At 43.5% G+C, this 72,089-nt stretch overlaps 1 protein-coding gene across 1 annotated transcript; it reads left to right on the top strand.

The window, feature by feature from the left end:
- The first annotated feature begins 27,632 nt into the window (after positions 1-27,632).
- Positions 27,633-55,208, top strand: LOC127654274 (protein-glutamine gamma-glutamyltransferase 5-like). The gene is made up of 14 exons (XM_052141396.1): positions 27,633-27,671; positions 28,327-28,506; positions 30,488-30,724; positions 30,955-31,073; positions 31,915-32,043; positions 32,129-32,306; positions 33,006-33,141; positions 34,372-34,475; positions 35,292-35,531; positions 36,307-36,342; positions 36,428-36,634; positions 40,854-41,017; positions 41,406-41,542; positions 51,231-55,208. The coding sequence occupies exons 1-14, from the start codon at positions 27,665-27,667 to the stop codon at positions 51,379-51,381; spliced, it is 2,025 nt and encodes a 674-aa protein (XP_051997356.1). The 5' UTR covers positions 27,633-27,664; the 3' UTR covers positions 51,382-55,208.
- Positions 55,209-72,089: the final 16,881 nt, after the last annotated feature.

Here is a 72,089-nt window from a genome sequence, read left to right as displayed (position 1 = left end):
TGGCATTGCTAATGTTTCATTATTATCAAGGTTCCATAACCAAGCACAATGTATTGATAAAGTGGATTGTGGTGATAAAGTATTTTTGGTAAATACCCCTCTCTTTATACCACAAGGTATAAAGGTATTAATGCCCTCTGCACAGCCTGTAACAAAATATACCCATGCAATGATATCTCTGACAGCTGCACCATAGTAAATGACACATAGATTCATCATGTTCACAGTATAAACTTGATTTGATGTATTGTTGATTTAATTCACTTGACTCTTTATAGGTGCAGTGCAATTTGTGTTCAAGGTGGGAACACTTAACTTGCATCCCTGATGTAACGACTGCAAAGGAGCTGCCAATAGAATATAATTGCACCCATTGCAAATTATAGCGTTTTATTTTTTCAGCTGATCTGTTGTATCACTACTTGATTATTGGGTTGCTCTTTGTTACATCCCTGGACGTTTGTTTGTTTTTTGTGATTAACATGTTTTTATTGATTAATCTATTAAACAAGAACAACAAAACATTAATTAACATAATCAATATTTAACCATATTTGGTCACATAATTATAGACACAAAAAACAAAAACAAAAAAATATGATAATCACACACATCCACTACACCTCTCTCTCCACTGTCCCTCCATGAGAGCCCTCCAAAAAATACATTATTTGCCCCATTTCTCCACAAACAGGTCTAAATTCCCCAGTCTTCTGGATGCCCCTTCCTCAAAAGCTGCCACCCTGGCCATCTCCGAACACTCCTCCTGAAATTGGGGTGCTCCAGCCAACTTCCAACCCCTAAAAATTGTCTGTCTGGCAATCATAATACTAGTTAGGAACCAGTTTTTATGTGCTTATTCTCCAAATTAACGACCACACTACCTCCTAAAATACAGAGTCTGGGGCAAAATAAAATTTGAGTGCCCAATACCCCACACATAAAACTCTGTATCCTCAACCAAAATGTTTGGATCCCCAAAAGACATTGGTTGTGTCTGCATCTTCTGATTGACATCACCAGCAGGTGGTGTGTCTTTAAGACCAAACCTATGCAAAAAATGGAGGGGGTCCAATAGACTCTATGTAAAATCTTGAATCGCATAAGGCGAACCCTTGCATCTCTAGATGTAGACTTGATGTTTTTTTAGAATCCTAGCCCACACTACCTCCTCCAATATCAAGTTCAGATCTTTCTCCCATAATCTCTTGAGAGAAGCTGAAGCTTCGTCCTCCAGACTCTGAATTAGCAGGGAGTAATCACTGATGCCTCATGACCTTTTCCAAAAGCAGTTATCACATCTCCCAGAGTATCTTCTGCTTTAGGGGGGTGTAAACTACTCCCAAAAACAGTACAGAGCAGGTGGCCCAGCTGTAAATTCTTATAGAACCAAATTTTGAAAGGATCTCAACACTCCACGCTCATATAGGTCACAGAGTGTAGTAACCCCTCACAATTCACTCTGACCAGCAAAAAGGGGACTTGTTGATACTTGTTGATACATAATTTGAGGTAACCAAAATGTAATTTCCATCGCAGTAATTGATCGGCATATTACAGCAACAACTTTCGGTAGCATCACAGACATGCTCGCCAGTTGCCGATGGATTTCTCCCACCGCACCATCCAAACCAAATCCCTGGTCTACCGGCCCATCCGAGACACCAGCTTGAGCACATAAGTGCTTATGAATATCTCCAGAGCCCAAATACTTTGAATTCTTTGCCATGTTGACTTCAAAGAACAGATATGTAGCAGGGTGTATCGAATCTCACCGGTTTAGGACATAAAAATAATTAAAAACTAGCAAAGTGCATAGAGCTCACCATTTACACATCCAGCTACCACTGTATCTCAAGCTGACAAGATGTGCTACCCCTGTTTTTACATCATTTATTAAGGCGGTAGTTCATTCTGATGGGTATCTCGAGCTGACAGGATGTGCTACCCCTGTTTTACATAATTTATTAAGGTGGTTTTTAATATAAATAGTAGCTCATTCTGAGAAAGAAGCACATTTTGTTAGACAATATGACAGCTTGAACTACAGGTAGCACATCCTGAGTGGGTAGGACAGATTGTCAGAACACCGGTCCAGCATACTCCTTTCCCATCTTTAAGTGTTACACATTTATATTAGGTTGGAATATAAAGACATAAATTAGGTTAGACTACTGTTCGCCTATAGAATAATCATTAAAAGCAAAGATTACTAACTGGTAACCAACTACTGTTCTTCGATGTTGCCACAACTTCGTCATGACAGACTGGCACTGGTCCAAAGTTACGTTGTGGCTACAAATACAGGAATTTCACTTTTCCGGTTGCCACAACTAGGGTTGCCAACTGTTCCATATAATACGGAGTCATCCGTATTTAAAACATCAAAGCAGCATTCTGTAAAACCCATACATATAGGCTACATATAGATTAGAGAGGCATTTATAAATGTGCAAGTGGTAATGTCCGTGCAAGGTAGCGGTATGTACAGTTACTGAATTAAAGAGTGAACTTACATATGCACATGAGATGTGTCTGTGTGTGCACACATGAGAGAGAGAGCACTCTGTCATTGGTTGTTGCTACGTTAACTGGATCATCCAGGCTGGATGCTAGCTGACAGTGGTGGGAAGCTTAACTATACATTGAGTATCTCATGATAGCAACTGTTACTAGTCCACCTTGTAAAAGAAAAAAAACGTTTACAGATATATAAACCAGAATGGGAGAAGGAGAACCCAAGGCTTGGCGAAGTCCGGGGAAATATGTACTGTATATGGCAAATTGTAAATTATGTAAGAGATGATTTTTCTGTAAGCCATGGCGGAGTTTGCGACATCAAATAACACGCGTCCACAGAGACTCATCGATTGAACGACCAACAGCAAAGGACCCAAGGAGCAATTTCTAGTTTTTTCGTGTCACCTGCCACAACATCACAACAGGCTGATATAGTAGGCTACAGTTTCAAATGTCAAAATGTTTTTCAAGATGCACTCCAAAATCTCTCCAATATATGTGTGTGTGTGTGTGTTATTTATATATATATACTGTATATGAGTCATTCTACCATTCTAACAGGTGCCATTTCCACTTTGAAATTTTCAAATATTTTATTAAGAACAAACTTGAAAGATATGTTAATCCTCCAAAAAAACATATTTTCCCACCTCAGGCACAAAATCCTTATTAATATTATCCTTTTTATTCAGGCATGGGAGCCTTTTTTGTACCACCCCGTTACGGACAATATGTACACCATTAGAGTAGTAAAACAAGAAATAGATTTTTAAAATCTAATGTTCCCTTTACAAAAAGCTTCACTATGATGCTGTGCTTTGTTAAGCACTTTTGGGAACAATCCTACATTGTGACCAGCTGTGAATATGTGTGTAACATGTTACTGAACATTGACTGGAATTTATAGCCTCTGCTGGTGAGATCATTAGATGCACCTGTGGCCAGGCGATAAATAGACGTGTCACCAGCGTGTCGTTGGATCCGTTTTCTTCAGAGCAAACTGTGCTGTGTGTCTCACAAGCCTGTCAGAAACGTTCTTTCCTCTGCTAGGATTTAGAATTTGTTAGGCAGTGCGCAGTGAACCTTTTCTCCTTTCCCTCTTTCTATATATATATTATATAAAATAGAAAAGAAAAAGGTGGAAAAATGTCGGAGAAGCAAAGCAAACGATGCGTGTTTCCCTGTCAACGTTCTATGACTGTCAGGGACACGCATCAATTTTGTTTTGTTTGTTTGGGGGAAGAGCATGCTGCTCTCGCGTTGAGGCAGGGCGAGTGTGCGCATTGTGACCTACTTTCTGGCGAAATGCTTCGTGTTCGCCTCGCTTACTTCCGGGAGTCAGCGCCCACTCTTTCATCGTGGGACTCTCGCATATATCTGGCTGAGGAGCGAGAGACGGGTCCGTCCCTATCGCTTGCTTTCTCCCCAGATACAGCTGATCCTTCTCATAAGCTGAAGCGCGCCTCGGCGCCTCTTCGTTTCATGAGGGGGCGCTGAACCTCTGTACATTTCACGCATAATAATAAAGCAGCTGAGAAATTACTCAAGGTGGTTACTCGGGCTGTGGCCAGACTAGAACTAGACTGGCTACGTGAACAAGAGACACCCCCCCAAACGCTCCAAATTATAAGACAGATTTCTATAAAATTATATAAAAAAATAAAACAAAAAAGGGAATGCTATATTAGTCCCTTACTTTCTTTGATGACCTCCATGACGAGCTTTCTCACTCATGGAGGAACCCATGGCAGTGGTGGCTCAGTGGTTGAGGCTCAGGGTTACTGACCAGAAGGTTGGGGCTTCAAGCCCCAGCACCACCAAGATGCCACTGTTGGGCCCTTGAGCCACTTAACTCCAGGTTGCTCTGGGGGGATTGTCCCTGTAATAAGTGCACTGTAAGTCGCTTTGGATAAAAGCGTCTGCCAAATGCATAAATGTAAATGTAATATACTTCCGTGTTCACGTACCCTCGACGTCTTTATACTCGACGATCGTGGGTGCTGAGACACGGGGGTATTCAATGAAGCCGCCAGTCGAAAAGACACTTGCGGGCTATCTCTCACCGGGTTCGGCATCATCACTCAAGAAACCCGCTCTCCCCACTAAGCCATGCAGGACTACCTCCATGCTAGTGGGGAGGGCTTATCAAGCGGCAGGTCAGGCTGGTGCTGCGCTGCACACCATGGCCGTGTTACAGGCATACCAGGCTGACCTACTGAAAGACCTGAGTGCGGGTGCAACGCTCTACGAAGAAGCTTCGTAGACTTGGTTGGGCCACAGATTTATCTCTCTGTGCGACCAAGCAGACAGCGCGTGCCATTGGTCGGTCTATGTCCGCTTTAGTCAGCACGGAGAGGCATTTATGGCTTAAACTTTCGGGCATCAAGGATAAGGACAGGGTTTTCCCACTCGATGCCCCGGTTTCGCCTTCCGGTCTCCTCGGAGACACCATGAATACGGTTATCTCCAGATTCCAGGAGGCGAAAAGCCATGAGGAAGTTTCCTCACCGCACTCAGGGGGGCGGGGCCGTCAGCCACCCAGTCTCGCCCCGACTCTGCTATGCATAGCGTGGCGAGTCGTGCTCCCCCTTGTAAAGACTGGGGACAGGCTCGTCGCCCTCAGCAGCCCCCGAAGCAGGACCTCAGGGTCGTGATTTCTAAAAGAAAGAAACCCTGACGGTCTTGTACCCAGCCTTCTGGGGGTGGTTCCTCTCTGGATGGGGCGCATGTACCATCCACTTCGGCCCTCCCGATACCCTCACGAAACCTCTTCACTCCCGCTGCCTTTGGTGTTTCGGGTGACAGAGGCTTCCAACAAAGAGTTGGTTGCGTCCGATTTTAGATTTTGAGGCTTGAACCGCTCGGTCAGGGTGTTCAAGTTCAAGATGCTAACTGTCAAGACGGTTGTGTCTCAGATCCAAGATTACGATTGGCTGATCACGATCGATCTCATGGACGCATATTTCCCTATTGGAATTCTGCCACAGCACAGGAAGTTCCTGAGGTTCGCTTTCGGGGACGAAGCCTTCCAGTATCGGGTTCTTCTATTTGGCCTAGCCCTATCACCCCGCACATTCACGAATTGCATGGATGCAGCACTGGCTCCTTCGCGACTCCGGGGCATCCACATTCTGAATTACACAGATGACTGGCTGATCTTAGCGCAGCTCCAAGAACTGGCAGTTCAGCACAGGGATATTGTCTTAACTCATCTGGTTTCTCCGGGTCTGAGACTCAACGTCAAAGAGTGTTCCCTCTCCCACCTGGGGAATCACCTATCTGGGGATATATGGAATTCGATCACGATGCGGGCACAGTTGTCTCCTGCTCGTATCACGTCCATTCAGAACACCCTGAGCAAACTCAGGCTAGGTCAAGGTTGCACTGTTCACCGGTATCAACAAATACTAGGTCTCATGGCATTTGCGTCCACGGTGATCCCTTTGGGCCTGCTCCATATGAGACCGTTTCAGCTGTGGCTAAAAGCCAGGGGATTTCATCCAAGGGCCAGTCCCCTAGGGCTAATAAGGGTTACGCGCCGCGTGCTTCGTTCCATTGCTATGTGGTTCAGACCCGGTTTCTTACCTTGGGTCCCACTGTAGGTGCGTCTCGTCGTCGCAGGCTGCTAATGACAGACGCCTCCCTGATGGGCTGGGTAGCGTTCTTAATGGTCGTCCAGCTCAAGGGGACGGGAGGGTCGTCAGCTCGGTTGTCACAGTAACTGTCTCGAGTTGATGGCGGTATTTCTGGCCCTGAAATACTTCCTCCAGAGGCTACCATGTCTTGGTGCGGGTGGGCAATACAGCGGAAGTCTCTTACATAAACCATCAAGGAGGTCCACGTTCACGTCAGCTAAATTTCTGGCACATCGGATTCTCCTTGGGGCCCAGGGCAAGCCCCTGTCACTCAGGGCAGTTTATATCCCTGGATGCCCGTATGTGGGAGCAGATTTACTGTCCAGACAGAAAATACAGACGGGTGAGTGGAAACTCCACCCCTAGGTAGTGGAACAAATCTGGGTGAGAATTTACAGGGTAGAAGAGGACCTCTTCGCCTCTATGAACAGCACAATGTCTCCTCTACTTCTCCCTGAGTCACCAAGCCCCCCTGGGTCTGGACGTGATGGCGCATACATGGCCCTGAATGCGTCTGTATGTGTTTTCCCCCGGTTTCTCTGCTCCCGGGAGTCTTGGCCAGAGTTCGTCAGCAAGGGTCTTGCCTCTTACTGATAGCAACGTGCTGGCAGAACAGGGTATGGTTCTCGGAGCTAATATCTCTCCTTGACGGCTCGCCTTGGGCGATTCCGGACAAGAGGGACCTTCTGTCTCAGGCGCAGGGGACGATATTTCATCCCCGGCCCGAATTGTGGAAACTTCATGTTTGGCCCCTGAAGGGTACCAACTGAGGGACACAGGGCTGTCACCTGAGGTTATCGAGACCATTCTTAGTGCTAGGGCTCCCTCTACCAGAAGAATCTACACCAATAAATGGGGTGTCTTTGAAAAGTGGTGCAGTTCACATGGTGCCGATCCAGTCAACTGCCAAATTGTTTCAGTTCTGGACTTTCTGCAGGAAAAACTGTCAGCAGGCATATGCCCCGCTACTCTCAGGGTTTATGTGGCCGCCATTTCAGCTGGTCCTCTCCGCACACATTCATCAGATTTTATAGTTTGGATGTTCATGCTCTTATGTCCTTGAGTCGACATCTCAAGCTCATGCCTGACCAAGTTTTTGACGCGGCAGGCTGGTCCTCTCCACGCACATTCATCAGTTTTTATGGCAGGCTCATGCCTTAACAAGTTCGTGATGCGGCAGGCTGGTCCTCACCGCACACGTTCAACGAACTTTATGGGTCAGAGGTTTTTGCTACTCGGGTCCGGACAGCCCCAGTGTGGCGGCGTGGGTATTGCGTTCCCAAAAGCGCTTAGCAAAGCGCAGCATCATAGTGAAGCTTTTTGTAAAGGGAACATCTCGGGTTACATGTGTAACCCTTGTTCCCTGAAAAAAGCGGAACGGGATGCTGCGCTTCTTTGCCGTACTGGGACGTCCCAGGACTGCTCTTCAGAAAAAGATATCTGACGACACGCTGGTGACGAGTCTATTTATAGCCTGGCCACAGGTGCATCTAATGATCTCACCAGCAGAGGCTATAAATTCCAGTCAATGTTCATTGACGTGTTACACACATATTCACAGCTGGTCACAATGCAGGATTGTTCCCAAATGCGCTTAGCAAAGCGCAGCATCTCGTTCCGCTTTTTTCAGGGAACAAGGGTTACACATGTAACCCGAGACGTTTTCCTAATAGTAAAATGTCCCTTTTTTGGAAACCATCAATACAGTCTGTAATTGAATAATTTTTTTGATTCTTAGATTTTTAATCTTGAAATATGAATTCTACATTTCAATGGCCTCATTGTTTGTACTGAAAAAACAAATTCACTTAAAAAATGTAAATAAAGTTACATTTATCTGATTAGTCCCCACAACAAGAACATCATTCAACATTCATTTATGTAACATTTTATTTCCTTTCCATAACATTTTAACAAAATTACCCTGTGACGGGGTAGTAACTGATGTGGCGGGGTGGTTCACTGTGACAGGGTGGTATGGACAAAGTGTTTCTCTATATGATCTGCTGGTTTTAAACTTTATAAAACTGGGGGATGGTAAACATTAAAATTGGAGATATAATGGAAAACTTTGGTCATGCTCTGAATACCTGAAAAGAGCATCATAATGGTGAATGGGAGAGTCGCATCCACACATCCCTCTAAACTACAAAAAAGCTGCTCAAAGAGTACCCAAAGAGGTTGGATGGAAAAACATACAAAGATATTATTAGAGAACATTGCTATTACATTAAGAAATGGGGATGCAAACTGTAGAACCAGTGAAATTTTGAACATTTTACAATAAAATTATTAACACATTTTTTTTAAATGTTCTTCCTTGTAATAATGAAAGAACATTTTCTAGACTTTGATCATATACATCACAATACTTTTTGCATTCAACTGTATAAAGGAAGTTGTACAGTAAATAAAAAAGATAAATGATGAGAGACTGAAAGAGATAGTAAGTAGTGACTGAAAGAGATAGTGAGTAAGTAGTGACTGAAAGAGATAGTGAGTGAGTGAGTGAATGCATGAGTGAGCGAGCGATAGTGACTGAAAGATACAGTGAGTGAAAGATATAGTGAGTGAGTGAAAGAGATAGTGAGAGTGAGCGAGCGAGTAGTGACTGAAAGAGTGAGTGAGCGAGTAGTGACCTAAAGAGATAGTGAGGGAATGAGTGAGTGAGTGAGTGAGTGAGTCAGTGAAAGATATAGTGAGTGCATGAGTGAGTGAGTGAAAGATATAATGAGTGAGTGAGTGACTGACTGACTGAAAGATATAGTGAGTGATGAGTGTGTGAGTGAGTGAACCAAACAGGGTTAAGTTAACAGAAAATAAATTGATTAGCCTATATTATAATCCTTGATTACACATATACTCACATTCAAACGGGAAGGAGAACCACCCCATCACATCCCTTACCACCACGTCACAATAAAACATGTGATGGGGTGGTAAATTTCCACCCAAAATGGCTGCAGATCTCACATGTGGTCAAGTTCCTCACATAGCATAAATGCATTCAATCTGAAATGTAATTTTCTTTGCATTAATAATGTAAACATTTAATAAAAAACAGTTTTCCCTATCTATTTTGCATGACGGGGTGGTTGGTTTGAGCTTGACGGAACCTGCCTAACATGAAAAAGCAACAAATAAACAAAGTAAAAGAATGTCAGTATTTGCCTGCTTTTGTTCTTGGTGGCTACAAGGCTCAAATTATGTAATTTCCACTTTGTGATGTCATTTTAAGGTAAATATATCTTATATATACAGGGACACACATATCATCCTGAAAATAATAAATGTTTGAACTTATTTGGTGATATTTTAGATGCAAATATCATGTTGGTCAACACGGACATCTGAAATTGGCTATGTGCTAATGAAAAATGATTAAAAATAGTATGTTACTCTTTAAGAATAGTATTTTTATCATATATCATGTTAACAAGAACACTTGATTGAATAACTTTAAGCTTTGGAAACACACTTTGGGACATTTTTTGTGCCTTATGCATCTCATCAAACCTTGTGGACCCAAATGGCACCCGTTTCATAGGATGACTCATATATATATATATATATATATATATATATATATATATATATATATATATATATATACATATAATGAGTAAGTGATCCAGCAGATCTTTTTGCACACTTTAATCTGTTGAATTTTTGCACTTTGTTTGCACTGTTCATAAAAAATTTGAAACATAAAAGACAAAACATTTCTACATACATGTCTACATTTAATCAGTTGCTGTGTTTATAAAAAAGAAGTTGAGCTTATCAAAGCCTATTACATGCACATTAACTTTTTAACAAGCTCAACTGTCATGTACAGTAAAACTTGTTTATGTCTGAGATTCCATTTAGCCGTTTACAAAAAGACACATTTATACACATACTTCTTCAGACACTGAAAAGACATAAACTATATGGTACATTACAAATATTTTGAGTGTCCCTTATACTGTCCCTTATTTTCCTTTGCTGAAGTTGGCAAGCCTAGTCACAACATAATCAAATACATTGCCACAACTAAAGACTTGTCAACAAATTACAGTGCATTTAGGAACTGGCCAAGTAATTTGGCTAGCTGGAATTACAAAATTGCTTAATTTGCTGCTGTTGTGGTTGTTTTGCAGTGCAAACTCACAAATCATCATTATATACCTCTGTAATTGTGCTAATTATATTTTAAATGAAATTACATGTAAATATTGTAGTGCATAATAACTGAATATGGAGTTAGCAACCAAAAAAAATTAATAAAATGCACACAAAAATAGCATACATTTAGGTGAAAGCTGTGGGTATTGAAAGACCCTTAATTATTTTTGTATTGTAATTTTCTGCCTCAGAGAACAAAATAAACATATCTAGGTATAAAATAGACGTACAATAAATCTGTACAAATACAGCCACGGCCCATGCAATAAATTGTTTCGCCAGGATACACGGTTACTTTTCAAAACTTGATCCGACACTGAATTCCTGGCAGAGTGCTCAGAGGATGTGCAGACCAGCTAGCAGATGTTCTTACCGACATCTTCAACATCTCTCTGAGCAGCGCCGTCGTTCCAACGTGCTTCAAGGCCACCACCATCATCCCCATGCCAAAGAAGTCTTCAGTGTCCTACCTCAACGACTACCGTCCCGTCGCACTTACACCCATCATCATGAAGTGCTTCGAGAGGCTCGTCATGAGGCAGATTAAGACCCAGCTGCCCCCTCACTAGACCCACTGCAGTTTGCGTATCGTTCAAACCGTTCAACGGACGATGCCATCACCACAACCCTCCATCTGGCCCTCACCCACCTAGACAATAAGGACTCATACGTTCGAATGCTGTTCATAGATTTCAGCTCAGCATTCAACACAATCATTCCCCAGCACCTGATTGGAAAGCTGAACCTGCTGGGCCTGGACACCTCCCTCTGCAACTGGATCCTGGACTTCCTGACTGGGAGACCTCAGTCAGTCCGGATCGGGAACAGCATCTCCACCACCACCACACTGAGCACTGGGACCCCCCAGCGCTGTGTGCTCAGTCCACTGCTGTTCACTCTGCTGATTCACGACTGTGCAGCAATGCACAGCTCGAATCACATCATCAAGTTTGCCGATGACACAACCGTGGTGGGTCTCATCAGCAAGAACGACGAGTCAACATACAGAGAGGAGGTGCAGCGGCTGACGAACTGGTGTAGAGCCAACAACCTGTCCCTGAATGTCGACAAAACAAAAGAGATGGTTGTTGACTTTAGGAGAGCACAAGGTGAACACACTCCGCTGAACATCGACGGCTCCTCTGTGGAGATCGTCAAAAGCACCAAATTCCTTGGTGTTCACCTGGCGGAGAACCTCACCTGGTCCCTCAACACCAGCTCTATCACCAAGAAAGCCCAGCAGCGTCTCTACTTTCTTCGAAGGCTGAGGAAAGCACATCTCTCAACCCCCATCCTCACTACATTCTATAGAGGGACTATTGAGAGCATCCTGAGCAGCTGCATCACTGCCTGGTTTGGGACTTGGACCGTTTCGGACCACAAAGCCCTGCAGAGGATAGTGAGGACAGCTGAGAAGATCATTGGGGTCTCTCTTCCCTCCATCAAAGACATTTACAAAAAACACTGTATCCGCAAAGCAACCAGCATTGTGGACGACCCCACACACCCCTCACACAAACTCTTTACCCTCCTCCCGTCTGGCAAGAGGTACCGAAGCATTCGGGCCCTCACGGCCAGACTGTGTAACAGCTTCTTCCCCCAAGCCATCAGACTCCTCAATACTCAGAGACTGGTTTGACACACACGTGTCCTGAGTTGCACTTTAATTACTGTCACTTTATAACTGTCTGCTACCTCAATAACTGCTATGTGCATAGAACACTATCTCATAGTATGTTATGTTTACATTTTTAGAAACTGTCATCTTTTTGAACTACTGAGTACTGGTCGGCGCTGCACTGTCTATTGTCCTGTTCATTGTCAGAAATTTGTTGTACTGTCCCGTACTTTTTGCACATGTTTGCAAAAAATACTTTATATAGGTATATATAGGTTTTTTTATATAGGTATTTTATTTCGTTGTGTTGTCTCATGTGGTCCTGTGTTGGTCCTTTGTTGTTTTTATGTAGCACCATGGTCCTGGAGGAACGTTGTCTCGTTTTGCTGTGTACTGTACTAACTGTATATGGTTGAAACGACAATAAAAACCACTTGACTTGAATGCTCAAGCAGCCTAATTTACACTTAGAAAACTCATGATGTTGCTATAACAATGCAAAAAGCACTTACCAATTTGCTTGAAGTCAAAATCAGCCCTCCTTTCCTGTTTAATTAATCAATCGCACGATCATGCAGAACATCTCAGGTTTGTAAATCCATAAGGATCTCTTTCTCAATGACAATACTAGCAGTAATTACAGACTCGTCAGCAAGATCTGGCGCTTTCGATTTGCATTTATTTTTATTTATTTTTATTGCAGAACTTATACCCAGTTAGCAAAAAATATCCGCACAGCTTCTTTTTGCCGCCGACCCTAAGCTGTCGGCTATAGGTGCATCCCACTGGCGGAGATGAAACGTTTGCCGCCGAATTAAACATACATACAAGATCAGGGAAATGAAGCATGGTTGTAACTCTTATAATGAACCATCATAATGACAGAAACAGAAAACAAATATTATGGATTTGCAGACATCATAATATGAAATTATATAAACAAAAACATTTTTTTTAAAGAAAAGCACAACAATAAGGTTAAATCATATCTTTGAATAAGTCATCATTGTGCATAAAAAATTTGTTACTTTTTCTGTTATCTATAAGTCTAAGGGATGAAATAGAAGAGTTAAATTCAGCAAGAAAAAGAGGAAGGCATAAAGGAGACTTAAGCCATTTTTGCTTGTGGATGAAGAATTTTCCATTCAAGATAAAGAAATTAGCAACATATTCAAGGGACAACAACAATTCAAGGTTCCCCTTCTGTCGCTCTCTCCACGTTGTGTCAGAGAAGCGACACTAGGGGTCTCTCTTGAGCGCCGATATTCACCTCTGATATATGAAGAAAGGGCGATTTGAGGATGGCAGCGGGTGCAGCTCCGCCAGGTACGCCCCCTCGGACCACCCGCACCCCGGCACGTTCGTTGACTCCCGTCCGTGCTCGAGGCAACGGCGACTCGCCTTACAGCCAGTGTGCCTACCCTCCTGACATCGAAGCCGATGAGCTCCCCGCGGCATCGGAGGGTGTGGTATCTGACGCTGAGGACTCCCCTGGGCTGCCGCTTTCGGGCCTGCACACCCAAGCTGAGGCCGACGCGCAGATGACCGACATGCTTTCATGGGCAGCCACTAGCATGGGATTAGATTGGAACCCTCCATTCTCCCCACAGCCATCACGGCTGGACGACTGGTTCCTGAGGTCTGGACGCCACTCACAGCCTCATCCCACCCCAGTCCTGTTCTTTCCGGAAGTGCATAATGAGCTGACGTCTTCGTGGAGAGCACCCTTCTCCACTCGTCACACCGCCACCTGCTCATCCGCCCTCGCCACCCTCGACGGCGGAGCGCGCCACGGGTACACGGCGATTCCCCAGGTGGATAGGGCAGTTGCGCTTCACTTATGCCCGGAAGCCCTACCACCTGGCGGGGCCGCCCTGTACTCCCCTCCCGGACCTGTAGAGCAACATCCTTGCTGACCGCAAAGGTCTACAGCGCCACCGGACGTGCCACTTCCGCCCTGCATGCCATGGCTCTCCTGCAGGTCCATCAAGCCAAGGCACTAAGAAACATGCACAGGGGTGGTCCTGATCCCGACACGCTGCAGGAACTGCGCTCAGCAACCGACCTCGCCCTGAGAGCGACGAAGGTCACAGCGCAGGCGCTCGGGCAGGCGATGGCCACGCTCGTGATCCAGGAGAGTCAACAATGGCTGAACATGGTCGAGATGCGTGAAGCAGACAAGACTCGCTTCCTCAACGCTCCTGTCTCTAGACCTGAAGGACGCGTACTTCCACGTCTCGATTCGCCCTCGACATCGACCCTTTCTACGGTTTGCGTTAGACGGCCAGGCGTATCAGTACAAAGTCCTCCCCTTCGGCCTGTCTCTGTCCCCTCGCGTCTTCACGAAAGTCGCAGAGGCAGCTCTTGCCCCGCTCCGAGAAGCCGGCATACGCATACTCAATTACCTCGACGACTGGCTCATCCTGGCCCCCTCACGAGAGTTACTAGTCAGAGACCAGGTGCTCAGGCACCTCAGCCGTTTGGGGCTTCAGTTCAACTGGGAAAAGAGCAAGCTCACCCCAGTCCAGAGCATCTCTTTTCTCTGTTTGGAGTTAGACTCAGTCTCAATGACAGCACGTCTCTCCAACAAGCGTTCTCAGTCAGTGCTGAAATGCCTCGCTTCCCTAAAGCCAGGTACCGTGGTCCCTCTAAAACGATTCCAACAACTCCTGGGGCATATGGCATCCTCCGCGGCGCCCACTCCGCTGGGGTTGATGCATAAGAGACCACTTCAGCACTGGCTCCAGACTCGAGTCCCGAGACGAGCATGGCGCCACGGCACGCACAGTGTGAAAGTTACCACCGCCTGTCGCCAAACCCTCAAACCCTGGACAGACCTCTGCTTTCTACGGGCAGGGAGTACCCTTGCAGCAGGTGTCCCGACGCGTTCTGGTCACAACCAATGCCTCCAAATTGGGTTGGGGCGCCGTGTGCAACGGGCACGCAGCCGCAGGCCGTTGGGACCGGGCCCCGCTGCGTTGGCACATCAACTTCCTAGAGCTGCTGGATGATTTCTTTGCCCTGAGGAAGTTTCTCCCGTTAATTCGAGACAAACACGTCCTAGTCAGGACAGACAGCACCACAGTGGTAGCCTACATAAATCGCCAAGGCGGAGTACGCTCCCTCCACGTGTCACAGCTCGCCCGTCGTCTCCTCCTTTGGAGTCAGCAGCGACTCAAGTCACTGTGCGCCACTCACATCTCCGGCAACCTCAATGTGATAGCGGACGCGCTGTCAAGACAAAGCTTGCCCGGCAGAGAGTGGAGGCTCCACCCCCAGTCGGTCCAGCTGATCTGGGACCGGTTCGGCAAGGCCCAGGTAGACCTGTTTGCCTCCCAAGAAACCTCCCACTGCCCGCTCTGGTATGCCCGGACAGAGGCTCCCCTTGGGGCAGATGCGTTGGCACACAGCTGGCCCGCGGGGCTGCACAAGTACACATTTCCCCCAGTGAGCCTTCTTGCACAGGTGCTATGCAAGGTCAGGGAGGACGAAGAGCAAGTCATTCTGGTGGCGCCCTACTGGCCCACCTGGACTTGGTTCTCGGACCTCACGCTCCTCGCGACAGCCCCTCCCTGGCGAATTCCCCTCAGGAAGGACCTTCTTTCTCAGGGACGGGGCACGCTCTGGCACCCGCACCCAGACCTCTGGAACCTCCACGTCTGGCTCCTGGACGGGATGCGGAAGATCTAGCCGGCCTACCACCGACCGTCATAGATACTATCAACCAAGCCAGAGCCCCCTCAACCAGGCATCTTTACGCCCTAAAGTGGCATCTGTTCGCGAACTGGTGTTCTTCCCGAGCTGAAGACCCACAGAAGTGCGCGGTTAGGTCAGTGCTCGTGTTTCTTCAGGAGAGGCTGGAGAGGAGGCTGTCCCCGTCCACCCTCAAGGTGTATGTCGCCGCCATCGCGGCTCACCATGACACGATAGATGGCAAGTCTCTTAGCAAGCACGACTTAATTGTCAGGTTCCTCAAAGGTGCCCGGAGGCTAACTCCCTCCCAGCGTAACCTATTCCCCTCCTGGGATCTCTCGATCGTCCTCACGGGCCTCCAGAGACCCCCCTTCGAGCCACTAGATTCAGCTGGACTCAGGGCCCTCTCTCTCAAGACCGCCCTGCTGATCGCACTCGCCTCCATCAAGAGGGTCGGGGACCTGCAAGCGTTCTCTGTTAGCGACACTTGCCTGGAGTTCGGTCCGGCAGACACATACGTGATCCTAAGACCGCGACCGGGCTATGTGCCCAAGGTTCCTACCACACCCTTCAGAGATCAGGTAGTGAACCTGCAAGCGCTGCCCCAGGAGCAGACAGACCCAACCCTTTCGTTGCTGTGTCCAGTACGTGCTTTGCTTATCTATCTGGACCGCACGCAGAGCACTAGATGCTCTGAGCAGCTCTTTGTCTGCTTCGGGGGACAGCGGAAAGGGAACGCTGTCTCCAAACAGAGGCTTGCCCACTGGGTTGTCGACGCCATTTTATTGGCTTACCACACCCAGGCTGTGCCCCCCCCTTGCGGGTCCGAGCTCACTCCACTAGGGGTGTTGCGTCCTCATGGGCACTGGCCAGGGGCACCTCCCTAGCAGACATCTGCAGAGCAGCAGGGTGGGCAACACCTAACACTTTCTCGAGGTTTTACAATCTCCGTGTTGAGTCAGTATTGTCCCGTGTTTTCTCAGGTCCGAGCTCGTAGAACTCGGTAACACGCTGACGTTCTGGCCGGGTGAATCGCTTGCACCTCGCGCCCTTTCCCTCAGCTGAGGTAAAATAGTGCGCCTCCGTTCCCAAGAGACCCCATCTTCGGGTCGCTGGTTGACTCCTCCCTAGCCCTTTTGGGTCCGCAGTTCAGCAAACTCCCCTGCCGGGTAGGTGTGGCCTCCGCAGGGTCTTCTCCCCCTGAAAGAAGGGCTAAGACCCCCTTCCCTCAATGCGTGTAAGGGCCTCGGCCGTAGTTGCTCTATGCGAGAAACATAGAGAGAAAAGAGGCCCAGCCAGGCTGGCCCGTTCCCAGGTTGGCGGCCATCACCTTGTCCCCCCCTCCAGGGTAACGAAAAGGATTCTGATGGCTTGAATGGGGCATTGGGGAAGGGTACGTGCAGTCTGATACAGTTGGTCGTCCTGCACGTAAGAATACCTGCTCGCTCCTGTATCAGCAGTTCACGTACACAGCTCAGCGCATGGCACTTTTATAAGTGGACCCCTAGTGTCGCTTCTCTGACACAACGTGGAGAGAGCGACAGAAGGGGAACGTCTAGGTTACGTATGTAACCTCTTCCCCGCCACATCGCTGAGCCGAGCCACTGTTGTGGCCGGACCATTTCTGGCTCCTCAGAAAAATCCTGAATGAACTCCCGTATTTGCGGCACTTAAATACCCGTATGTCCGGGGGCGGGACATGCAAATACCGGCTGCCAACTTCTCATTGGCCTTTTTTCATAGATCAGAGGTGAATATCGGCGCTCAAGAGAGACCCCTAGTGTCGCTTCTCTGACACAACGTCTTGTTCCCTCCATCAGGGAACGGAGGTTACATACGTAACCTAGACGGTTTTCATAATAAAAGATAATCTCTTTGAGGATGAAGGCATGGGTCACATTTGTGGGGCTAAAAACATAAGAGCTTATGTCAATCCAAAATGTATTGGTTATACTACAATCACAAAATAAATAGCAGCTGTTTCTTCAACAAAACCACAAAATGAGCATGTTTCATCAATATCAGAATATTTAGAAACGTAAGAGTTAACAGGATAGATTTTATGAAGGATTTTAAAATTAATTTCCTTAACTTGTTTGAAATACAAAATTTACTTGGTAAAAGCCAGGCCTTTCTACAGTTTACATTTGGGGGATCCCCAATAGAATTTACCCCTTGGAGTAATTTTTCTCTTCATTTGAAACTGATATTACGAATATGTCTGTTGTTGCATTTCCGATCTAAAAGATCAATACCACCCAAGCGTAAAGCCGTACAAATACTGTTACTTTTACCGAATTTTGGGTTAAACCTGCTGGGATAGCTTTCATCAAGGTATCATATTCCTTTGATGGGACTGGAAAGTTATGAGTTTCATAAATTGTTCATGTTTAAATATTACCAAAATCCTCAATCACATATAGAATGCAATTAAAGTTATTGTTAAACCATCTAGGAAAGAAAAGGGACTTATTTCTAACAGTTATGTCAGCATTGTTCCATAGGAGAACTTTGTGTGGGGAAAGCACTATGGACAAAACACAATTTCCATGAAAGAATGCATTGCTGATGAAAGTTAGATAAGGAAGTGGGTAACTTGCCAGGCAAAAAAAATTACACTTCAAAAGGAAAGATAGGCCACCAATTTTGTTGAAGATGTTATTTGGAATAAAAAACCATAATGACACTGGGTTCACATTTTTTTACAGACATCTTTTTAACCAGTTTACTTTAAAGGTTTTTACAGTATCTGCGAAGTCCCAAAAAAATCAAGGACACCTTTGCCTCTGGAATAAGAAAGTACATCTCTTTTGTTAGGTCTATTCTTCCAAATGAAATCCAAAAATATTTTGTTGATTCCCTTATAGCTTTATCATTAATAAACAGAGAAAGAGCAGGGTATACGAAGTGGGAGAGCCCTTCCACTTTAGATAAAAGAACTCTATCGTATAATGAAAGATCCCTCTGAAGCCAGATGTTAAAAATATTTTTATTTTTAATCATTTTGTCAGATAAATTTAAATGATGTCTGGTAACTGGGTTTTTAGTGATATGAATACCCAGATATTTTACATTGTTTTTAACTGTTATACCTTTTAAGGATGTATTGTCTATATCATGAATTGGAATAATCTCACTTTTAGAAATATTTAGTTTTAGACCCGAGGCATATGAAAATTGTTCAACCAATTCCAAAGCTGGCCAATTAGGAAACTGTTTTTATCCTCCAAGAACAGCGTGGTGTCATAAGCAAGCTGGGCAATTTTAATCTCCGTCAAATATCGAAATTCCTACCATACTTTAATTTTGGTTGATTCTAAGGCAAAGTAATTCTGTGGCTAAAAGAAATAAAAACGGGGAGATCGGACATCCCTGTCTGACTCCAAGATATATGTCAATACCTCTATAAAATATGTTTACAGTATCTATAAATGATTTACCAAATCCGAATATCTCTAGAGTACGGAAAAGACATTTGTGTTCAATGGAATCAAAAGCTTTATGAAAGTCAAGAAAGACTATGAGCCCATCTGAATGAATCAGATCTGAATAATCCAGAAAATCTAATACTAATCTTGTGTTATTAGATATATGACGGCCTTTCATTAATCCAGATTGAGCATTTAATATTTTAGCATAGACAGAGGCTAGTATTTTATAGTCTAATGTTAACAGAGTAATAGTCAAGTCAAGTGGTTTTTATTATCGTTTCAACCATATACAGTTAGTACAGTACACAGCGAAACAAGACAATGATCCTCCAGGACCATGGTGCTACATAAAAACAACACAGGACAAACACATAACCACATGAGACTACACAACTAAATAAAATACCTATATATACCTATATAAAGTGCACGTGCAAACATGTGCAAAAAGTACGGGACAGTACAATAAATAGGTTGCCAATTGTCGATTAATAAAGGGTCCTTATCTGACTTAGGTATAATGGAGATAACTCCCTGTTTCATAGTAGCAGTCATATCTCTCTGACTAATGCATTCCTTATACATATGAAATAAAGGCAATTTAATAATCTCCCAAAAGTGGAGATAAAATTCTACTGAAAATCCGTCAATACCAGGGGATTTACCTTTTTTCATTGATTGCAAAACTTGCTTAATTTCATCTACTGACAAATCGGCATCACAAATTTGACTATAATCACGATCAATAACTTTAATACTGTTTTTAATTAAATCAATAAATTTTTCACAAATGTCATAATTAATATTGGAGGAATAAAGATTGCTATAAAATTTAGTAACATATTCTGATATTTCTTTTGGGTCTTTGGAAGAAACTCCATCAATATTAAGTGCTGAAAGAGCTTTCCTCTGTCCATTTATTTTTTCCAGGGCAAAAAAATTGCTAGAATTATTTTCCCCCTCCTCAAGCCATTTTGCCTAGCACCTTTAGCCAACTCTAAATAAACTCTGTCAAACTCCAGATACATTTTTTTTTTTATCTCCAAATCTAATCCAACTAATTTATGATTTGATAAGGGGGCAGTGACGTGAGCAGAATATTTTACATAGTTAAGGATAGAAGAAGAAATTAGAAAGAAGTCAATCCCAGATCTAAAAGACAAATTTATTTTGGACCAGGTAAAATCTTTGGTAGAAGGATTAAAGAACCGCCATGCATCAGTCAGAGAGAGATCGACACAAAGGGAAAAAATGTGATAATTATTCATCTTGCTATCAAGTCTAGGGGGGTATCTATCCAGGTGATCATTCATACAATCATTAAAATCTCCTCCCAAAATAAAATATGCATCATTATATTTTATATTATATAAGTTTATCCATTAGGTGAGAAAACATTACCCTACTGGATGCACGAGAGTTGTGTCCATATAAAAACAAAAAGATGATTATAAAGCACATTGTTGTCAAGATGATAAACAAATAAGGAAAAAGAGTTACGATTAATACTAAAGATAACATAATTAAAGAGGAATATATATAACCTTCATATTATATACAGTTAAAGGATTTTTGTACAGTTTATATTGTTAGCCAATTGTAACTTTTAAATCTTTAAAAGCTATATATGCAAGTAACAGCTTAGCTCACTTACCGTCCGAGTAGAAGACTTGTTTCTCATCAATCAGAGCAAATTAATTGTGAAAGATTGCTTTCTTGCCCTCCACACTTGGCCACAGCTTGTCCCGTGTTGCTCTATCCTCAGGAGACAGAGGCTCCGAGAGAAGCAGTTTATTGTCATTTAGAAATTTGCAACCTTTAGCAGCACCCCAAATAATGTGGTGAATGCGGCACTGTGAGAAGAGAATTATGATCGATTTGGCCTTTCCATCCGTCCGTTTCAGACCCAGAAGACGCACGACATCAACACTGTCCTGGAGCCCATCTCCGATTCCAGGGGCAATCTTCCCTAAGATTTTGAGAACCACATTTCGGACATCCTCGCTTTTTCCACAACGCCATGCAACTTTAGAAACCAACTCTAACTGTAACGTCTGCATTTCTGTACACTTGCTTTCAGCGATTTGATTTCCTCTCTCAGAGTGTGGATCTCAGAATCCAGATGATCGAGAGATTCTTTATGGACGCCAACATGTAAAATAAGCTGTTGCACCGTCGCTGTCAGACCCTTAATTTGTTTAGGAGTTGCCACGGTGGTAGTCTCAATCACCGAAATCTTTTGGAAAGTTTTGTCATGTTTCAAAGCAAGCTCACGTATAGCCGCTAGGCCATCATTCCCATTTCCGATAGATTCCGCGCGTTTAGACTCCTAGATCTGAGAAGTATCAGAGAGGGTTGCAACAACAACGTCATTGTCAAATTTTGGACATGTGTCAAACCATTGTGATTCCATATCTTTCTGAAGTTTCGGTCCAGCGCTTCTTGGGGCTGATGCTGCATCCTCAAACTGATCGACTGTGTCAGGCGTGTTGGAAGACATGATGTCAAGCAAAGCTCGATTAACTTTCTTCTTGCCTCTTTTTCCCATGCACAAAGATGTCAAGGAGTCGTCATATAACTTTAACACGTTATCACCAGTCTAAGTAACAGGTTATATCACCACTTCACCTTTATTTCCCTGAAGAGCAGAAACACGCTACCACCTACACAGCCATCTTGGCCTCCATCACCAGAAAAATTCCTTTCGATTTCAAATTAACTACATCACTTAAAGCATGATTGCGTCACTCAACGCGAGCCAGAAGGCCAGCGGACTGGAACATAGCCTAAAGACCAAACCCACAAGAACAAATAAATCAATCTGATTGGCTGATGAATCTGACAATCTGACTTTAGATGCCTATTTACTGCAGTGTTCAGGGATTCTGTGGAATTCTGAAGGCCTGATGGGGTGGAGCTCAAACTCACGCACTGCTTCGGGCATGCGATTTGTGAAACAGTTGTCACATTTGCTTGTAAGCATCTAGGAATACATTATGATTGATTCGTTTGTAGATGATTTATGAGTAAAAAGAGGTCAATCAGAATGAAAAAATATGGTGGTAGAGCAGGTTGACCAATAATCGCAGGGTTGGCGGTTCGATTCCTTGCCCACGTGACTCCTGATGCCGAAGTGTCCATGGGCAAGACACTGAACTCCAAGTTGCTCCCAATGGCAGGCTAGCGGCTTGCATGGCAGTTCTGCCAGCATTGGTGTGTGTGAATGGGTGAATGAGTCACAGTTTAAAGCGCTTTGAAAACTGCTAAGGTTAATAAAGCACTATATGAGTGTAGACCATTTTACCATTATGCAGCAGAGAAGAATTTGCTGGCCCTGAGAAATCGCCACTGGCCATATACGAACAAATACAATTCTAGTTCATATATTTGAGCAATTATGTACACATTTAAATTCCACAAGTGTTTAAAAAACAAGATACATATGTACATTGTCATATTCTGTATACTGCATACATCTACTGTAAATAATTGACATTTTCATATTAATAAAAACATTTATGAACACTTTCAGCATACAAGCGTTCAGCATATATTGTAATTTTCAGATTCGTAGACTAGGAGAGCGCAGGGCACAAACTAACGCGGGGTTAGTTATCACAAACATGGTTTAAATGTTTCCCCAAATGCTGGTAAGATGAAATTTCATTTGTTTACTTGCTGCTATATCAACACTGTGTGGATACAAAAGATTGTGGGAAAATCCGCTCCAGCAGCGTGAATTTGAACGAGCAAACCGGTATGAACACCAATGGCACAAACCAGCCATGAAAGACTCGGTTTATATAGGAAGGAAACACACTACGTGCCGGCGCTACACATTAACAATCAGATCACCTGGTTACCCCACACTTAAGAGAGAGAGAGAGATAAAGACAAAACACATGCTCTATATACACACAAACAATACTCTATATACAAAGTAGTTACACATATTTCATATACATAACGCACGAAATTATGTTGCACGTTTATGATATTAATTTAATTACTTTAAAATATATTTTAGGGGGCATCAGAAAATGGTTTGAGTTCCAGGGCTGAGAAAGAATGTTATAAGTAACATTGGTAACACTGTTCTACATTACAGAGAAATACTAAACTATAATAACGAGCCTTTAAAATATAAATTTTACAAGCGCACACGAAGCAAGCCACAGAGCAAGAATATTCACTTATACCTCAGCACAGGGGTTTCCGATGTAATTGAATATTGCAATATATCGTGAAGTAGGGAACAAAACAAATGTATTCACACACATGATGTATTTTCCTGGACAACGAAATACCGGACCGGTAGAGAATGCACAGATGAAAGAGATTATTTGCCAGAGAGATGTTGACAACTGTTGTAAAGCCACACATTTTAATTGCACTTATTTTTTTAATATCACGCGCCCGGTCCCTAATCGGCTTGATGAGTCGCGCGAGGGATAAAGGCGGCCGGTGACGATGGTTCGAGAGAGAGAGCCTTACACCAAAGCCACCAGAAGAAGTGGATGAACTTTTGAATTATAAATTCTAAGAGTGTGTAAATTAAAAGTCTTACCTTGAAGTCAAGAACGCTGTTTCCCGTGTCATCCTTAGTGGAGATCATTACACTGGTGCCGAAACCCGGGACGAAAATTGGATTAATTCTTCCAAGCAATGGAAAAGAGTCGCCCCGTAGAGTCCTCCCAGTTGGCGGAGGTCCTCTAGTCCCTCACTACATTACACCAGAGCCACCAACAATCCCTGCTTGAGCTCCGGCAGGACCAGGACCGTCGCTTCTTTGAGGTTATGCGGGCTCAAGCAGAGGACCGGCATGCCATACGGAGTCTCCCCAGCCAGGAGGCCGCTTCAGCCACAGCCGCGACCCCGGACACCTGTTCCACGCTGCCCCCGCCCGCGTTACAGAAGATGGGGGCGGCCGACGACCCAGAAGCGTTCCTGGATCTTTTTGAGCGCACCGCTGAAATTTGGGGCAGGCCGCATGACCAATGGGCAGTAGGGCTGCAACGATTCGTCGACGTTGTCGACAAAAATCGATAATAGCAATAGTCGACAATGAATTTCATTGTCGAAGTCGTCGCCAGACATGTTTTTTTCCGACCGAGGCACCTCTCTTCATTACAATCTCTGCCGAGAGTCGCACATGCGCATTAGCTTCTCTGCTGAGTGATAACATACAGAAATGGCGGGGTCCAACGCAGCAGCTGCGCGTACCAAAACATCTAAAATTTGGGAGCATTTTAGCCTGGATACGGCGAATAAAAAGATTACCTGCATGGTTTGCAAAGCAGTCCTTGCGTATCACGGCAGCACCTCGGTGATGCACAAACATTTAAAGAGAAAGCACGTCGGACAGTTGAATGAGTTTGACTCGCCTCGGTAAGATTTAAATAACATGGAAGCTAATAAGTTTTGTTTTGGATATACATTGTACATTTTATACGCGGATTTTCGGTAAAAAAAAGAAAAAAAAAGGATTTAACGTTATGCCCGACTGTGCCTGACAAAAGTATTTTAAATTAAATGCATGCAGTCTGAAGAAGAGAGCCACCATGGACCCCTTTCTGCAAAAGAATCAGACGTGCACCCCACAACAGGCGAATGCCCTCACTGAGTCAGTATTGCAGATGCTGATCTGAGATATGAGGCCGCTCTCCATGGTCGATGGTGCTGGGTTTCAACAAATGATAGCCCAGTTTGTTTACTTTTAGTATGAATCGGCCTATCAGCAGCAAAGTTCAATAAAATATGCATTTTTCATTGAAGTACCCCCTTCTTTCTTGTGTTTACTATCATTTTCCACAGAATTAAAGCAATCTCATGCTAAATTTTAAAAATTTTTAATAATTTTTCGATTAGTCGACTAATCGTTTCAATAGTCGGTGACTAGTCGACTATTAAAATAGTCGTTAGTTGCAGCCCTAATGGGCAGCTCGTCTAGTTCCGCTCTTGTCCGGGGAAGCTCAACTAGCGGCTCAACAACTGCCGGCCACAAACCTCCTGACCTATGCTGACCTCAAGAAGGCCATCTTGCAACGGGTTGGTCGGAGCCCGGAAGAAAATCGGCAACTCTTCCGGGGTATGAAGCTGGAAAAGTGACCGCCCGTTCGCATTTGCCCAATGGCTCCGGGACGCCTGCCGGAGGTGGCTGCTTGTGGGGGACCGCGGCGTCGAGGGACTTATCGACCAGGTGGTACTGGAGCAGTTTATCCAGTGCTTGCCCTGGAGAACGGCGGAGTGGGTCCAGTGCCACCGCCCGGCGTCGCTGGAGGCAGCCGTCCAACTTGCAGAGGACCACATGGCGGCGATTCCGAGGGCGGATGAGCCCCCTCTCTCTCTCTCTCCCCTCCCCCTGTGTCTTCCCCTGTTCCTCCCCTATGCCCTCTCGCTCTGCTCTCTCCCCATGCTTACTGAAATTAGACACAGATGTTAGACATAATTTGGCTCAGGTGCAAGCGGCCTTACCGCTTTCTCTCCCGGACGGGCGCTTCACCACGCCCCCGCTGCCACAAAATGGTTCTGCCTAGATAATACCCCTCTGAATAATAAGTGTTTCAGTCAATAAAATCACATTTGTTATGGGACATACAGTGCTGCTAGTGTCAATGCACCATTTTTATGACTTTTTTGGCATCCATGCAGAATAATGAGGGAGGTAGAATCCAGGCAGATGTGTAAAACTTGTCCTGCCTAGATAATTATTCAGGGGAGCATTATCTAGGCAGGACAAGTTTTACACATCTGCCAATAAAATCAAATGTGTAATGGGACATACAGTGCTTCTTATGTCAATGGACCGTACCTATTTGTATGAGCTTTTGGGCAGCCATGCAGAATAATGAGGTAGGTAGAATCCAGACAGAGGTGTAAAAAAATTTCCTGCCTAGATAATACCCCCTGAATAATAAGTGTTTAAGTTAATAAAATCAAATGTGTTATGGGACATTAAGTGCTTCTTGTGTCAATGGACCATACCTATTTTTATGACTTTTTGGGCATCCATGCAGAATAATGAGGGAGGCAGGATCCAGGCATGGCTTAATATTTATTTATTCTATGTCTTGCCTTCTCAAATAAAGAAATGCCATTATTATGTGGGTCGGCATGGGATGTGTGTGTGTGCACTTACTTTATACTAAAACATTTTAAAACAACCAAGAATAATTTTTTTTTAAGTAAATAGAATATGTTATGAGACAGTGTTGCTTGTGTCAGTACACAGTATATAATTGATATTCATGTGTGTTTATGTTGTTTTTGTTTTAATACCCGTAACATATCGTACCCGTAATTATCATGCAAATTAAATACACTTGGGTTGAGTGTGTCAGATTGACAAACACATTTTCTTTTGTAAAGCATGTGGCACCTTAGTGTAAAATCTACAAGTAGGCTAGTGATTTAACGTTCAAATAGCAGACAAAAGAGACTAGAATCGACTTGTTACACGAGCTGTGTAGAAACGAGATAACTGTTTCCATAAGGACGTAGGGCAATGACGTTTGAAATCCTATGAATTACATTTCAGACTCTGTGCTGTCATCTACTGGAAAATATATAACATATCCTAACTGAAATTTCGGATGGCTTGGGTGAAGACGAAATTCCAACTTTTTACTGCTTTCAAGTGGAAGCACGGTTGTACTTTGCGCGTGCACGCTAAGGGGGGTAGGCTTCAGCCGGGCAGTCGGAATTAGGCACAACAAGACTCAGGACGTATTAGACTTTTTTACAGGAAATATTTTTAACACGAAAAGTTTGTTGTTTAAATCTAATAATTTCAAGGATTGGACATAAAATACCAATGGAAATCCACCCGCGTAATCTCCAGAAAATTATTTAAAATAATTTATAAATAAATGCAAACAACTGTGATTGGTGCATACACAACCGTGCTGAGGAAAGTAACAGGTGCCATGTGACAACACTGTTTCACGTTTCTTCAGAAGAGGCAGGGCAATGATTTACACATAGTATTTATACTAAGAACACTTAGTAGTTGTTAAAAATTTTAATAAAACACATTGTATAAAGTTAAAATATTTTCTTTGTGGTAAAATTGCCCAAATGTTGGTCGGGACATGTTCGATTCCCTGAAAGTTGTTTTCCTAAAAGTTTTAAACACGGTATGAGTTATTTGTTCTACTGCTGTAAAATCATATTGTTTATTTTAAACATGACTATTTTATGGTCATTCTTGTGATCTTCTGGTATTATAATCCTCTAGTGGAGGAATCTAAACCATGCAACCGTACTGTAGCCTAAAGACGTTCAACTTACATACATAAGCTAAATGTGCACAATGCGCTTTCATATTCTTCCATTATTATTTTTGAAGTTTCACGGTTTATTAAATGCTCCATACCTGTCTGCCTTCAACTCACCTTTCCCCCACAGATGTGTGAGTGTATTACTCATTCAGTGTCACTGTGTCCTAACCTAAAAACGCACAATTCACAATGTGTGGTTGCACAATCATGGAGGTGTTGCTCCGACCGAAAAAGAAAAAAAATTCAGGGAGGGGTGGGAGGGAATCATATAAAAAAAGGGCAATAAACCGCAGGATTAGTGAATCTATAACGGCAAGCGTCATGGACGGTGAGCGTGAAGTTTTACTCCTGTGTTTTTTACGTTTATTTTATTTGTAAAAAAAAAAAAAAAAAAAGATTGTTTTTTTCCAAAAAAATGTTACATTTAGCATTTACAAAAAGCAAAGTAGCATTTTTTTTTGGTTCCAAAAGTTTTCTAAAACTTAGGATACTGAACAAAAGGGGTAGGCTATAGTTTTTTAGTAATTTGGTTGTTTTTAAAGGTAGGCCTATTTGTTGCATTTTAATCATCATCATTATTATCTGATCATTTCACTGCTATTACTTTAGTTAAAAAATATCATATTTTTAGGATTTTCTTTATTCCAAAAACTTTTAGGAATAATTTGGTTATTTTAAAATGTAAGGTATTTGTTGTATTTGAATCTTTATCATTAAAATATAATCATTTTACTGAGCTATTACTTTAGTTAAAAAAAATTAATGTTATTGAATATATAAAATTACAAAAAAGGCATGTTTTTTGAGGAGGCATTTGGTTGTTTTTAATTTTAATCTTTATCATTAAGAACATTTTACTGTGCTATTATTTTTAGTTAAACATGTGTATGTATTATTTATGTGTATATTTTATATATACTGTAATTTACTGTCAAAAGCTATTTCAAATTTGTTCGTTGTTTGATTTTGTTCATTTTGTACAGAGTTAAAGTTTCTAAATGTCGACCTTCAACAATTTCCAAACGAGCTCCGCCACCGGACCGACGGTCTGAGTTCCAGCACACTGGTTCTGCGGAGAGGAGACTTTTTCCAAATTCAGGTGAAATTTGACGGACGGTCATTCGATATGCGGAGGGACAGACTGATCTTCCAAGTACTTGTAGGTATGTGCATGTGTGTTTGAAATATGTACGAATAAGTGAACATGCAACATCACTCTCCGTCTAATGCCAAAATTGCAAATAGCCTACGATACTCAGTGCATTGACCCAAAGCAACTACTGTACTGTAAATAGCGTGTTTTTAATGCACCTGTAAGAAAGTATATTGCTCAATGGTGATATCTCTAAAATTCGAATGAATTAATTGTTAATTGTACTGAAAATAATACTCTACTCAACCACTGAAGCATTGTAAATAACGTAATTTAATTAAAAAAAAAAGGTACAAAATAAAACTATTGACTTTTAACATTTCATTTAACATATATATGTAATTACATTTCAATTACATTTGTCAGATGCTTTTATCCAAAGTGACTTATACATTAAAGTTATGTAGTATAAGAACTACACAGCATTTTTTAAGTTTATTTTATAATATTAATTTATGCACAAAGTAGTTTGAAAGTGTAGATCAGCTCAACTAGGCTATGTTTAACTAGAGTTGGCAGTCCTCTGTTTCCATGGTAACAGAGACTTCTCTGATTGGTGGATCTGTCTTTAGGATTATGAGCAGTGTAGTTCCTAAAGGGCACCTATTATGGCATTTAAAATGTTCCTAATATTGTTTTGGGAGTCCCCAACAACAGTTTTACATGCATGCAATGACAAAAAACACTTTTGTTGTCTTATAATATGCATTTATGTTTACCTGATTTGCTCACCGACTCCCAAATGATTCGTTCAACGACTAATTTTTCCAAACCCCTCCTTTGCGTGACGCTAATCTGCGGTGATTGGTCAGATGACCCAGTCAGTTGTGATTGGTATACTCTGTGCAGAGATTGTCGGAAACGGACGCCCATCGCTGCTTTGTCGTAAAAAAAATCAAAATCAGAGAAGGAATTTGAGTTGATTTATGTTAGCGATCATAGCCCAAAGTTCAGTGGTAAACACCCAATCAGTTATTGTTTGCGTTAGCCCAATGCATAAACATATTGGTAAAGCACTGCATTACTACACGTTATTGCTCTATTCTTTATGACAACTCCAATAACATCGACAAACATTTCACATATTTCAAAAAAATTGACATTGGAGACCTAGAAGCTGCGCTGAGCGTAACTTACACAACACACACAAATACTTATTAAGCATGCTAAAAAACACATAAAAGCAACAATTATTAATAATACTAATTAATAATTAATTAATAAGGTTGTGATTCGGAGGAGGAAGCTGATCCAAATAAACTTGGTACTGAACCTTCCTTCAGTATCAACCGGCTCGCGAATCCACACTTGAAAGCATTCATGTTCGTAAAGCAATCGTCATTAAAATGACGCGAACACAGCACAAGGTTCTGGCTATACTTGTGTGGTATAGTTGTAAATATAAACTCTAGCCACTGATTCTTCACATGCTCATCCCTGGGCAGTGAAAAAAAGGTCGCTTTTGATATGCACTTCAGAACACAGCGTCTTGTTGTCGACAGGATGTTTTCAAGTTTTCCCTGGTGTCTGCGTGCGCAATGAGTGGGCGCGGCCAATTTGATAATTTTTCGTCTTGACGTCACAACGAAAAGGAAAATGACTCATTGGAAAAACAATTCATTACATTGACTCAGAGTCGACTCCTACTTTTGAGAGACAATAACTTTTTTTACGGTGAACTTTCATATATAAAACTTTGCAGGATGTTTTTGTTCACTTAAATCTATGTTACACACTACATGAAAGGTCATTTTCAAAATTCCATAACAGGTGCCCTTTAATAGTTTCTTTTTTAAATCAAGTTGAAATCACACCAACTCGTGACTTCTACAGAAGCATATAACATATTAAAAACCTCAGTGTTCATGATGGGTCTGGTTTGAAAGTTCCATACATTAAATCGCTAAAAATCTATTTCTCTTTATAGAAAATGTACGTGATTTTTACTTCCAGTACCTCTCCTAAACTCTTCTCACGTGTTCTTTCTGCAGGTCCGTTGTTTGTCGAAATCCCTGTCTCTGTGTCTGGACAGCCCTCTCAATCTCAATGGAGCGCCATTCTCAAGCAACCTGACCCATATTTACCCAGAGCAGTATCAGTGTTTCTTTTCAGCCCTGCTTCTGCTCCTATAGGTGTTTACACCCTCAGTCTGAGAATAGAGACTCACACAAGTGTGAAAACACACACGCTTGGCCAGTTCACACTACTCTGCAACCCCTGGAGCAAAGGTGAGTCCTAACCTTGACAGAAAACAGAGAACTTTTTTGAGCATAATAAATGCAATGGTATCATTAATACAGTAAATGTAGCATGTCTCATTCTGCTGTTGTGGCCGTTTTAGAAAACTCTGCTTCAAAACTTGCCCTTTAGATGTGTTTAAATCTCACTTGTGGTTAATTGTCTAATTATTATACAAAGATTACACAAGAAGCAAACACTCTGCTGTAATGTTTTGAAGCTGATTCAGTGTACCTGAACTCTGCGGATTTGAGAGAGGAATATGTGAGGAATGATTTCGGGCTGTTGTACAAAGGCACAGCCGCTAACGTCACTGCCAGACCATGGTCTTTTGATCAGGTGAGATTGGCTTGGAGGTGTGAAATGTTTTTCATTGGCTCAGATAGGACTGTATTGAAGAAAAACAAAAATGAAACAGTCCTCAATGCAGACTGTAGAGTTGTAGTCGATTTCTGTGATGATCTGGATGTTTACATTGACATACTGGATATGCATTCTTTTGTATTTAATCTCCATGATACTCTCATTACTTGTGCTGTATTGTATTCCATCATTGCAGGATACATAAAGACGTAGTGTGTTTTTTAATTTTTTATTTTTGCCATCACAAGTAAATCTATTTATAATAATCTTATAGGCTACTTTGTCAATATAGCACAGAGAGAGAGAGAAAGAGAGAGATTTGATTGATACATTAATTATTATTTCACTCAACCTATGACTGAATTTCTCAATAATGTCTCAATAGTATTTTTATAGATATATTCAGTCTTTAAACCCAAAATTTTAGACAGCACGTCATAAAATACAAACAAAAATGGGTATAGTATATTTTATTCAGATTTTATATACAGTAGAAGGATTAGGGCTTTATATGTTCTCAAAACCAAAAAAAAAACAAAACGTCCACAGTGAGGACAGTCTCGATACAATACCAATATTATTATTCACAACTTTTAATTTTTTATATATATTTAAGTTTAAGTGGACATAGAAGGAAAAGCCCTCAACAAATGTCCAGCAGACATGGGATCTCCTTCAATTATGTTAAAAAAAGCTAAAAATTCTAGTGATTAGGTGTTGAAACTTATTTACTGGTAGTGTATACTGTATACAGTATTTCATGAAGTTTTATTTTTATTTGCTTAATTGGACTATTTAATTGTGCTTGTATTTTCAGTATGAAAAGGGGATATTAGACATTTGTATGAAGTTGTTGCAAGTGAGTCCTCAATATCAAGCTGACAGGAAAAGAGATTTACTCAACCGCAGAGATCCCATTTACATCAGCAGAGTGATTTCAGCTATGGTGAGTCTCATCTTCTCTTTTCACATTCTCTCCTCTCCCTTCCTCTAAATATTAATCTAGTCTCTCTACCGGTGTCTGTGAACAGATAAACAGTCAGGATGATAAGGGTGTGTTAATGGGGAAATGGTCAGGGGACTACAGAGATGGGGTTAACCCCTCACAATGGTCTGGCAGCGCAGACATTCTCTGGCAGTGGTCACAAACACGGTTCAGCCCTGTCAAGTACGGTCAGTGTTGGGTCTTTGCTGCTGTTATGTGTACAGGTATGACACATATAAGTTATTATATTTCTTTTAAAGGAACTGTTTGCCCCAAAATTACATTTGTTGTCACTATTTACTGTACTTACCCTCATGTTGTTGCAAAACCAATAATTATTTCTGTGGAACACAAATGGAGAAATTTTTATTAATATTTATATTATTTTTTACAGATTTTACAGAACCTTTACAAAAGTTAATAGTGATCATGTCTGAAAAGCTCCACAAAAAAAAAAAAGTATTTTTTTTTAAGTTCTAATTTTTCAAATTATTCCCTACAAATCTTCCTCTGTGCTGTAGCTCTCAAATCTCATTCAGCATATTTAAACTGGCAAGTGATGTTCTGTTACAACACTTCCAAAACCAATATCGCTTGCAGAAAAGTGACAAGCATGTTGCAATGTGTTTGAGCACTATTTCTGAATCCAACCACGGACACAAATTAAATTTAAGAGGTTCGTAAATTAAAATCAAAAGCTTTCGGATGAAATTTGAAATTCAGCACACAAGTCATTTGGACTATACTTTTATGGTGCTTTAATGTTGTCCTTTTTGAGGGGGGAGTAAAAATTAGAATTTTTGTGTGAACTTTTCCTTAAATTAACCATTTGTAATTTAAATCAGAAAGAGACAAACTAATCTTTGATTGGAATTAGTGCTGTTCAATCGATATCAAATATAATTTTTTTTTTTGTCTAATAGTAATGAGAGCCTTTGGCATTCCGACTCGTGTGGTCACCAACTTTAACTCTGCCCACGACACAAACGGAAACATGGTGATTGAGGAATTCTACACAGAGATGGGTGAGAAACTGTCACTCAGCCGGGATAGCATTTGGTGAGTGTTGATGCATTAATTTTGCAGCTAAAATGTATGGATTTGGAACATTTATTTATTTAATACTAGCTGTACCCTCCACAGAACGATGCTACTCTTCTTTGTAGAATTCTTTGGATCATAATCTATTGTGCAGTTATCACATGGCTTCAAATAAACAGGCTATACCAGTCATCTGTCATCACATAGTTTATATAAAAGATTTCGAAATTCAACCTTGTCAAAGTTCAGGTTAAGCTACAGATAAAGTAATCTGAACTGAACTGGAGCTAATGGAAATATTTATTTATTTTATAATATTTTAAAGACACCTGAAATGCTATTGCAGCAGTGTTGGCTATTATTATTTAGTTTAAGTTTTTTAAGTTATTATGTTTTTGTAATTCATTTATTATTATTATTATTAGTAGTAATTCAATGGTAATATAACAAAAAATTATATTGTACATTTACACTAAATACCCCGTGACCCTGTACACAGGATAAGCGGTTGACGATGGATGGATGGATGGATTTACACTAAATAATAATAAAAAAGTTTGCTGCTAAATTAAGGTGGAAATGCATCATCACATTCCGTGAAAGACTGGTGCTTTAACCTTAGTTTACACTTCCGGGACTATATCTTCTAGCAGAAGATATAGATAGAAGATATTAATTTGCCTGATAAATTCTGAATGAAAATTAAAGTTCTTAATATATTTATAATGCTTTTATAATAATTGTATTACCTTATTTTTATAATGCTTTTTAATAATGTTATTACCTTATTGCTTCAATAAAAAAAACTAAATTTACTACTCATTTACGACTAAATTTAGTTACTCAAGTTGGAAAAAAATTGGTATTGGTATCGCTGGCATCACTTTATTTTTGTGAATGTTTTTCCCATATAGCACCATACATCTCCACGAAGTCTTTCATCGGGAAAGGGTTGCATTCTTATTAACATCGGCAAAACATCTGAATTATTAACATGCTAAATCATTAACGTCTCAAAGACATCTGATGAATGTCACATTGACATCCGAGAGAAAACGTTTAATAGACATAATGTATTGCAGATGAGCTAACTACGTTTAATTACGTAAAATTACTTCTTCCAGATGTAAACACACATTTAAATAGATGTCTGGGTGATGTACGTGTGCTATATATTACAACAAATCAGATACAAATAAACCTATAATAATTCATAGATTCATTCTTAAATTGTCTGTGTTCTGTCAGGAACTTTCATGTGTGGGTAGAGTGCTGGATGAGGAGGTCTGATCTGGGTGAAGGGAATGACGGTTGGCAAGTACTAGACCCAACACCCCAAGAGCAGAGCGCAGGTAAAAACATACATTTTTCAAGAGACTTACAGATTTAGTATCCCTGTTGAAAAGACCCGCTTAAACCAGTTCCAGAATTTAAAGCTGGTCCAGGCTGGTTTATGCTAGTCTATTACCAGCACAGTATAATTATATTGCCTTCTAAGATACCTTCATATGGCCAAATCCTAAAGCAGCCTCATCCAAGATGGTGAACAAAGTGAGAGAAATGTTGATTACAAACCTACAATTTATTTAGTTCTGAAAAGTGTTGATAAAATGCATAAGCAACTGGTTCAAGCTAATTCAAAGTGGACTTTTTTAAGCAATATTTGAGTGTGTGATATATTTTTATGCATATAAGTGTATCTTGCTTAGCAACATCCTAATGGCAAAAACTTCGCTTCATGTGAGGAGCTCTATTTGTATGACACACAGAGTTGCTGCCTATGTATAGCTCATTTTGCAACAGAGCCATGCTCTGAAAATTATCAGGTGATGTTAATATGTCTGGTTGCCCATGGTGGTCTTGTTGGTTAAGCAAGTGAAGCCGCAGGTCCTTGCTAGGTAATCTGTGTAATAATATTTTTGCTGTTTTAGAGGTTTGAACAGACTTGTTATCTTTGGTTAAACAGCCTGGTACAGCTGCTAGCACACTAGCATGTCATGATGGGGACCAGCATACTAGTGTCAAAAATGCAATGTATTGCAGCCATGCAAATATTTTTCAGCAGGGATATTTTGGTTTTACAGATTTACATTGTGATAATCCACCATAAATTATATATATAAAAAAAAAAAAAAAAAGTAAATCTGATTTATAAATATTCTCCGCAGGAATGTATCGTTGTGGCCCTGCGGCTGTGAAAGCAATCCGTGAGCAGAGAGTGGATGCGGCATACGACGTGCCGTTTGTCTTTGCTGCAGTGAATGCAGATGTGCGCACCATGATCATACGAGATGGAAAGATATTAGGATCCAGAACGGACACTGAGAGAGTCGGAGCCCTGATCTGCACCAAACATCCAGGATCAATGCAACTGCAGAACATCACCTTAGAATATAAAAATGAAATGAGTAAGAGAACAAGCAATAAGACAGAAAATGACATACTGTTAAGGATGTCTTAACTTAAAATGACAATCTTATTTTTATTATTATCCAGATTTAAGGACAGCTCCTTCATTCAGCACAGATAGTAAATAATTTAAGCTTCCCATTTTTCTAAGTAATGAGTAAAGTATTGAATCAAGTTGTTTGACAAATTAACTCAACTGGAAACAACTTTAATGAAATATTCAGATTTATACTACTAAGTTTGCACACACCTACTCATTCTTTATTATTACTGTCTCATTCAAATTTGAGAACAATTATAAAATCATGAAAACTATGAAACAACACAAATGGAACCATAGGACTTAAGTGTTGACCAAATAAATGTTTAATTCTAAAAATATTGTTGCTACATTAGTTAACTTGAACAAATGAACAGTACTTTTACCGCACTTATCTTGGTCAATGTTCATTACACACATACTAATACATTTTGAAAATTCAAAATTTTATATGTTAACATTAGTAAATGCATTATGAACTAACAAAGAACAATTCTATTTTCATTCATTAACACTACCCAAGATGCTTAAAACCTGTAATAAAATTGTTCATTGTTAGTTCACCTTATTGTAAAGTGTTGCCAGAAATTCATGTGATATTTGTCTACAAAATTAATTTCAAACGTTTAAGCATAAGAACAATGAAGTCAGTCAAGTGTATCCTAACTTTTGACTGGTAGTGTATAATTTTTCTTATTCACCCAAATAAAAAAAAAATGTATACTCTTTTTCAGTACGTGGCGGTGAGGATCCTTCTTCAAGGAGAATGGGTGAGATCTAGTGTTTGTTTTTCGTTTGAATAACGTCACTGAACCCAGTGATTTGACATTTCATTTAGCCTGTTTTTGCATGCAGCTCCTGAGGGCCTAACTGTTTCTCTACGTCTTCTGACAACCCCCGTAATGGGAGAAAACATTTCATTCAGCGTCATAATCACCAACAAAGAGACCGTTCCCAAAATCCTGAAAGAGCATGTGAATGCTCAGAGCAAAGAGTACAACTGCAATCCAGTCGCAACCTTCTGGGAGGATCACAGTGATCTCAGAATCGGTCCTAATGAAAGTAAGAGTTCTGCAGCCTACTTGTTTTATTCTTTAAAGACCTCTTATAGAGCTTGGAGAGCACAGTTTTCTTCCCTGTATTGATGCATTTCCTATTTAATATTTTCAATGTCTATATCTAATGAAAGTTTATTGTCAACTTTTAGGTCAGGGGTTCCCAAACTTTTCCATGACAAGGCCCCCCAAATACCACTAGGTTCTGGCCAAGGCCCCCCTTTTCCATGATGTGTTATTAAACCCATCGACAATACTACGGCAAATGTAGAAATAAATAAATAAAACATTTAGGTGAACATCCATTAACCTTTATTGGTGTTGTAATAATAACATTTGTATGTCAGATCTTCATATATGGTAAATTAATTTCAACATCTTCAAATCTGGTACAGTAATTTCAACATTCAACATTCAACATTGTATCTTTGTGTGTCAATGAATGGAAAAAGAGAGAGATCTTAACGAGAGGGTGTGTGTGTGTGTGTGTGTGTGTGTGTGTGTGTGTGAGAGAGTGAGAGAGAGAATATCAACGGGAGGGCTGGGCCTGGTTGCAACATTCAACACTCTGTGTGTATGTGTGTGTGTGTGTGTGTGTGTGTGAGAGAGAGAGAGAGAGAGAGAGAGAGAGAAAAGAAGAAGAGAGAGCATATCAATGGGAAGGCTGGGCCTGGTGGCAACATTCAACAACATTGTGTCTGTGTGTGTGTGTGTGTGTGTGTGTGTGTGTGTGAGTGAGAGAGAGAGAGAGAGAGCACGCATATTAATGGGATGGGTGGGCCTGGTGGCTCCTACACAGTTTGTCAAGCCTGGGCTTTATGTCTGTCAGTGCAACACGCATGTCACTCTCCACATTTAGACGTGCTCTGTGTTTTGTTTTAATTACTTTTAAAGTTGAAAAACCAGACTCACACAAATAAGTGGTTGCAAAAGGAAGAAGGCATTTCAGAGCACTCTCAGCTAGGATGGGGAAGTCATTTCTTACATACATCCAGTAGTTAGAGAGGGAAAGAGCCTCAAATTTCATTTTTAAATCCCATGAAGTAGTCATCTCAATCAGCTCCTCCTGTGATTTTAAGTCCAGACAAGAGCCTACATCAGGGGCAAATGGGTTCCTTACCCAGTTTAGATGGGTGCTGTCAAGGTCAGGGAAATAGTCTCTGAAATATCCCTGGAGGTGCTCCAGATGGGATTGTATCAGTGAAGAAATGGTGTCCAACTCGCCACCAGATGACAGCAGCTCTTGGTGTAATAGTGGGAACATTTCTGTAATTCCCTCCTTGAGCTTGTTTGACCACAGCGTAATCTTCAGGGAAAAAGCACGCACTTTGTCTTGCATATGCACTATGTATGTGTCACGCCCTTGCATGCTTTGGTTAAGCACATTCAGATGACAAAAAATGTCAGCCATATATGCAAGTTTGAGAATCCAGGCTGCATTTGTAAAACGGTCAGCCAGCTGATGTTTCTCAGACAAGAGAAACTCTGCAACCTCCCTCCGCAACTCATACACACGGTTCAAAACTGCCCCCGTGATAGCCAGCGTACGTTTGAGTGAAGCAGCAATCCATCAAAACGGGCTCCCATTTCTTTACACAGAAGAGCAAACAGTCTGTGTTTCAAGGGGCGGGCTTTAATGAAGTTTACTACGTGTATTATGTCCTGTAGTACCTGATTAAGCTCATCATCCAACCGTTTAGCCACCAGTGCTTCTCGATGGAGCATACAGTGCGTGAACGCAGCATTCGGGGCCTTCTGTTTGATGAGGGCCGTCACCCCACTGTTCTTCCCAGTCATAGCCGCGGCCCGTCAGAACACACACCCACGCAACGAGACCAGTCAAGTCCATTTGAATTCATATATTCGTCCAGCACTTGAAAAATCTCTTTCCCAGTAGTTCTACCTTCAAGTGCCTTACAAAATAAAATTTCCTCAATGAACATTTCTTGGGAAATTAATCTGATATACACAAGCAACTCGGCAGCGTTAGCCACATCCGTACTCTCATCTAGCTGCAGTGCAAAATACTCGCTAGCTCTCACCTGGTCCAACAGTTGAGCAGACACATCCTCAGCCATGTCTCCAATACGTCTGCTCACAGTGTTATCAGAGAGTGGTACAGCGTCAATTTTCTTGGCAGCATCCTCACCCAGTAGCTCTTTAACAATGTCTTTGGTAGCTGGTAGTATCAAATCCTCCCCAACTGTGTGCGACTTTTTAGCTCGCGCAATGTGAAAGGAAGCCAAAAACGATGCCCTCAATGCTCTCTCAGGGACAGTAGCTTGCCGCACGAATGTTGCTGACTGCCTGGTCAAATGTTCTTCCTTTCTTTTAAAAAAGTCGACTGTTTTTTCGGCCTCTGCTGGATGCTTCTGGTTCAGGTGACGTTGAAGTTTAGATGGTTTTAAGCATTCGTTGGAGAGGATCTCGAAGCAGAGAACGCATTTGGGGCACTCATGTCCATTCTTCTGCGTGACACAGGTAAATCCATACTTTATGTATGCTGCCTCATACCTACGAGTCTTACTCGGCCAGGAGTTTGTTTTCTTTTTTTTTGTATCTGAGGTTTCGATAGCTGGCTCTTCAGGTTTTTTCCTATTTAAAAATCTATCCATTTTGATAGAGCTAGCCAGCTAACTAAATAAATAGCTGAGCACTGGCGGTTGTTACCAAGGCTACACTGACAGATTACATGTGGTGTACTAGCCATTCAGAAAGATTAGCATTAAAAGTTTAATGTTTGGATATGCGACAAATTATTATAATGCTATTTCATAACAATACTCATAATAATATAAATATTTTATATATATTTTTAATATTTTAAAAATATTTATAAAATGTATAAAAAAAAAATATTAAAAAAAAAAAAATCTTTTTTTTTCCCTTCCAACTTGCTGCGGCCCCCCTGGCGCCCCCTGGCGGCCCCCAAGGGGGCCGCGGCCCCCACTTTGAAAACCACTGTTTTAGGTAACATAAAGATTTATAAAAAAAATGACTTTTTTCAAATAGTGATGGTGCTGTATTTTACATCAGTAATGTCCAAACTATACATTGTGATTGGATGAATGCCACTTTGGTGAAATAAAGTACCAGTTTCCTTCCGAAACAGCAAAATCTGTACATTATTCCAAACCTTTGGCCGCCATACACCGATCAGCCACAACATTAAAACCACCTGCCTAATATTTTGTAGGTCCCCCTCATTCCGCCAAAATAGCGCCAACCCGCATCTCACCACAATTGTACAGAGCGGTTATCTGCGTTACCGTAGAATTTGTCAGTTAGAAACTGTTTGGCCATTCTCTGTTGACCTCTCTCATTAACAAGGCATTTCCGTCTACAGAACTGACACCCACTGGATGTTTTTTGTTTTTGGCACCATTCTGAGTAAATTCTAGAGACTGTTGTGTTTGAAAATCCCAGGAGATCAGCAGTTACAGAAATACTCAAACCAGCCCATCTGGCACCAACAAACATGCCATGGTCCAAATCACTGAGATCACATTTCTGTAACTGCTGATCTCCTGGGCTGATTTGTGCATATATATATATATATATATATATATATATGAGAGAGAGAGAGAGAGAGAGAGAGAGAGAGAGAGAGCTTTTGTGGGTTTGTTTACATTTAAATTTTTGTAGCTGGAGTTTGAATAAACAAGTATCGATCAGTTAGAAAAGATATAGCACACTGTGACAGGGCGGAGGGTGGGGCCGGGTTGTAATTATACTCACCCGGTCCCTTATCAGGCTAATTAAGCTTCCGAGACGGATAAAGGTCGACTGCGGATGGTGGTGCGAGAGAGAGAGAGATCGTTTACGGGCAGCTGACTGTCATGTGTGTGTTTTTTGTCTTTTTGTTCAGTTTTATATTAAAACTATTATTTATATTGTCAAGCCGGTTCTTGCCTCCTCCTACACACACTATTCCAGAACATTTTGAAAGTCTGTACCAAGTATGGTGGATGCAGCATGAAAGCTCTTGGAGGAGTTAAGAGTTTGAAATGTTATAATGTCTGGCAAAGTCAGGCCGCTTTAACAAACAAATTGCATCTGAATCTACAGAATCTAGATCATCTATCAATCTAGATTAATTCTGAATCTACTTGGGAAACAGAATGGCAGTGAAATTATTAAATGAGAATTATGCAGTCTTGATACAGACGTCATTTCTTGACGGTGTGGTTCTGCATGACCGATTCTTGTTCTTTGTGCTCCACCAGCTGTGACTATAAAACATGACATCTCATTCCGTGAGTATGTAATGAAGGAGGTGAGAGAGGACTATCTGGTTGACTTGGCTGTGGTTATAGAGGATGTGAACTCACAGGCAAGAGTACTGGCTTCTGAAGAATTTAACATCACCAGCCCAGCACTCAATATACAGGTATGGTGGCCCAACCTGGACAATTGTTGAGGTTTATTCTTTTTCAAGTTAACATGAAATCGAAATAACCTTTTTTTTTTTTTTTTACTTAATATACAGTATATTCCTTGTCTTATTGTGTTACATACATTCTCATTGCATATTCTGGTTCACTCGTTACAATATAAAAGTAAAATGGGTTGCAAATGCCATTTCATGTCATGTCATATCAAATGACTTTTAGTAAGAAGAAACAACAAGTTTTCCATTTTGATGTTTTTCATATACTCAGACAACTATTAGAACAAAATCATAGATATTATGAGGGAAAGAATACATACTATTTGTATATTAACAACTGAATTTGTGATGTACAGCACATTAACATGTTCCCTGTTCATTTTTTCAGGTTGAAAATGAGTACTCAGTCATTGTTAACATGCAGCAAGCTGCTGTGGTGATGTTCACAAGCCCGTTCAAAGTTACAGTGAATGGAGAGCTTACAGTATCGGGTTCGGGACTCTTGGAGGAGAAGGTCGAACTGAAGTACGTAAAGCGTTTCTACTTCAGTTCAGTGCATGCCGGTTAGAAATTGACTTTCGTCAGCACTGATCGGCTGATTCAAATACAAACTATCACATACATCAACTTTAATTTTTATGCATATGTTTCTACTTCCGTTTAGTGAGAAAGTATTTTGAAACAAGTGTTTAAGCAGAAGTGTGCAAATTTTTCGAGGTTGAAAACTTTATATTTAGAGACAACTATAAATTCTATACTGTAGTAACTTGTCATTAGCCACCACCTTAATTGCAAAATATAATTTATTATGATTTTACAGTATAACAATAGGCCCTAACTGTAGCAACTTTAGGAATTTGTAGAAAACTGCCACAATCTTGCATCACATACCTGTGCAGGGAGTCTGCAATAGCAGTGAGGCAGAATGGGCGTCAAATTGTTGAGTACATACTGTCAATGAAATGGGAGTGGTGGATTTCTATGAGATTTTTCACATGGTAATAGTCTTTAACACCAGTTGCAACACAGCAGTGATTGATTTGATGACTGCGCTGACTTGTAGGTCAACATTTCTAAGTAAATTACAGTGTACTCCACTGTTTGTGTGTATGTTGCACATACAGTATATGCAACTGTAATGAGGAGAAGGGCGTGGCCAGGCCGTGACGATGGACGCCTGGAGCTGAGCTGCCCCAATCATCGGGAGAGAGATAAGGAACCGGGAAAGCCAGTCCAATAAAAGAGAGACACACAAAGCTGTGTGTGTGTCGACGTGTGTTTAGTTATGCTGAAAAGAACTTTATCATGTGTTTTGTTTATTAAAAGTATTTTTGGTTGATAACCCGGTTCCCAATTCCTCCTTTCCGATGAACAAGAGACTTGTCTGCCACAGTGGTGCCGAACCCAGGATTGGAGGAAGACACGATATCAGAGAGCCCCGCACACACAAACAAAGTTTTGTTTTAGTTGTAAAAATAAACATTCTTTTTTGAGTTGAAGTTCACTGTTCTCCACTTCCTCCTTTCCACCCCAAGAACCTGATTTGTTAGACTGGTGCCGAAACCTTGGAGAGGAGGAAGTGTGCCACCGAGTCCTCCATGTTGGGGGAAGTCATCTGCGCCCTTGGCCATCCAGCTGGCAGAGGACAATATGGAGGCCTTTCATTGGGCCTGTGAGCCTTTCTCTTTCTCTCTTTCTCTCTCTCTGTCCCCTCCTTCTACCCACTCTGTTTCCACCCGTCCACTTCCTCCTCCATGGAAGCGAGAAGTTTCCCCTCCTAAACCGGCTCCCTGACTTCGGAGTCTGCATAACCTGCCGATTCCCCTGTCCCTCTCCACTCTCACCCCCCAGGACGACAGATCTGTGGGCGTGGAGTCTGGTCCGGTTTGCATGTGCTGTGGTGAGTCTGGGCATTTCCAGGACCAATGCCCGGTGAGGGGGGTGGGGACAGTGGTCGGGGTCCCTGACGTGCCACAATCCGCCCCCGATCGAGCTGGGATGTACCGCATACCAAGCCTTGGTGGATTCATGTTGCAGCCAAACCTCCATCTATCAATGCCTGGATTAAGACTATGCTTTGGGTGCTAGTCACAAGGTGAAGGTAAGGTGTCTGCATGGGGATATAGAACGATTATCCTTTAGTGACTGTGCCGATTAAATTATGGGGACAAAAGCATAGTGTCAAGGCTGTGGCTCACCCATCTGGTAATTTTGGGTACGAATTGGCCAGCATTAACCATCTTATTAAGGGACATTTGTGCAGTTGGGTCCTGTAACAAAGCATCTTGTGTGGGATATGTGATGCAATGGCTGGAGAGGCAGAGCCGGGACGGTCAACGTCAGATCTGCGTCAGGATGACGTTAGGGAGGGGGCAGTCTCAGCTTCACCGCCAGGGATTTCCCTCTGGAGCAGACACGAGACAAGACCCTTAGGCACGTCTTCGACCAAGTGAAAGTGATTGATGGTCAACATCTTCAGCCAGACATCGCTCTCTCATATCCATATTTGTCTAATATAAATGATCGGTTGTAGCGAGTGATGCAGCATGCTCAGACAATGTTCGCAGGTAATGTGCAGCATGCCGTGAATGTCAGCTGGTGAATCCACCTGCTTCCTTTGATTGAGGCCCCTTCGAGAGAATTGGCAAGGACCTCATCGGGCCATTAGAGTGGACGGCATGCAGACATCGCTTAGTGTTGTTTCTGGTGGACTATGCAACACGATACCTGAATGCAGTGCCTATGCGCAACATTTCAGCACATAGTGTTGCGGAGGCATCTCTTTTTTTAATCTTTTTTTTTATCCCCTTTTCTCCCCAATTTGAAATGCCCAATTCCCATTATTTAGTAGGTCCTCGTGGTGGCGTGGTTACTTACCTCAACCTGGGTGGCGGAGGACAAGTCTGAGTTGCCTCTTCTTCTGAGACCGTCAATCCACACATTTTATCACGTGGATTGTTGTGCACGGCACCGTGGAGACTCCCAGCATTTGGAGGCTCATACTACTCTCTGTGATCCACGCAGAACTTACCATGGGCCCCATTGAGAGCGAGAACCACTAATCGAGACCACAAAGAGATTACACCATGTGACTCTACCCTTCCTAGCAACCAAGCCAATTTGGTTGCTTAGGAGACCTGGCTGGAGTCACTCAGCACACCCTGGATTCAAACTCATGACTCCAGGGGTGGTAGTCAGCATCAGTACTCACTGAGCTAAGGCACTCTTAAGAATTATCTCCCGAGTGGGGATTCCAAAGTAAATCCTCACTGATCAAGCCATGACGTTTATGTTACGTACACTACATGAGCTGTATGGATTATTGGGTATTAAATTGATTCAGACAAGCATGTATCACCCACAAACGGACGGCTTGGTCAAATGGTTTAATCAAACCCGCAAGCCTCCACATGGTTCTTCACATTATTGTACAAGCTTAAGCCTCGCTGTGTCTTAGATGTCATGAGGGGAAATTGTTTGGAGGGACCAATCTAAATACGTTCTTGACCTGAGAGCAAAACTCCACACATTGGGGAAACTCAGCACCAAGCATCCATCAAAACAGCCCGGCCATGCCCTCCTTCCTCGACACAGCAATGTTATGGGTAAATATGAGTGTGATAAACATGCAGATTATCTAGTTAGATATAGCAGACAGCAGTTAGATACAAACAAATTGAATACTTAATGTACATGTGAGCAATACATGTATGAATGTCTTTGTGTTATACTGTATATAAAAATATGTTGTGTGATATGTTGTTATTCAATGAAATGCAATTCATGTATTTTTAAGTGTGACTTAAAGGAATATTCAGGGTTCAGTACAAGTTAAGCTCAATCGAAAGCATTTGTTGCAAAATGTTGACTACCACAAAAATTGATTTTGACTTGCCCCTCCTTTTCTTTTAAAAAAGCAAAAATCTGTGTTCCAGTGGGGCACATGCAATGGAAGTGAATGGGGGACATTTTTAACATTAAAATACTCTATCAAAAGATGAACGAACAGAAAGTTTCAGAATGGTAATTTGATAACGTCTAGATTACGGATGTAACCTCCGTTCCCTGATGGAGGGAACGAGACGTTGTGTCGGAGAAGCGACACTAAGGGTCTCTCTTGAATGCCGAATATGCCTCCGAGCTATGAAAAAAGGCCAATGAGAAGTTGGCAAACAGTATTTGCATACCCCGCCCCCGGACATACGGGTATAAATGCGAGGAAATACGTCGAGTTCATTCAGGATTTTTCTGAGGAGCCGGAAATGGTCCGGCCACTACAGTGGCTTGGCTCAGTGACGTGGCCGGGAGGACACAAAGTCTCGTTCTCTCCATCAGGGAATGGGAGTTTACATCCGTAACCTAGACATTCCCCGTCTGTCGCTCTCTCGACGTTGTGTCGGAGAAGCGACACCAGGGGTCCAATTTAAATCACGCCATGCGCTAAGCCGTGTACGTGTACTGCTGACACAGGAGCGGGCAGGTCTTTGACGTGCACAGGTGACCAGCTGTGTCAGACCGCACGTACCTTTCCCCAATGACCCAAAACAGTTGTCGGAGTCCTTCTGGTTACCCTAACAAGGGAACAAGGCGACGCTTGCCAACCTGGGAATGGGCCGAGCCTGGCTGGGTCTCTTTTCTCTCTATGTTTCTCCCCATAGAGCAATAAACGTCCGGGCCCTTACACGCATCGAGGGAAGGGGGTCTTACCCAGTTTCCTATTCTTTCAGGGGGAAAAGACCCTGCGGAGACCACACCTACCCTGAAGGGGAGGTAAGAGTGGTTGCATATATCACATGGGTTTTTTTGGCGGCATGTGGAAATGGCGCAGTGGTAGATCCAACCTCATTAGGAGGGGGGAGTTGCTACAACACGGCGACTGGAGGGCAGCTGGGACTGCCTAAGGGAGACGCCGGTCCACTCGCAAGGGGACCGTACCGTGGAAAATACACACAAGGGAAGTCCTTGTAGGAGTCCTACCCTGTGGAGCACCTGTTCCAGTACAGGGTAGATTAAGTATCCGCAGTGGATTGGGTCGGCGAGTTCCTCCGCTGAACTGTGGACCCACAAGGGCTAGGGAGGAATCATCCAGGGATCCGAGGCATGGGATCTCCTGGGAGAAAAGCGCACAATTTTACCTCAGCGAGGGAAAGGGCGCTAGGCACAAGAAATCCATCTGGTAAGTCTGTCAACGTGTTACTGAGTTCTACCGGCTTGGACCTGAGAAAACACGGGACTCAACTGACTGATTGTAGAATCTCGCGAAGGTATTAGGTGTTGCCCAACCCGCTGCTCTACATATGTCTGCCAGGGAGTGCTCAAGAGGACACAACACTCGTTGTTGGGGGGAGGGGCTGCACAGCCTGGGTGTGATAGGCCAATGAAATGGCTTCCACGACCCAGTGGGAAAGCCTCTGTTTGGAGACAGCGTTCCCTTTCCGCTGTCCACCAAAGCAGACAAAGAACTGTTCAGATCGTCTAAAGCTCTGCGTGCGGTTCAGATAGGCACGCAAAGAACGTACCGGACACAGCAATGAAGGGGCTGGGTCTGCCTCCTCCCGGGGCAGCGCTTGCAGGTTCACTACCTGGTCTCTGAAGGGCAAGGTAGGAACCTTGGGCATGTAGCCCGGTCGCGGTCTAAGGATCACATGTGTGTCTGCCGGACTGAACTAGGCTCACTGGGGGAAATGCATACTTGTGCAGCCCCACGGGCCAGCTATGTGCCAATGCGTCTGCCCCGAGGGGAGCCTCAGTTCGGGCATACCAGAGCGGGCAGTGGGAGGTCTCTCGGGAGGCAAACAGGTCTACCTGGGCCTTGCCGAACCGTTCCCAAATCAGCTGGACTGACTGGGGGTGAAGCCTCCACTCTCCGCTGGGCAAGCGTTGTCGTGACACATCCGCTATCACATTGAGGTTGCCGGGGATGTGAGTGGCACGCAGCGACCTGAGTCGGAGGAGACGAAGGGCGAGTCGCGTGCATGTGGTGGGAGCGTATGCCGCCACGGCGATTTATTTACGCTACCACAGTGGTGCTGTCTGACCTGACTAGGACATGTTTGTCCCAAACTAACATGAGGAACTTCCGCTGGGCAAAGAAAACGGTCAGCAACTCTAGGCAATTGATATGCCAGCGCAGCGGGGCCCGTCTCCAATGGCCCGCAGCTGCGTGCCCATTGCACATGGCGCCCCAACCAAATCAGAAGGCGTTGGTCGTGACCAGGACACATCGGGACTCCTGCTGCAAGGGTACTCCTGCCCATAGAAAGCAGAGGTCTGTCCAGGGTTTGAATGTCTGGCAGCAGGCGGGGATGAGCGTTACCCGGTGCAGGGCCACGGCGCCATGCTCGTCTCGGGACTGGAGTCTGAAGCCAGTGCTGAAGCGGTCTCATATGCATCAACCCCAACGGCGCGACCGCCGCAGAGGATGCCATATGCCCCAGGAGCCTCTGGAAGAGTTTTAAAGGGACCGTTGTGCCTGGCCTGAAACTGGCAAGGAATCTCTGCACCGACTGTGCACGCTCGTTGGTGAGGCGTGTTGACATTGAGACTGAGTCTAACTCCATCCCAAGGAAAGAGATGCTCTGAACTGGGGCGAGCTTGCTCTTTTTTCCAGTTGACCTGAAAACCCAGGCGACTGAGGTTCCTGAGCACCTGGTCTCTGTGAGCGCATAGTAACTCTCGTGAGTGGGCCAGAATGAGCCAGTCGTCAAGGTAATAGAGTATGCATATGCCGGCTTCTCGGAGCTGCAAGAGCTGCCTCTGAAAATTTCGTGAAGATGCGAGGGGACAGAGACAGGCCGAAGGGGAGGACTTTGTACTGATATGCCTGGCCGTCAAAAGCGAACCGTAAAAAGGGTCGGTGTCGAGGCAGAATTGAGACGTGGAAGTACGCGTCCTTCAGGTCTACCACTGCGAACTAATTTAGATGCCAGACGCAAGTTAAGATGTGTTTTTGCGTGAGCATTTTGAACGGGAATTTGAGCAAAGCCCGGTTGAAAACTCGCAAGTCCAAGCTTGGTCGTAAGCCGCCGACTTTCTTGGGTACAATGAAGTAAGGGCTGTAGAAACCCTTCTTCATTTTAGTTGGAGGGACAGGCTCTATCGCATCTTTGAGTAAAAGAGTAGTGATTTCCATGTGCAGGGATTTGGCATGTTTGCCGTGTACTGCAGTGAAGTGGACACCCACGAAGGGGGGTGGGGGCCTGGCAAACTGAATTGTGTAACTGAGTCGAATGGTCTGTGCCAGCCAGTGTGACAGGTTGGGAAGTGAAAGCCACGCATCCAATCTCCGTGCTAGGGGCACCAAGGGGACGAGTTTTTTGACATACCCGGCAGGGCAGAGCAGCGGGGCAGAGCAGGTAGTATGGCGTCGGGAGGCAGGAGGACGCCCTCGGTGAGCAGATGTGAGAGATGGCCTCCGTCTGCTTCTTCACCGTAGAGAACTGCTGGATGAAGTCCTCAATGGTGTCGCCGAAGAGGCCGAACTGGGAGACAGGGGCGTTGAGAAAGCGAAGCTTCTCGGTCTCACGCATCTCGACCAAGTTCAGCCACAGATAACGTTCCTGGACCACGAGTGTGGCCATCGCCTGCCTCAGTGACTGTGAGCGGCGCCCAGACCCCAGGAACCAGTCATCCAACCGCGATGGCTGTGGGGAGGACGGAAGGTTCCAGTCCAAGCCCACGCTTGCGGTGGCCCGGGAAAGCATGTCGGTCATCAGCACGTCAGCCTCAGCCTGGGCCCGGCCCGAAAGCGGCAGCCAAGGGGAGTCATCCGCGTCAGATCCCGTGCTCTCCGATGCAGTGGCGAGCTCATCCACCTCGAGCTCCAGAGGATAAGCAAGATGGCTGTGAGGCGAGCCACTGTTGCCTCGAGCACGGACAGGAGTCAAGGAGCGTGCTGGGGGGCGGGTAGTCCGAGGGGGCGTACCCGGCGGAGCTGCACCCGCTGCCATCCCCAGATCGCCTCCATTGCCAGCCGCATCGTCCTCAATCCCGTGGGAAGAAGGAGCAATGCGGGGGGCTTTCTATTGAAAGCGAGCCGCGACCGCAACGTTGCCATGGTCATGCCCTCACACCATCCACAAACGCAGCCTCGGTGTGATCGCTGCCCAGACACACGAGACAACGCCTGCTGCCATCTGAAGCGGAGAGCACTCTACCGCATCCAGGAACTACACAGGGTGGAAAGGCATCTTTATAAAGACGCGTCCTGAATAGGACGTTCAACGCCACTGTGTATTGCTCTTTAGTGAAATATACTCTTTTAAAGAAAATCACTCTTTTAATAACTCTTTTCTCTGCGCTGTCGAAGCGCCCAGGGGCAAACTGCACTGCGTGCAAGGAAGGAGAAAGCCGCTTTAATGTGCCGTTGATCCAACAGCATGCAGATCTTCAGAGGAATACAGGAACAGGTGTGACTCGTAGCAAACAACATGCACAACCATCGGCTCCAAAGAAAATTTCTGAATGAACTCGATGTATTTCCTCGCCTTTATTCCCGTATGTCCGGTATGCAAATACTGCCTGCCAACATCTCATTGGCCTTTTTTCATAGATCAGAGGCATATTCGGCACTCAAGAGGGACCCCTAGTGTCGCTTCTCCGACACAACGTCGAGAGAGTGACAGATGGGGAAATTTATTTATTTGTTGAAGAGTTTTTTCAGCCGTTTTGCAATGATGGATTGATGTGTTGTTGCACTATAACGAAACAACACACAAGCAAACATATCCATCGGCAGTGTCCGTCAACAGTCAGGGCCTGTACCAAGTGACGTCACTTTGTACAGAATCTGCGAACGGCTTGTTCTGAGACAGTGTTTATGATTAATGGGGATTAAAAAAAAAAAGGACTGGGTGGATTTTTATCATTATAGGGTGGTTGTGTACACACACTGCCAACACACATTTATGTTCAAACACCAAGTAAAAGTGAATTTTTCATCAAAGGTCCACTTTAAGATGCTGGTATATCTCCTAATAAATGTTTTATTTTGCACTTTGGAGAAGAGCATCAGGATTAGAAAATGTTTTGTCAATAAAATAATGCATTTGTGATAAAGTAATTAATTGTATGCTAAGCCTAAAGCCTGCTTTGTTCAGGAGGCTTATTTTATTTCCAGATAAAAATGTTAGTACATATATATAAGCAATATGAGAAAAGATTATGTGGGAGTGAGAGGAATTGGAAAGCAGAAAGTGGGGAAAAATGTAATTGCTCTATTCTCCTCAGAATTTTGTTTATTTTGTGATGTCATTTTGTACATGTAATTTGTTAATTTACCAATTGTTTAGATTTCCATTTGTTTAATGGTGGATAATAAATTTTACAGAATGTCACTTTATGTCCCTTGGATATTATTTGCTTCAGGTAAATCTTCTTGAAATAGAATTTTGTTTTATTTTAAAATTAAATAAATTAATTAATCTTAGGTTTATCGCATCGCATATCATTGCATATTAACCAAGTTGATCAAATATTTTTTTTTTTAAATATCCTAACCGTGCAGCCCTAGATGTCACTTCTAAATGTATTTGTTCTTAAGCAATTCTTAAAAAAAAAATAATAATAATTTTAATAAGGTGGGCTAGTGGTAAGGTAATAAATGTTCTTTTGCCTATATTACCAGACTGACTTTCTCACATTTTCCTAATACCAACATTTTTAATATTATCCTTGCTGTATGTCCCTGCCAACTTTCGAACCAAAGCTAAACACTTGATTACAACTAGAATTTTGTGAAGTGGTGCTTGCCAATACAAAATTCACTGTCTCAATGCAAGGGTGTTGTTGGTGGTTTCCAGATTTGATAGGGTGTTGCTAAGGTGTTGTGGGTGGTTGCTAGGTGGTGTCTTACAGGCCCTGGTCAGAAGAGCTAACCCCCAAATCTCTATTATATTTTGGTCTCTTGAGGCCCTCCAATGTATGGGATTTTTTTTATTTATTTTTATTTTATTTTATCATTCAGGATGCAAAAAATCTTAAGTCTGATAACTTGGAAATGTGATGTCACACCTCTCCTCAACAAACCGCATGATTTATCATTTATGTCTGTAGCATAAAGAGACACATAGCTGGAAGAGTTGCCTGCTGAAGTTAAATATGTAGTGTTAGGCCTTTGTTCAAAGTATGTGCGATAATAAATATTCTTGCTTTTGCGAACAACTCCTGACCCTTTTGTCTTGATCTAAATGTCCTATTTTTTTTTTAACCGCAGGATTGCACTACAGCCTAGAGAAACCTTGAAGAGACCCGTCCATTTTATTCCCAGGATGACAGGCCCCAAGATGCTTCATGCCAGATTAGCATTGACGAACCTGCCCACCGTCCTGCGTGGATTCAAGACCATCAACGTTCAGCCAGCTTAAAGATATGAAAGTCACCTTTGTCACAAAACCTGTCCATGTTGGCATTTGCCTAATTTTGCTCGGTGTGATTAAAGTGATTAATTTGTGCCAAAATACTATAGAGTCTGATTGGACTCAAGTCAACAACAAAAGATATGAGAAGCATTTTCTACTCTGTTTTAATAATGGATAAGCCTAGTTAATTTGCTACCATAACTATGTACATTTATTTGGTATAATTTTGTTATTTGCATTTAGCAGTATTTTTTTTAATCAGAAAATACCTGAAATTCAGTTTTTGGTCACAACCCATCAATTGTATTGCAGCATTTTTCATGCTACTGTCTCTTTATGATGAATCGCTTGTCATTGCATTTGTAAGTCACGGAGGATATGAGCATTACAAAATGAATAGATTTGGAAAATAAAGTGTACCCCATTATGAAAGTCGAATCCTGCTACAGAATAGAAAATAAGAGTAATTATTATTATATATTACATACATATACAATATATTACATATATTTAAGTAATATCACAGGAGCAAGAGTGCGATATGGCCCTACATAAGCACTGATGTGATTCGGCCGTAGGTAATTACAGCAGTGCTGATGTAAGGCCATATAGCACGATTGCGAGTGTGACATTGCTTATATACAGTTAAATGAACAAGTACATTTTAAAAAAACATTTAGGAAAAACCGAGTACGGTCATAAAAACGCAATTGTGCATGGAACTACTTTCTTACGTGACGGATCAGAACCTGCCGTTGCTGCTTCAAAACAAATGATGCGTCCTAGCCTTCATTAGTAATTCAAAAAGTTCACTTCAGAAATAGTATCATGGCTTGTGCTGTTTCTAACAAGTTATTGGATAAACAAGGATGGATTGATGTGTGTGTGTGTGTGTGTGTGTGTGTGTGCGCGCGCGCATGTCCATGTGTCTTTGTGTGTCACGTGTGTGTGTGTGTTTTGTGTGTGTGTGTGTGTGTGTGTGTGTTAGAGAGGGAGAGACGGAGCTTGTGTGTCACCTGTTGCCACTCCCAAGCAGATGCTGTCAGCGTTCTGTAGGTAAGCTTTCTCAGCGGAAAAATAGCGTCCAAGCGGGGGTATTCCTATTTCGTGGTTGCTGCGCAATAGTCGATCACTATAGAAACAGTGATGTCCTCCGCCATTTTAAAGTGTGTATCCAATGTGGAAACTCTGTAAGCGCCTCGAGTTCTGTAATCAAACCTTTGTCCTTTGTGTTTCTCAAGCTGCAATGAGCCTTAATCCTCAAACTGTTCATTTAAAGCCATTTAAAACAATGTCCTAGCTTAAGTAATGTAGTGGTAATAGGAGCGATCATGGAGCGCCGTTCTATGTAAACAATGACTGACGGATTCACTTTACGTCACCAACTGGCTCATATACCTACAAAAATTACATTTTGCCACCACCTGCTGGCTAACATGTCAATGTAATTTACATCTGTTTATAATCTGTCCCTAAATGCTAAATTGTTCAACACCAAAGGGCGGACTAGTCACTTACATCAGAGATATATATTTACTATAATAAAAAATTTAAATACTGAAACCTTACGAAGTGATTGAGACGCTCATAGACCATTTTTTTTTTTTAATATTTTCAACTGTTTTCACTTAATAATTGAGCAAACACTCATGGACATGCGGAGTGGATTTTCTCTTGAAATTCTATGATAAGATGTTAATGTGAAAATATGTATATTCACACACACGTACACACAGAATAACATGCCCCTATTAATAGGAAAACTGCATCTATTGTGTTGTGTAATAGTGCTTTTGTGTTTTTGCTAATTTTTTTAGAGCTGTACTGTCACAAAACAAGTAAGATTAAGTGATAGAATACACTAGTCTATTTACTGTCACCAAACTGATCTCATTCTTCAACATTAACCACCCACTTTTTCCAGAGGCCTTGGTTCCAGAAGCATTTTCCCCCATTTATTTTGTCACCAAGCCTTTGTTTAGATTTCCATTTGTTTAATGGTGGATAATATATTTTACAGAATGTCACTTTATGTCCCTTGGATATTATTTGCTTGAGGTAAATCTTCTTGAAAGATAATCTTCCTTTTTATTTTGACCCATTAAACTTAGGTTTATCGCATTGCATATCACTGCATATTAACAAGTTTATAAAATATAATTTTTTTTCTCCTAACCGTGCAGCCCTAGATGTCACTTCTAAATTTGTTTGTTCTTAAGCAATTCTTTTTTTTTTTTAAAAAAGGGCACATTTTTAACATGGTGGCCAGTGGTAAGGTAATAATGTTATTTTGCCTATATTACCAGACTGACTATCTCGCATTTTCCTAATACCAACATTTTGAATATTATCCTTGCCGTATGTCCCTGCAAACTTTCGAACCAATGCAATACCCTATGCGTGGTGCTTGCCGATGGTTTCCAGATTTGATAGGGTGTTGCTAAGGTGTTGTGGGTGGTTGCTAGGTGGTGTCTTACAGGCCCTGGTCAGAAGAGCTAATCCCAAAATCTCTATTATATTTTGGTCTCTCGAGGCCCTCCAATGTATGTTATTTTTTATTATTATTATTATTTTCATTTTATCCTTGGTATAACACACCTTTGTGTGTTTGTCTTTTTGTTTCAGTTCTTTAAAATATAATTTATATTGCCAAGCCAGCTCTCGCCTCCTCCTTTCCCTTAATCCCTTTACAGTTACATTCATACGAGCAGACAGAAAAGTAAGTTTGAAGGAAGTTTGGCCACATTGGAAACAAATAATCAGGTGAAAGTGAGGTGTGTGCATGGGAATATTCATGATTATCTTATAGTGACTGTCATGGTAATTTTCCGGGGACAAAATCATAATATTAAAGGCGGTGGTTTGTCCTCACCTCACCCATCCCCTAATTTTGGGATCTAATGGGCTATATGCATGGAACGTTAATTACAACTTCCGGAATAATATAAGCCAGCTCAAAAACTTCAGGTGAAACGTCACTTGCTGTAGCGGCATATTCAATTGTCTGATAGACAGTGTAAATAGCCTGTAAGGCGATATCAATCTTTTTTTTTTTTGTAACAGTTATTCACTTGTTTAAATAGATTATAAAAATAAGTGAACGAAATGAAAAAGACGTTTAAATTTCAGCATTTTGAGTGGACGACAGCTGGGCACTGTTGCGTCCTTCATTGTTCATCCTCAGCTAAATTCAATTCAGCTATTAGTTTTCGAACTTACCCCTCCGACGACCAACAACGGCCCCACCATGGTGCTATAACCTTTGTTTCTCCCCTCTTTGCTGGCTCAGTAAGTGACAAGCAGATCTTTGAAGAGTCAGGAATACTTACATTACTTAGGCGGGATATGGCAATAATGGTGGACAGAGGCTTTCTTAAGGATGACTGTGTGCCCTGTAAAGTGAACAGGCCTGCATTTCTTTCTGGGAGAGTTCAGATGCCTGCACACGAGGTCAGGGAGACCCAGGCTATTGCATATCTGAGAGTGCATGTTGAGCACCTTATTCGCTGTTTAAAGGAACACAAATTCTTTGACATGGTTATCCCCCTAAATGTTTGGTAACATTAACCATCTCTATGTAGTTGCATGCCTTCTGTTAAATTACCAGAGTGGCCCACTTGTAAAAGCTTTGTCTAAATAGATGCATCAAGACCAGTGTGCAGTTCTGTTTAGTATTTAAACTATTTTACTGTTGTTAGCTACTGTTTTATTCAATGATAATGGATTTACATCTCTACAACTTCATACAGGGATCTGTATTTTTCCCTCATTTTCAGTTTCATGCTTCCAGTGAATAAACCTACATTTGTTTATAACTGCCTTTTTAAAGGGCTCCCCAAAGCATTGTGTATTTTATTGTGGCCATTACAAACAGCATTTAAACAATACTATTTTTTAGGTACTAATGAGATATAACCACAAACACTCACATAAATAACATTTATAGGAAAATATGTAATTTAATAAATTAATGATGACATGTTCAACTACATAACATAATTTGTATACATTGTATACTAGAATTCTATTCTATTAGAATATATTTGTGGCAGATGACAATAGTGAACACATGAAAACTGCTCAGAAATGTAATGAAAACGAATCGGTTACCTAACGTAACCTCGGTTCTCTCTAGATGAGGGAACGAGTATTGCGTAAGCTAGCTTACGCTACGGGAAAGATTCATCTTTTCTGAGATATTGAAGCCAAAAAATTATCCTTAATTTTGTATCATTTGTCAACGCAGTGCAGCAACTGCAGACCTTGAGCGGGCTAGCTAGCGAGCTCATTGGTTGCTCTGCGGCAACTGCTGCAGCCTATAGACGAACTTGGGCGAACTCGCGTCCAATGAGAGGCGTCCGCGCGCTTACTGCATCAAAACCCGCAAAAATGGGCGTGGCTAGAGTGCATATAAGCGTAGTTCGTAGGCTGGAACCCCGGTTTTCATTGAATGAAGCGAAAGTCGCTCGTGGCGCGAGCACGGCCGGCTACGCAATACTCGTTCCCTCATCTAGAGAGAACCGAGGTTACGTTAGGTAACCCATTCGTTTTCTTACGAGAGGTTCTCTCGTATTACGTAAGCTAGCTTACGCTACGGGAACCCATTGTCAACGCCGTCGCGCCAAGCATCCACTGCATGAGCCCCGGGGTGGGGGACCCGGGAGCCCTTGTGAGTAGGGAAATAATATTTGGCCGGCAAGAGTGCGGGCCAGTGTGTGTGTAATACATAAGCACATAGTGGGAAGGGAACGACAGAGCGGCGGTGCCGGTCTGTGTGGAATGAGTCCCATCAGTGCAGCTCACCAGGGAGCTGTAGCGTATTAAACTGCTAGTAGTTTTGCCTGCAGGGCGGGCACTTCCAGATCGTAAAATCTGACAAAGGTGGAGGGGAAGCCCAGCCCGCTGCCACACATATGTCGTGAATGGAAATCCCGCTGGACCATGCCCACGATGAGGCCATGCCTCTAGTGGAGTGAGCCCTAATGCCCAACGGGCATGGCAGGTCTTTTGACGCCGTATGCGGCAGCAATAGCGTCCACTATCCATCTAGACAGTGTCTGTTTCGAGGCGGCGAGACCTTTGGTGCGCCCTCCGAACGAAACGAAAAGCTGCTCAGAGCGTCTGAAAGAGGCGGAGCGCGCAGTATACAATCTCAGTGCTCTGACTGGGCAAAGGAGATTGGCGTCGCGTTCGCTATCGGATGCTGGCAGCGCCGATAGGGAAATGACCTGTGCTCTGAAAGGAGTACCGATCACCTTGGGAACATAGCCGTGTCTAGGCTTTAAAATGACCTTGGAGTCACTTGGTCCAAACTCAAGACACGCAGTGCTGACAGACAGAGCATGAAGGTCTCCCACACGTTTGACTGATGACAGGGCAGTCAGAAAAACTGTTTTGAGTGAAAGGTATTTCAAATCCACGGATTGAAGCGGTTCGAAAGGGGGGGCTTTCATAGTTTCGAGAACTATAGAAAGAGCCCAGATAGGAACGCCGTGACGGCCGCCACATACACTTTGAGCGTGGATGGGGATCTGCCCTTATCCAGCAGCTCTTGTAAAAACACGAGCAGCGACGACACCCCACATGTCCGTGGGTCCAGGTCTCTGTCGGTGCACTATTTTGAAAACACAGACCATTTTGACGCATAGAGTCTTCTCGTGGAAGGGGCTCTAGCGTGTATGATGGTGTTTATTACCTCTTCTGGCAGAGCAACGGGTAGTCGTTGATCACCCACGCCTGCAGCGCCCAGCGCTCTGGGTGGGGATGCCAGATCGTGCCGCGAGCTTGAGAGAGTAGATCTGCTCTCACTGGGATGGGCCACGGCGCTGTCAGTGACAGCTGCGTAAGCTCCGGGAACCATGTCTGATTCTCCCAACGCGGGGCTATGAGGAGCACCAAGTGACGCATTTCCCTGATCCTCTGCATTACCTGTGGCAATAGCAAGACGGGAGGGAAGGCGTAAAGCGGGCGGTTGGGCCAGTCCTGGGCCAGCGCGTCCTCGCTTTTCGAGAAAAATATTGGGCAGTGAGAGTTCTCTTCTGACGCAAGAGGTCTATCTCTGCTCTGCCGAATATGCGCCATAACTTCTGGACTGTTTGAGCGTGCAGGGACCATTCCCCTGGAGGAATATTGTCTCTGGACAGTCTGTCTGGGCCATCGTTCAGGTGGCCTGGCACGCGCGCCACCCTCAGCGAGCGCAGGTGGCACTGGGACCAACTCAGTATGCGTTCAGTAAGATGGAAGAGGTTCCTGGATCTGACACCGCACTGACGGTTTAGGTAGGATACCACAGATCTGTTGTCCGAACGGACCAGGACGTGGTGACCCTGAATGACCGGAGAAAGCGCACAAGCGCGCACTCGAACGCTATCATTTCCAGACAATTTATGTGAAGGAGCTTTTCCTGAACTGACCATAGGCTAAAAACCGGAGAGCCCTCGCGAGACCGTGCTCCCAACCCGTGTTGGACGCGTCTGTCGAGATGACTTTTCGGCGAGATACAGCTCCCATCGCCACTCCCCGCTGATACCATTCGGCCACTGTCCAGGGCTGCAGAGCTGAAATACAGGTCTGAGTCACCTTGATCGGCTGGCGCCTGTGGCCCAAGCCCGGCGAGACGCCGGGTGTTTAGCCAATGCTGAAGCGGGCGCATGCGCAGTAAACCCAGCTGAAGTACTGATGCGGCTGAGGCCATGTAACCTAGCACTCTCTGAAATTTTTTCAGAGGCGTGAGGCTGTTCATCTGAAAGGACGCGGCTAGTCGCTGAACACGGCGCACGCTCTGTGTAGATAAGAGAGCCGTCATTGCCACGGAGTCTAGTTCTATTCCAAGGAAGGAAATTGCCTGACTGGGCTGTAGTGAGCTCTTGGTCCAATTGACAGCAAGACCCAAACTGTTCAGATGGCTGAGGAGAACTGTTCTGTGAGACAGAAGCTCCATATGTGACTGTGCCATAATCAGCCAGTCGTCCAAATAGTTCAGAATTCGCAAGCCCTGACTCGCGAGGGGTGCGAGTGCCGCATCCATGCACTTCGTGAAAGTACGGGGTGCTAAAGACAGGCCGAACGGAAGGACGGTGTATTGATAAACCTGGCCGTCGAAGGCAAATCTCAAGAATGGCCTGTGACGGGGATTTATCTGAATCTGAAAGTAGGCATCTTTCAGATCGAGAGAGATAAACCAGTCCCCCTGGCGCGTATGCGCGAGGAGTTTCCTGATTGTAAGCATTTTGAACGGTCTTTTTGCAAGCACCTTGTTCAAACCCCTGAGATCTAATATTGGTCTGAGGCCGCCATCTTTCTTGGGAACAAGAAAATAACGGCTGTAAAACCCCGACTGGCTCAGCGAAGGCGGCACTTTCTCTATGGCCCTTTTGCACAGAAAGTTTGCTATTTCTGAACAAAGCATGCAGGCTGCTTCCGTGTTCACAATAGTTTCGAGCCGCGCTCTGAAGCGGGGAGAGCGGCGATCGAACTGTAGCAAATAGCCCTGTTTTATTGTGCTTAACACCTATTTGGATATCCCTGGGATAGCTTCCCACGCTTTGAAGCGTAACGCCAGAGGGTGAATGCCTTACTGTGCTTATGCATGACTGCTCGCAGACAGCAGGGACAGGCTGTTCTGTGAGTGACTTCCCAATTGAGGTGAATGGGGAAAGAGTCACATCTGTTAAGTGATGCGCGAGCATAGTCACGGGCACGGGACTTACATACAGAGAAGTGTTTGCTGGCCGTGTGACAGAGCGGGCAGAGAATGGGCGCGCGCACGTATTCGTGAGCGCGTTTATTGACTCTAACATTCGAGCGGGTTGTGTCCGCTGTATGTGAGTGGGCTCTGATCAGGACATGGGAAGTGTAATGCTTGTGTGTGGAGGTGAACACTGGATTGTGGGCACATTTTCAACACATAAGGCTGGTCGTGTGACAGAGCGGCCAGAGAAGGGGCGCGTGCACGGATTCATGGGCGCGTTTATTGACTCTAACACTCGAGCGGGCTGTGTCCGCTTTATGTGAGTGGGCTCTGATAGGAACACGGGAAGTGTAATGCTTGTGTGTAGGGGTGAACACTGGATTGTGGGCACATTTTCTACACATAAGGCATGTTTGCTCTTTACAAGATTTCTTTGGGTCGCCGTGAAAACGGCGTTTGAGTGCAGGCAAGCGGGCAGTATCACCGGCTTGTTGGCTGCTGAATCCACCACTGTAGTAGCCTGAGAGAGGGGACTGACATGGGGCGAAGCTTTGACGGTGGTCCGGCCGTGGCGGGACTGAGCCGTCGTTTTTTCAACAAGGCTAGGAGGACTTCGGTTGCTCAGGTTTCAGCGCAACCTTAGACCGAGGCCCACGGGGGGGCGGCGGTCTGCGGCGGCTGTCTGAGCGCGATCGAGGGCGGCCGCCCTGTCGACGCTGAGAAGTCTGACTTTGTTGAGCTGGGCGCTGTGAAGAGGCTCGTGCAGGAGGCTGGTCACGTGGGCGGCCTGCAGAGGAGCTAGCGCGACGCGGCAGGAAGAGGTTCATGGCTTGGGTGGCTTTCTGGACTTCTGAAAAGTGGTCAACAATGCCACTCACCACGGAGCCGAAGAGTCCGGTCGGAGAGAGCGGTGCGTTGAGGAACGTGGAGGACTCTGCTTCTCCCATGTCGGCTAGCGTTAGCCACAGATGTCTCTCGGTCACAGTCAGCGAGGCCTTGCACTTCCCTAGAGCTTGGGCTGCAGCTTTGGTGGCGCGAAGGGCGAGGTCCGTCGCGCTTCTTAGATCTGTAACAGCCTCTGGGTGCCTGCCTTTCTCATCCCACTCCCGAAGAAGGTCCGCTTGGAGGAACTGTAAGACGGCCATGGAGTGCAGAGCAGATGCGGCTTGGCCGGCGGCGGAATAGGCGCGGCCAACATAGGCGGAAGTCGCTCTGCAGGCCTTAGACGGGAGCACTGGCTTAGACCGCCATCTCGCGGAGGGCGGGCAAAGGTGTGCTGCTACCGAATCCTCGACAGGGGGGATGGAGGAGTAGCCCTTGAGTGTGGAGTTCCGGCAGGAAGGGAGTGGCCCGGGCCGCGGGTGTTGCGCGGCGACGGCTCTGAAGAAAGCAGCCGTCGAGTCTGTTGGGAGCCTGCTCAGGGACCGGTGACCACTCGAGCCCGAGGTGGTCGACGGCCTGTGTGAGGAGGCGTGTTAGTTCCCCTTCGACTCCGGCGCGGGTCCTGCTGGATTCCTGGGCCGAGGAGGAGGCGTAGGAGCCTGACCACTCCTCGCTGTCCGAAGCCATGATGGAACAGCCCTTATCCTCCGCCTCGTCCTCCGAGATGGCAGCAGTGCGGCCGCTGGGCGGCAACTGCGCGTCCCGGGGGGGCGGGGAGTGTGAGAGCGATGCTCCAGGGAGAGGCTCCGGCGAGGCAGTCACTTCTATCACCGGTTCTGGCAGCCTTTGGGAGCGGCGCTTTTTCCTGCGCGGCGGAACGGAAGGCGCCGCGGCGGCTTCGGTTCTGAGCGCTTCGAATCGAGCCCGCAAGGTCGACATCGGAAGCTCCTCGCAGAGGTCGCATCCGCCTTCAGCGAGGGCGAGCTCTGCATGCCCCAGTCCCAGGCAGAGAGCGCAGATGATGTGGCGGTCTCCGGCGCTGAGAGGGGCGCGCAAGTGGTGCGAGGCATCTTAAAAAAGACGCTCGTTACTCTTTTGTGAAGTTCGTTAAGAACTAGCTTGCTCTAAAAAAGGATACGTCGCCGGATGGCGTAGCTCGCAGGATGGCTGAAGGTGGCGGAGACGGCCGGCTTCTTCGAGCGCTGTCCAAGCTTGCTAGATGCCCCTCGAACGGCGACGCGGCTTCCAGTTCAGAGATGCGAAGAGCTTTGCTGAAGAGATGAAAATCGGGGTTCCAGCCTACGAACTACGCTTATATGCACTCTAGCCACGGCCGTTTTGGCGGGCTTTGATGCAGTAAGCGCGCGGACGCCTCTCATTGGACGCGAGTTCGCCCAAGTTCGTCTATAGGCTGCAGCAGTTGCCGCAGAGCAACCAATGAGCTCGCTAGCTAGCCCGCTCAAGGTCTGCAGTTGCTGCACTGCGTTGACAAATGATACAAAATTAAGGATAATTTTTTGGCTTCAATATCTCAGAAAAGATTAATCTTTCCCGTAGCGTAAGCTAGCTTACGCAATACGAGAGAACCTCTCGTAAGAGAACCAAACTATTTGAACTTATTGAAAGTTAACCATGGAAATTGACAAGCCAAAAGCATAGGTAGGTAAAAGTAATCAACCTTTTGTTTGATTGTTTTTATGACTCTCCCGTCTCTGAATATTCTTTGAATAAACAATTCAATAAATGCTATTCCCATTGTTGTTGTGGGTGGAGCAGTTTCCCTTGGCATTCCTCGGTAAATCTCATTCACACGCAGAACTGACATGTCTGGAAGGTCACATGTAGCACAAGTTACTCCTGAAAATATACACAATAGAACAGTTAGACAAGTGTTGATGTACTGTTTGTTATCATCATTAAGTAATGCTTTTCATGTCAAATTCTACTTCAGTGTTGTGTAGCTCTATGCTACAGGGATGTTGTGTGTGTGTGTGTGTCTATGTGTGTGTCTATGTATGGACATTCAGTTCAATTAGAGGTTCATCTTAAGTCTAATAAAGACTAGTCTAAAAATACAAAGTACAATTTTACATTTCAAGTACATATTTTAATTCATGTAGCAGACATACTGCCCATTTCTACAGATTACCTGATCACTTCAGCCAATCTTCTCTCTTTGGCCTAGCTGACAACACCACATTGTCATTTGTTGGACCAGGCTTAAAGCCCTGTCAAGAAATTTGTACAAGAACTTATTTACTTTGCGTAAAAAATGTTTAGCTCATATGATCATATTTTCAGAAGGAAGGATGCTGCATGGAGCCTTGAAAGTTGATGCGATTTATGTGACATAACCAGGAAGAAGTGAGACACATAATGTTGAAAACATCACCTGGGATCTAGGTTTGTGCCACTGCAGCTCAGACCCTGTGCAGCTATGAGTAGTGGGACAGCCGTTACTCCCTCCTGGCTGTAATGTGAGGTCTGGTAGAGCAAAGCTGCAACATGATTGCATAGTGCAAGCCCTGCCACACATGCGCAATGACAGGCCAACAGCTCAACGGGATTAGAGTCTTTGAGAACAACCTGTAAAAAAATAATACTAATAATAATAATTATCAATTGATCCTGTATCTCATGTGTTTTGAGATTTAGGTAAATAATTTTATTGAGAGTGGCTGAGATTACTGAAATACATATTTAATAACAGAAATACATGGAGTCACAGTGTAGCTAATTATGCGTTTTAAACATGCTCACTGTGTACAATGTCAAATGCTGGCAACCTACCTGCCTCTACTCTCTGGGAATTTTTACCTGTGTCCACGATGTCTACTACACAATAAACATAGAGTGTACTATGTACTGTTGAGTAAAATACTTTTTGAAAAACACAGTGTAGGCCCTAGTTGGTGCACGGTTCTGTTGGTGCAACAGTAGGCTGTAGGTCCAAACAGTATTACAGTCACTATATTCTTCAGCCTATTTTATACTGGCACATGGAATTCCCAGAAAGCAGAACGTATTAACATTATTGAACCTGCTCTCATTCCCCTACACTCAAGTTGTGTGGTCTCTCTTTTTTCCTCATCGACCTGAAGCAGCTTGCCCTCACAGACACCTCTCCTGCCTCATTCTTGTCAGAAACTGAGGCAATGAATTAAGCAAGGACCACATAGCAAGACAAAATGTTATGCTAGTGCCAAGCCAGGTTAGGTCAAGGAGAGTAGCGGGAGACAGATCTGTATATCTAAATGCTGCCAACATAGCGGTTATATTCTGTTTACCAATGCTAACGTTAAGCTATCGTTGGTCTTTCAAATTAACAGTAGCTAACTTACGTTCGATAACGTTAGCTAAGTTAGCTGTCTATAGCTAGCTTACAGAACGAAATAATTATAGTGTACTTTTGCTAACTTACCTTCGTAGTCATGGATATAGCTGGATATAATACATCCCTTTTCACGTTTGCTTGATGAAGTTTTTGAATTTGAATGAATCAGGCGGTGTACATCATCATTTGTGTTGGCTCGAGGTAGATCCTGCAGGCAGCACGTATAGAACATCTTTGACATCTTCAGGAATGACAGTTGACCGGAAATGCCCGAGCTGGCTTATCTAAACCAGGAAGTAACCGTGCATATAGCCAATTGGCTGGCTTTTCGATCAGTAGATTTACAACCTCAACCTACTAAAACCACGGAGAGTTGGTCCCTGTATCTTTGGCAACGGTAGTTAAGGAGAGTGTTCTCGCCTCTCACTGGTTGCATTAATCTCATAAAACACCACATCGAGACAACCCCGAACACAAGAAACAGGTAGTACGGTAAGAATAAAAGCCATGCTCGATATGGGGTAATAGAAAAATCCCACAGTGATTGGACCAGCCTGGTGGTTCTGGTATCTAATTGCAATGGCTCTGTTTGGTTCTGTGTGGCTTATAGGAAAGTTAACACAGTTTCGAAATGTGATGCTTATCCAATGCCTCGTGTTGACAAACTGCTCAATCAGTTGGGCACTGCTGGCTTTTATTCGACACTGGATTTATCAAAGGGAAATTGGCAGGTCCCCTTAAAACCGATGAAAAAACAGCCTTATCCACAATGTTTGTTTACACCAAATTGTGACCCTTCCGTTCGGTTTGTTTGGGGCCCCGGCTACATTTCAGCATCTTGTGGACAGGGTCCTCAGACCGCATGCTGCTCTGCTGCTGCCTATTTGGATGATATCATTATTTATAATAATGATTGGAAGTGACATATGCAGCATCTGGGGGCTGTTCTGATGTCACTGCGACTAGCGGGGCTCACAGCAAACCCGAAGAATTGCCCAATTGGGCAGGTGGAGGTACGGTATCTTGGGTTCCACTTGGGTCATGGTCAGATAAATTGGTAAAACCACAGCGATTGTGACCTGCCCAAGACCCTAGACCAAAAAGGAGATGAGACATATCCTGGAGCTGGCTGGCTATTATCGAAGATTTGTGCCTAATTATTCAAAAGCTTCACCCATGCCCCGCTCAAATGGCTTCACCACATGAAGGATGCCAATGCCCGGATCACATGTTCACTCCAGCCGTTTAAGTTTGAGGTGGTCCACAGGCCATGGGCGCAGATGGCTGTCACAGACTTCCTCTCCAGAAAGGGGGAGGGAGAGGACTGAGACGGGCAGTGGGGTTATGTGGAGGCGAGGGCGTGTTCGAGCATTCGTCTGGGGAGAGAGGAAGCAGTAAGGGTTTTCACCTGAGATGAATTGCTGGTAATTGCTGTCTCTATGTTCGCAGTGAGAGACAGGGGAAATAAAAAGGGGCCAGACCTCAGAGTGAGGGAGAGAGAACCCAGCTGAAAAGCTATGAGTGTGTTGGCCGCCGCCATTTCCATGAGAGTACCGTTTGAGTGACCTTACCTTTGAGTTGGAGTCGCCGTGTCCAGCTCCCTCATTCCTTGAACATGTTACAATAATTTTTTTAGTTTAATTGACTCAAATTTAGATCATACAGTAAAGCAGATTAGATAAAGATGATTATAACTGATTATAGGTCAGTCATTAAAAAAACATATTTCTCCAAAGAAATACATATATACCAGTGCCTGGTTGCATAAAGCACCTTAAGTGTAATTTTCCCTTAAGTTCGCCCTTATGTTTCCCTTAAACCTAAGGGTGTTGCAGAAAAAAACCCTTAAGTGTTACTTAAGTTTTTTTTCACTGAAACATCATACACCCTTCGAATTACCCTTAGGTGTCTATCTTTTACTTAAGTAATCCCTTAAAAACCGTTAAGTGTTGCATAAAGCCCCTTAACTGTCATTTTCCTAAGTACAGTTTAAGGTTAGGAAAACTTTACCTTAAGAGTAACGCAGACAAAAATAAGACGACATGGCTGAATTTATGGAACCAGCTGAAGATCATTATGTGCCAAGAAGAATTTTTAGGGATAGGGAGAACCCTTTGGACCATCTTAGCGATGAAAAACTGCTTCGAGAATATCGATTTGATCGCCGCGGAATTTATGAAATTGCTGACAAACTGGAAGGCGACCTTGACCATGTTACCCAGCGCAACCACTCACTACCCTCTCTGCTTCAGTTGCTTATAGCACTTCGGTTCTAAATGATACAATATGTATAGTAGGCTAGCAGTTGCAATTTAAAGTAATGTAATTTATAGGCTAGTGCTATTTAGTATTAATATTATATATGAATGTATTAGCTATATTGTATTTTGCTATTATTATTGGTATTTTGTTAATATATCTGTCCTTGTAATTACATAAATAAATACAAAACTTATCAGATCTGTCATAAAATGTATTTATTCGTCAATTGATGTGATTGTTATTTTCCCTTCACTTTGTAGCTGCAAAAGTTTGTTATTAAGAATGATGTTGTAAAGGTCTTGATTTTCCTTCTCCTTTTTAAGTTTTTCGATCTCTAATTGCAGTTTTGTCTTTTGTAGCTGTAGGACGTCTCTCTGCAGTTCCAGCACTTCTTCACTTATAGAGGCTGGAGAGGGTATTTGCGTCTTTCTGCAATTCACAAGTGTTTTGGAGGAATTATGAAATATAATATAATAAATAATATTGGGGCTGTTCTAAGTCAAATTAACAAAACTAAAATTATTGTTAACAAATAAGCAATAACTCACTTTGCTGCCTGGTTTGGCGTACTGCTGGCGCTCTGTCGGTGTTGAAGCTGCTTTGATTGCTGGAAAGGTCTAACGCGTGAAACAAAGAAATACCAATCAAAATTGATATTTATTTACAAATAAAAAAATATTTTATTACGCCTGTCGTGATCTTCATATCGTTTATCCTCATAGTGATACATTTTATTTGATTTAAGACAATAATGTTCTCTTACTCCGTATTATATTCCTCTGGTTGAGTCGCTTCACTCTCTAAGCTGCCAGGGATGCCAGCCAGGAGTGAGTCCGCCCCAAGGATGTCTTGGACCAGTTTAGTAGTGTCTGACAATTCTGTTGGCGGTGGTCCTCCACCTGCAGTTTTGTTATCGTTAGCTCTCTGTGATATGGTAACAAAATGCACTCGGTGCGTGCGAAGAAAATAGGAAAAAAACTAAGAGCGTTTTTTTTCTTACCAGTTTTGTTGGACTCCCTCTTATGAAGGCTTATTTCTTTTTTTGCCCCCACAGAGACGTTTTCATATTTTTTTAATTACCTCTGAAACAGTCCTCTTTACGCCTAAGTTCCGTGCATTAATTTTCTCGGTTATTTCCTCCCACTGTTTAATTTTTTGCCAGCAGTTATAACGGGATTAAATTTGCTTCTTAAAATTTCTTTTCTTTTCCCATATTCATCAAGAAGAATACACTTCTCATCCTCTGTCCAATTTGGCTTTCTTTTTTTGTTTTCCTTATCCATTTCTTTATCTATTGTAGGCTATTCGTTGTTTTAAAGCTCCTAGGTTAATGTGTATAGTAGCGTATCTATGGCAACAATAGATTTTTATAACGGCAAACCTGGATCGCTGCCGTGAAACATTTAACGGTTTCCCTTACCTAAGAGAACTGTTTAAGGGATTATATGCAACACCCTTAAATCAATCCCTTAGTTAAGGGGAAATCACGTCTTAAGTCCCACACTTAACGGAAAAACTTAAGGTGCTTTATGCAACCGGGCACTGTACTTCAGTTGCACAAACACAATGAGAACTGAAATATTGTTTACAGGGTCCAACTTGACAAAAGGGGACACAGCTTACCCTAATGAAATAACACTAAACAACTATTTGCCACAAAACAATGTAAGTTAGATCTCAAACCTCTATGAATTCTAAATAACAACCATTTAAATCTTCACATACGTTTCCTTTGACCAAGGCATTATGGCTATTCCCCATAGCCTCATTTTTGTACTCAGTGAGTTAACATTAAAATTTCTAGTCTATAGATTTTTAAGATAAATAAGTTCAAAGAAGCCCAAAACTTGACATTTCAAGTAAAGTTCAGTAAATACAACATTAGTGTTTACTGTGACAAGCTGGAGTACAGAGCATGTTACTTGTGTTCATCAAGCTGTAATTTAACCACAGGAACTCACTGCACCTGTCACTTTTGCCATCTATAATATTACGCCCTTTAAATGATTTATGAAACTTCCAATTTCCATACTTCAGGAACATTTTTGTGTGTTTTGTTTATGCTTTCTATCATATATTTATTTTGAAGTTTAGTTCAGTGTTTCCTTGTTCCTGTGTACTGTCAAGTGTTTTCACATCTGATTAGACTAATCGCTAAATTGGTCTCATTTTCCAGAGAAAAACCCACAAATCTCAAAACAAGATTCTAATAATTTATAAATAATGTTTATAGTCTTATGGTGAACACATTTTTTGTTTTATACTATCTTTGAATGTTCATCTATGGAATATATTATGGTATATTTACTTCAGTGAAAAGAACGTTGTGCTGTAAGGCCAGAAATATACTTTATGAAAGAACATGTACGCTTATGCAAGTGCTAATGGCTAACTTGTTTCCAATGTCCGGTGGTTGAACATAATGTGCTATTTTATGTTACTGTGGTGGTAACAAACCTCAAGGCAGCAAGAGTTACCTTAAAGTTTGTACCATTAAACTGGATGTGTTAAGGCTTGGGTATACCTCATTTGTTTTCGCGCGTCGTTCTGTCTCGTACATGGTTGAGTGCTCAGCCATTCAAAGTTTACTCTTTTGGCCACGAGCACATACAGACACATTCAATGCATGTGCACTATGACAGCTTTGTGGTACTCTTATGCGGAAATTTGAGGCAAGCATAATGTCCACGAGGCGTACTAGAACGCGCAAAACCGAAGTTTACTTTGGCCTGTATAATTCAGGTACAGTAAGTTGCTATAAATGTATTAATTGCACAGTAATATTCTCTTCAAACTGTGGCTTTGCTCACTTTAGAAGCAATTTAGAAAATTAACATAACATGTTAGGTTCCTCTGGGGGAAAAAAGTTCCCTATCTATCTCTCACTCGAGGTTGTGTTGATATAGTGACACTAGGGATCACCCATGGAAGCCCCAAACATTGATGGGAATTGCGAATAGAATTTGCATGCCACTCCTCCAGACATAAAAGGAGCTCAAAAGCTCGCAAGCACTCATTCAGATTTTTTCTTCAGAGCGGAGCAGTTGTGTTTCAGCGAGCTGAATTCCTCTGCCGGTCCATTCACCTCTGCATGCTGTTGAATTTGGCGCATTACTGTGGCTTCTGCCCCTCGTGCACCGGTTGAGTGCAGAGAATGCCCCTGGGTGCTTTGACAGCCTAAAAGAGTATATATTCTTGCAAATAAAAGAGTATATGTCCTGTAAAAGAGTGGCACTGACGGAGAGCCTCTTTTTAAAGATGCCTAAACGTTTGTGTGTATTTCCTGGTTGCGGTCGTTACCTCTCCGCTTGCGAAGGCCAAGAACATGACCATGGCAATGTTGCATGGCAACGCCTCGGTCCTTCTACCTATGGGTTTGTGGACGTGTCGGTTAGCACTGGGGGCGATTTGGGGAAGCTAATGGGAGCTGCTCCACCGGGTAACCCCCTACGGACCTCCCATTCCCCAGGACGCTCGTTTTCCCGGGTTGAGTTCTGTGATGAGACTGCTAGCTTGTCTTGTAGAGTTTGAGATCTCGTGAAGTTGATGAGTGGATTACCTTTTACAGCCTGGACCCGATCTCTGAGCTCCTCTGCTCTCACTGCCCTCGATGATGGGGCTGCCAGGGGGTACTCGGCGATTCCCCAGGTATGTAAGGCGGTTGCAGAGCACCTGTGCCTGCAAAACACTGCCACCTGGTGGAACCGTCCAAGACTCCCATCCAAGGCCTGTAAGCTTACATCATCACTGGCGGCTAAGGCATACAGTGCCGCTGGATAGGCCACCTCCACCCTGCACGCCTTTGGCTCTCAGGTGCACTCTCAGGTGCACCAAGCCAAGGCGCTAAGAGATCTGCACAAGGGTAGTTCGGGCGGCGAATGTCATGGCATGGTCTCTTGGGCAGGTGATGTCCACAATTGTTGTCCAGGAGCATCACCTATGGCTCAACCTGGTCAAGATGAGGGAGCCTGACAAGGTACAGTTCCTTGAAGCCCCCATCTCCCAGGTTAGCCTATTCAACACCGACTTTGCCCAGGAGCTCTTGGTGGTTAAGAAGCAGATGGGGGCTATCCAACACACAACGCATTTCTGCGAGCAGGTGTCCCCTTACTGCAAGTGTCCAGGTGCGCTGTGGTTACGACAGATACCTCCAAGCATGGCTGGAGCACTGTGTGCAATGGGCACACCGCCACGGGCTCCTGGATAGGGCTGCAACTGCCATTGGCACATCAACTGCCTCGAGTTGCTGGCAGTATTTCTCGCCCTGCGGAGGCTAGAAGCTCAGGTAAACCTTTTCCCTTTGCCCGCTCTGGTACGCCCCGACCGAGGCTCCTCTCAGCACTGATAAGCTGGCACACAGCTAGCACTGGGGGCTGCACAAGTATGCATTCCCCCAGCGAGCTACTTTCACAGACACGATCACTCAGGCTAGGGCGCCCTCTGTGAGGTGCCTTTATGTCTTAAAGTGGCATCTATTCAATAAGTGGTGTTCATCCCGACACAAAGACCCCCAGAGATGTGCAGTCGGGTCGGTGCTTTCCTTCCTGCAGGAGAGCCTGGAGTGGCGGCTGTCCCCATCCACCTTGTAGGTGGACGTGGCTGCTGTAGCGGCGCACCACGATGCAGTTAACGGTAAGTATCTTGGGAATCCCCGACCAAGCTACACTCACCTAAAGGATTATTAGGAACACCTGTTCAATTTCTCATTAATGCAATTATCTAATCAACCAATCCCATGGCAGTTGCTTCAATGCATTTAGGGGTGTGATCCTGGTCAAGACAATCTCCTGAACTCCAAACTGAATGTCAGAATGGGAAAGAAAGGTGATTTTAGCAATTTTGAGCGTGGCATGGTTGTTGGTGCCAGACGGGCCGGTCTGAGTATTTCACAATCTGCTCAGTTACTGGGATTTTCACGCACAACCATTTCTAGGGTTTACAAAGAATGGTGTGAAAAGGGAAAAACATCCAGTATGCGGCAGTCCTGTGGGCGAAAATGCCTTGTTGATGCTAGAGGTCAGAGGAGAATCGGCCAACTGATTCAAGCTGATAGAAGATCAACTTTGCCTGAAATAAACACTCATTACAACCGAGGTATGCAGCAAAGCATTTGTGAAGCCACAACACGCACAACCTTGAGGCGGATGGGCTACAACAGCAGAAGAACCCACCGGGTACCACTCATCTCCACTACAAATAGGAAAAAGAGGCTACAATTTGCAAGAGCTCACCAAAATTGGACAGTTGAAGACTGGAAAAATGTTGCCTGGTCTGATGAGTCTCAATTTCTGTTGAGACATTCAGATGGTAGAGTCAGAATTTGGCTTAAACAGAATGAGAACATGGATCCATCATGCCTTGTTACCACTGTGCAGGCTGGTGGTGGTGGTGTAATGGTGTGGGGGATGTTTTCTTGGCACACTTTAGGCCCCTTAGTGCCAATTGGGCATCGTTTAAATGCCACGGCCTACCTGAGCATTGTTTCTGACCATGTCCATCCCTTTATGGCCACCATGTACCTCTGATGGCTACTTCCAGCAGGATAATGCACCATATCACAAAGCTCGAATCATTTCAAATTGGTTTCTTGAACATGACAATGAGTTCACTTTACTAAACTGGCCCCCACAGTCACCAGATCTCAACCCAATAGAGCATCTTTGGGATGTGGTGGAATGGGAGCTTCGTGCCCTGGATGTGCATCCCACAAATCTCCATTAACTGCAAGATGCTATCCTATCAATATGGGCCAACATTTCTAAAGGGTTTCAAGGTTTCAGCACCTTGTTGAATCAATGCCACGTAGAATTAAGGCAGTTCTGAAGGCGAAAGGGGGTCAAACACAGCATTAGTATGGTGTTCCTAATAATACTTTAGGTGAGTGTATATGCCCAAGGTTCTTTGTCTGCTTCAGAGGACAGTGGAATTGGAGCGCTGTCTCCAAACAGAGGATCGCCCACTGGTTCGATGCATCGCTTTGGCATACCACGCCCAGGACATGCCGCCCCCCTTGGGGCTTCGGGCACACTCCCCCAGGAGGCCTCTTGGGCCCCAACCAATGGCGCCTCTTTATCAGACATCGGTAGAGCAGCATGCTGGGCAACACCCAACACTTTTGCAAGGTTTTTCAATCCCTGGGTTGAACCTGTTTTGTCCCATTTGTTGTCAGGTTCGAACAGCTAAGTTTGTGGGACAGTACTGTACAGTAAAGAAATCCAGCAACTCCTAGATTAAATATTACAGCACCGATTACATAAACGGGGTACAACTGAAGGGTGTACATTACCTTTAGAAGCAAAATGAAAATAAAGGCAGCTGTCTAATAATTTTTTGTGAAATAAATGTAAGCGCAGCGTAGTTCTAGTGGGAATACTAGCAGCTGTTAATCATCACACCATTAGCTGGGTAATTCCTAGCCAATCGCATGTAAGCCATTGCTAAATAAGTCTGTTCACAATTTATCACATTGCTGATTCAGTGTGCTAACACAGCAACCTCCACCACCCCACCACCACCAGTTGAGCCCTGTCCCGCATGGGGGTAGGG

The sequence above is a fragment of the Xyrauchen texanus genome, chromosome 13 (genome assembly GCF_025860055.1).
Source record: "Xyrauchen texanus isolate HMW12.3.18 chromosome 13, RBS_HiC_50CHRs, whole genome shotgun sequence".
In the NCBI taxonomy this organism is placed as follows: Eukaryota; Metazoa; Chordata; class Actinopteri; order Cypriniformes; family Catostomidae; genus Xyrauchen; species Xyrauchen texanus.
This window is presented reverse-complemented; position numbering and strand designations above follow the sequence as displayed.

Coding starts and splice junctions, on each gene's coding strand:
- LOC127654274 (XM_052141396.1), top strand. Junction 34,476..35,291: donor ACCCCAAGAGCAGAGCGCAG/GTAAAAACATAC, acceptor TATTCTCCGCAG/GAATGTATCGTTGTGGCCCT. Junction 35,532..36,306: donor AGAATATAAAAATGAAATGA/GTAAGAGAACAA, acceptor ACTCTTTTTCAG/TACGTGGCGGTGAGGATCCT.